At 41.7% G+C, this 72,089-nt stretch overlaps 1 protein-coding gene and 3 pseudogenes across 4 annotated transcripts; 2 read left to right on the top strand and 2 right to left on the bottom strand.

Annotated features, from left to right (window-relative positions):
- LOC147004414 (protein yippee-like 5 pseudogene) overlaps positions 1-5,173 on the bottom strand; it is a 6,849-nt pseudogene extending 1,676 nt beyond the window's left edge.
- A 633-nt stretch (positions 5,174-5,806) lies between these two features.
- On the bottom strand, positions 5,807-7,785 carry LOC147004413 (polyadenylate-binding protein 4-like). Of its 4 annotated transcripts, none has more exons than XM_085839493.1 (2): positions 6,337-7,785; positions 5,807-6,276 (listed from the first exon to the last, which is right to left on the bottom strand). In XM_085839493.1, the coding sequence occupies exons 1-2, from the start codon at positions 7,783-7,785 to the stop codon at positions 5,827-5,829; spliced, it is 1,899 nt and encodes a 632-aa protein (XP_085695619.1). In that variant the 3' UTR covers positions 5,807-5,826. The 4 variants fall into 4 exon arrangements, with proteins under 4 accessions (XP_085695619.1, XP_085695620.1, XP_085695621.1 ...); XM_085839494.1 differs by having other exon boundaries at positions 5,807-6,252; XM_085839495.1 differs by having other exon boundaries at positions 5,807-6,245; positions 6,363-7,785.
- Positions 7,786-49,017: 41,232 nt separating this feature from the next.
- On the top strand, positions 49,018-51,048 carry LOC147004412 (polyadenylate-binding protein 4 pseudogene; annotated as a pseudogene).
- Positions 51,049-58,230: 7,182 nt separating this feature from the next.
- LOC147004411 (protein yippee-like 5 pseudogene) lies at positions 58,231-58,580 on the top strand (annotated as a pseudogene).
- The last annotated feature ends 13,509 nt before the right edge of the window (positions 58,581-72,089 follow it).

Below are 72,089 nucleotides of genomic sequence, written 5' to 3'. Positions count from 1 at the left end.
ACTGCACTACCATAAGAACCTGAAAGCTTCGAGGAAGCAAATACAGGAAGATCCTGGAGATTTGCTGGCCAGTCCATCCAGCAAATTGGTGAACTCCAGTTTCAGTGAGTTTTGCCTCAAAAAAGTAAAAGTGAGCAAGATACCACCTTCGAATTCTAGCCTCCATACAAATACACCAATATATGTGTAGTATGCCTGATAAGTGAGTAAGTAAGACAGCCACAGTACTTATTTCAAATCAAAGCACAGAACTGGAGAGATGGTTCAGCAATTGCGAGCACAAACTGCTGTTGTAGAGCTCACAACTGTCTGTAGTTCCAGTTTCAGGGAATCTCATGAACTCTGCTTAGCTCCACAGACACATCGTTCACATACACACATGCAAATCACTGACTCTTATAAAAGATTAAGTTAACAAATATCAAGACACAGTGCTTCTGATTAACAGGTGCTCTCTACCCAAGTCTACCATTCCACCCCAGGCCAGTTTGAGAACCAATTACATGTTCAATAATCTTTCCCTTTAAGCTTTATCTTAGTTGTCTCATTGTGCTTGGCTTAGACATTCCAAATGTTTCATTCTACCTTAAAATCCTACTAGTTTGAAGACTATGTGTTTTTTTTTTCAAACAATATTTACGGTTTTATAAGTAGGACATTTATTAGTAAAAACAGAAACTTATGCAGGCTTCAGATTTAAGTGACTGAATGTTCATTCAGAATACTGAAAGTATTGTACACTTTTACATTAGCAAAATGATATACCGAATTAAAGAATAAACTTTGTTCATAATTACTCAGTGTGAGAAATGTCTGGTTGAAGAAAGTGTGTAAAACTGTTTAATATAAAGTATAAAAATCACAAAATTAAAACAAAGAAACTGGTGAGATGTCTTGGCAGATAAGAGCACTGACTGCTCTTCTGAACGTTCTGCGTTCAAATCCCAGCAACAACATGGTGGCTCACAACCATCAGTAATGAGATCTCACACACCATCTTCTGTTGTGTCTAAAGACAACTACAGTGTACTTACATCTAATAAATAAATCTTAAAAAAGAAAACTGTGGAGAGCCGTGCTGCGAGCAATCGTCATTATAAGATGGTGCCGGCCTCCACTCTGCCTAACTAGTAAACAAGCCTTGTACGCAGGTGGGAAAGTGAACTCATGCCTCGTCACTGCCCATCTCGGGTCATAGTAATGGGGTGATGGGCAAGCAATGAATCAGGAGCTTACATGCCACATCAGGTGCTGAAATGCCATGGCTGAGGGCTATATAAGCAACGCCATTTTCCGGAGTCTGGGTCTTCCCTCATGAAGAAGCAATAAAGCTTTTTGCTGCAGAAGAATCTGGTTGTCCGAGTGTGTTCTTGCCTGCGAGAATGATAGCTTGGGACAAGTGGCTCCAAGGAACCCGGGAACTTTTTACCATCACACCAGTGCCAGGGAGATCCCCCCGTTCCCGGGGCAGAATCAGAACTGCAGGACATTAAGGCTCTGTAAGGTAGGTACACTCTTGAAATTTCTCCAGAGTTAGACGCCCTTGTGATTGTTTTCACGGCGATTGTTCCTTCCCTTTCAGTTTCATTTTCCTTCCACAGCTGGAACTGCTGACTGGTTATCAGTTCGGTCACGCCTGGACAGCGACCAGTATGGGTATCTCCCTCTCTGTAGTAACGGCCTTATGGTCAGTCTTGAAGCAGTGTGGCCTGAAAATCGCCACTAACACTATAGAGGGATTTGTCAGGGAGATAGACCATGTGGCACCATGGTATGCTTGCTCGGGGTCATTAATTGTTGCCTCTTGGGACAAACTGAAAGTAGATCTAGTTAGGGAACAGCAGAACGGCAAACTGAAAGCAGGGACCATGCCATTGTGGAAACTGGTGAGATCATGCTTAACAGATGAGGATTGTCAGCAAATGGTTGAAGTGGGTCAGAAAGTTTTAGATGAAATTCAAGACAGTCTATCAGAGACAGAGTGGGGAGAGAGAGTAAGAGCTGAGAGGAAACAAGGTGCACTGAAGAATAAAGACATTTCCACGGGTCTTGAGCCCAAGAAAATGAAATATAAGGGAAAAAATGCCCTGGGAGAGCTTAGAAAAAGGTATGGAAAGGGAGAGAAGAAGAGAGATCAGCTGGGGAGGCACATAAGGAAAGGAGCCTCTACCCGCCATTAAATGAGTTCAAGGCACTAGCTGTCAGTAGCTCAGAATCGGATAAGGAACTTAGCTCCTCTGAGGAAACAGACTTAGAGGAAGAAGAGGCTGGATGCCAGCCAGATGAAAGACGAGCTAATCAGTCACAGAATAACATAGAGAAAGCAAAAGCAGCTAGAGACAAGTGTCAAATCGCTGCACGTTCTCCGGACCCTCGACCTCTGGATCCTAGTGCACCTCCGCCCTATGTGCAGAGGTATCATTCAGATTCATTCATTTCAAAAGAGGAACAGAGAAAACTGCAGCAAGCATTTCCAGTCTTTGAAGGCGCCGACGGCGGATTAGTTTACGCTCCGGTGGAGTATATACAGATTAAAGAACTTGCGGAGTCAGCCCGTAACTATGGAGTCAATGCCAACTTTACTGTAGCCCAAGTTGAAAGGCTTGCTATTCTGGCAATGACCCCCGGCGATTGGATGACTGTAGTGAAAGCTGCATGTCACGCTTTACAAACTATAGAAAAGGCCTTACAAGATGCTCAATTACAACGCATAGATGAGTCAAGTCATTTGAATTGTGCAAATTAAAAACTGCACGGTTACCAACAGCAACTAACTTGTGGCAAAATGGACCCTTATTGTGGGTCCACCCTAATGCTTCCCCTGCAAAAATCATTGAGTGGTATCCTAATGCAGTTGCTCAACTTGCACTTCCAGGGATAAAAGCAGCCATTACTCATTTTGGGAAAGAACCTCATATGCTAATTGTGCCTTATACCTCTGCTCAAGTTCAAACCCTGGCAGCAAAAACTAATGATTGGGCAGTCTTGGTTGCCTCCTATTCAGGACAAATTGATAATCATTATCCAAAACATCCAATTTCACAGTTTGCCTTAAGCCAAGCCATAGTGTTTCCAGTAGTAACAGCCCAACACCCACTTCCGGATGGGGTAGTAGTGTATACAGATGGATCCAAATCTGGTATAGGTGCATATGTAGTAAATGGCCAAGTAACATCTAAACAATATAATGAGACATCACCCCATGTTGTAGAGTGCTTGGTGGTTCTAGAGGACCTTGAAATTTTTCCGGGACCGCTAAATATTGTATCTGATTCCTTATATGTGGTTAATGCAGTTAATACGCTTGAAGTTGCTGGCTTAATTAGACCCTCTCGAAAGCTTGCTCACATTTTTCAGCAAATTCAGTCAGCCCTGTTACATAGAAAACATCTTTTGTATATTACTCATGTTAGGGCTCATTCTGGCCTTCCTGGCCCCATGTCTCATGGAAATGACTTGGCAGACAAAGCCACTATAATCGTGGCTGCTGCTCTGCCCTCACAGGCAGAGGCTGCAAGGGACTTTCATAAACTCTTCCAATTATGGCTGAAACATTACGCCGCCATTTCACTTTAACCAGGAAGGAAGCTCGTGACATTGTCACCCAATGTCAAAACTGTTGTCAATTTCTGCCTACTCCTCATGTAGGGGTAAACCCCCGAGGCATCAGGCCATTACAGGTCTGGCAAATGGATGTCACTCATATTTCCTCCTTTGGAAGAAATCAATATTTACATGTTTCCACTGACACCTGCTCTGGTGTTATGTTTGCTACACCTTTAACAGGTGAGAAAGCCTCTCATGTTATACAGCACTGTTTAGAAGCGTGGAGTGCTTGGGGCAAGCCCACAATTCTTAAAACTGATAATGGGCCAGCATATACCTCTACTAAATTTCAGCAATTTTGTCATCAAATGGATGTCACTCACCTGACTGGCCTTCCTTATAATCCTCAAAGACAGGGCATTGTGGAACGTGCCCATCATACACTCAAGTATTATTTTATAAAACAAAAGAGGGGAGTTGATGAGACTCTGCCCTCAGTGCCAAGAGTAGCTGTATCTATGGCACTCTTTACACTTAATTTTTTGAATCTTGACGGGCAAGGTCGCTCTGCAGCCGATCGACATAGTTCAGACCCTGATAGACCAAAAGAAATGGTGAAATGGAAGGATGTCTTATCTGGTATGTGGAAAGGCATGTAAAAACATATCGCATTTCCTTTGTTGGGGACTGTATTAGTCAGGGTTCTCAAGTCACAGAACTTATGAGTAGTCTCTACAGAGAAAAGGAATTTGTTAATGACTTACAGTCTGCAGTCCGACTCCATAACAATGGTCAGCAGCAGCTGTGAATGAAGTCCAAGGATCAAGCAGTTGCTCAATACAACATGGCAAGCAGTCGAAGGAGATAGAGCCTTCCTTCCTTTCTTCTTCCAATGTCCTTATGTGGTCTCCAGCAGAAGGTGTAGCCCAGATTAAAGGTATGTGCCACCACACCTTTAATCGCAGATGACCTTGAACTCCGAGATCTCCCTGTCTTAATCTTCTGGAATTCATAGCCACTGTGCCTCAAGATCTCCATACCAAGATCCAAGCCAGAAACTTCTATCTCCCAGCCTCCAGATTAGGATCACTGGTGAGCCTTCCAATTCTAGATTGTAGTTCATTCCAGATATAGTCAAGTTGAAAACCAGGAATAGCCACTACAGGGATATTTTTCTAGGATAAACTCTCATGTACATGCCATTGCCACCCTTGATGAAACACATACTTTTAAGTGCTAGAACCAGGTATTTTCTGTTGCTGTAGTATTATTTCCTGACACACTAAATAGACTGTGTGTCCTGGAGTTTGAAATAAATTTTAAATGCCCACCCCTATATGTCTGATCCATCTTTACCTATGAGCATGGTAACCTAGCAACCAGGTGCCTCAAGTCTAAGATTATTTTTTTTCTGAACCTTATTGTTCAATCAACTCAGCAGACTCACTATTAAGGCTGCTGGGGAGCAGGATACTGCATACTGTGGGTATTGGTACCATGGTGACCCTTACAAGGCCTTGGCGACCACAGCATTCAAATACTGTTCTTCAGCCTGTTCTTTAGCCCATCCTGACACCATGTACCTTCTCTGGGTTCTCTTCAAAGTCTCATGGGCACAGATCTCCATTCCTTTCTGGAGGCCAGAGAGAGTACTCTCAACCAGTACTACAAAGTCTCGGCACTCTCCTGTGCACCATGGGGCACTTACAATGCACTAGGTGGGGTGGTTTGGGGGTAGATGGACTCTGACCAAAATGAAGCATTCCTGGCAGTCAGATATCTTGTTAGAAGAATATTTCAGAAAATGAACATCGACTAATCCTAAGGACATGGTTTCCGGGGGGGGGGGGGTTGCACTTGGCACTCGAATGAGATCAGTAACCCTGGCCCCACCACCCTACCCTTAACACTTTCTTGACTCAGAGATCATTGAGTAGAGTTGTTCAGTTTCCATGATTTTTTTTAATGGAGATTTTATTTCCTTTATTTGACAAACTTAAGTCTTGGGTACATCAAAACCAATTTCTGGGATGAGGGAAAAAAACCCAGAACCCACAATAGAAAAAAAAAAAAGTATCATCTGGGTCACAACAGAACCCAGAGAATATATTCTTACAGTTGAAATTTATACGTGCTTCATAATTGACCTCTGATACAAAATGACCTATTGAATTTACAACTTTGTCCTTGGTGTGGAGGTCCACAGACAAACTAGGACGTCTTCAGACCTTAGCTGGATGCGATGAGGGGTCATTTGGCTTTTGACTCTTTTTTTCTTGTCTAAGAGGTAGCAGCAGCAACAGTGTCCACCTTCTGGGCAGCTTCTTTCTTGGCATGATGAGCCTGCAGGACTGCCACGGCTTCATCTACCTTGGAGCAGAGGGACTCGGGGGACTCCAGCATGTGCAGCAGCTCAGAGTTGTCAATTTCCAGCAGCATCCCGGTGATTTTCCCAGCCAGGTTTGAATGCATTGTTTGGATAAGCGGGAACAGACGCTCCCCCAGCATCTGCTTCTGCTCATGGGGGGGCACTGCAGCAAGCATGGAGTCAGTCAGGGGCTCCTGACCCTGGACGTGGACTGCAGGCTGGGGGGGCTGCAGCGGCTGGATGGCAGGGTGTGGGCTGTGGACACTGGAGGCGCACTTGTATGGAGTCACAGCCTTGGGAGAGGCGGCAGCAACTGTGGCTGAAGGGATGCCTCCAGACTGGCAGCTGTCAGTCAGCCCTTGCTGGGCGGCACCAGCCCCACCAAAGTCCATAGCCAAGCGGTCCGGGCACTCAGACCCGACTCTCTGAGCAGTAGTAGGAAGGCCACGAGAGGCCGGAGCATTACCAGTTGGAGCCAGATGTCGAAGAGCTGGACGAGGCCCAGACTGCCGCAGGGCACTAGGCATTCCTTGGAAGCCTTGAGGTCTCCCGCCTTGCTGCCAGCGTGGATTAGGCCTCATCTGTGCTAACTGGTTAGGCGTGTAATATGGGGGTCTTCCCTGAGCCTGCGGAACTGCGGGCACAAAGTAGCCACCAGCTGCAGGCTGGGACTGATCTAAGATGGCACTGGCAGGGAGTACTCTCATCCCCGCCACTCGTCGCATGTACTGGTTAGTCAGGTGAGCCTTCCGCTCTTCTTTCCTCTGGGCCAAGGCGACATACAGAGGCTTGGAGCCCACAATGCGTCTATTCATCTCGGTGACAGCTTTGGTCGCCTCTTCAGGAGAGGAGAAACAGACAAAGCCAAACCCTTTGCTTCTCCCATCTTCTAGCATCACCTTCGCACTGGTGATTGATCCAAAGGGAGAAAACGCTTTCCTTAATTTCTCATCATCAATCGTGTCATCCAAGTTCTTAATGTAGAGATTCACCCCCTGGTACCGGCTAATCCTCTCCTGCTTCAGCCGCTCAAACTTCCGCTTTAGCTCAGCCTGCCTTTCTACCTTTTTCTGTGCACGGCCTACAAATATGGCTTTCCCGCTCATTTCTTTTCCATTCATTTCTTCCACAGCCTTATTGGCATCTGCGTGCTTCTCGTAACTTACAAAGCCAAAGCCTTTGGACTTCCCACTGGAGTCTCTCATCACCTTGACACTTAGGGTCTTACCAAACTGGCTGAAGAGCTCTTTCAGGTTCCCATCATCCACCTCTTCTCCGAAGTTTTTGATATAAACATTGGTGAATTCCTTGGCCTTGGCTCCAAGCTCTGCTTCCCGCTCTTGGCGAGACTTGAATCTACCCACAAACACTTTACGGTCATTGAGAAGCATGCCATTCATCTTCTCGATGACCTTGTCGGCGGCCTCTTGGGTCTCAAAGTGAACAAAAGCATAGCCCTTAGAGCCGTTCTCATCACAGACCACCTTACAGGACAAGATGTTTCCAAAGGCAGAGAAAGTGTCATACAGTGCCTTGTTGTCTATGGATTTGTCCAGGTTCTTGATGAAGACATTTCCCACCCCAGACTTTCTCAAAGAGGGATCCCTCTGCGACCACATGATGCGGATTGGCTTTCCCTTTATCACGTCGAAGTTCATGGTGTCCAAGGCCCTCTCAGCGTCAGCTGGCTGCTGGAAGTTGACGTAGGCATAACCCAGAGAGCGCCCGGTGATCATATCGCGACAGACCCGGATGGACAGCACAGGCCCCACAGGGCTGAACTTTTCATACAGCATGGCTTTGGTGACGTCCAAGTGCAAATCGCCCACGTATAAGGAGGCCATGGGGTAGCTGCTGGCTGCAGGGATCATCTCCCCACCCCCCACGACCCCGAGCCCCGCCAGGAGGACTTCTAACAAGGCCTACTGCAGGACAAAAGGGGCTCCCAGGAGCTATGGCACGCTCCGCGGTGCACAGGTGGCACCAGCGACCCCAGGGAAGGCTGGAGCAAGGAGGCTCCGAGTCCGGACCCGAGTGCGGGACGACTTACACGGGACTGCAAAAGCCCGAAGACAAAAGGCTCTCAAAAACGATATGGCCCGCTCCTGGAGTTTGTACTCTCCAGCTGTCCTGGCTTGAGGCTTAAAAAATAAAAATTAAAGTAGGAAATCCCCTCGTAAGGGGGGAAAATTTTTTCAAGAGGCAACCAGATGCTGCACTCACGGCCGCCTTGGGGCGATAAATATAGGCCCTGGGCTCCCGGTGGTTTACACTTACAGCAGCCCGGGGAGGGGGAAACCAAATCTTTATGGGTGCTGGCGAAGGGCAGCTCAGACACGTGGTGCGGCCAGCCGGGGCGCTGGGCTGCCAAGCGGAGTTGTGCAGGGGCGGGCAGGCCAAGGGGGATGGCTCACCACCGGATGGACAGACAGATGCTGATGGACAGGCAGGCCAGAAGCTGTGAAAGTCACTTCCCTGCAGGCTCCCAACAGAAGTCGCTATCTGGTTCTTTTTCTTCTTTTTTCCCTTTTGCTTTTTTTTTTCCCCCTCTTCCTTTCTTTTCTTCTTCGTCTTCTTTTTCTTTTTGTAAGGTTTTTGAGGCTTTTGTACTTTTTTTAAGCTTTTTCTTTTTTCTGCTTCAGGCTTGTTGAGCCCAAAGCAACATGGAAGGCTGCGACCCCGTGTGTAATAGAGAGATGGCTGGAGCAGCCACTGCTCCATGTATTTATACCCTCCCGCCCCAGGTGCTGCTGGTCGAAGGGCGTCTCCTGACCTGGGCGCACTCGTGCCCGCCCATTCTGCCCCGGGGGCCCAAGGCGGGGCAGTCATGCCAGAGTGACCTGGAGCCGCCTGCAAGGTGTCACAGCGTCCCCTTGCGTTTGGAGGACCAGCAGCACGCACCTGTATGATTCTCTTTCTGCAGTGTATGGATTGAGCCATGTCCTCCCCAAGACCCACAGGCAGGTAAAATGTTTAAAACATCCATGAAATGCCCAAATCTACACAAAGGGATGCTAAAGTACAGCTATTAGGTGGCCCAATACATGGTTGAGCTGAATGCGTAAGACATACGGAAGTTTTAAGAACATATAACCTTGAGGTTGGATTTTGGAGGTCATTAGAGATGGTGGTGGTATCTTAGGTGATGAGACTGTTTTAGAAAAGATGAACAAATCTTGGCAAAGCTTTTATAAAACAAAACGCGACACTCCTCTCCTGTTGTGTTCTGGTGGCACGCCTACAACTTAGTTTGTGCAAAAGGAGGAGGAAGAGGAGAAGGAAGGTGTATTTGGGCTCTTGGTTCTTGTATAAGGGAGCTACCTCTAGTGATGTCCTTACAAGGCATCTCCAGGTGACTCATGCACAACATCTGTGCATGAGAAACAATGTTTTTGTTACTATGTAAACGCTAGTTAAGAGTTTACGCTTAGATGATGAAGGGTAATCATTGACTTTTTACCCAAATGAAGGCTTCACTGACCATTTGAAGATCATGTTATCTCTTAAGACTAAATATGGAGAGTTATAGCTTTATTTCCTTGCTCCATAAGTGCCAGGGACCATTTTTTTTTTCTATCCTTGTATCCACTCAAACCAGAAATTAGCAAAAGGAGGACAGATATTCGTATACTGGTTGAAGTAAACAATTGAGGAAATATAAGAATTTAATCTCTCAATTCATTCCAAAAAATGGCTAATCAGAGCTTTCCCCTAGAAGATGCGGTGGTTGCCATGGTTACCATGGTATACAAGTAAGAGTCCCTCCCTACCTCTGAGAATAATTTCTGCTGACTATGCTAGGTGTAGTGACTCACACCTTTAGTCTCAGCACTTGGGAGACAGAACCCCCCTGAGTATTTGTGACCAAACAAACGGATATTGCAAGATCTAAGCCAGCCCAGGCCACAAAGTGAGACCTGTCTTTTAAAAAAATAAGCCCGGCATGGTGGCATATGCCTTTAATCCCAGCACTCCGGAGGTAGAGACAGGCAGATTTCTGAGCTCCAGGACAGCCAGAGCTATACAGAGAAACCCTGTCTCGAAAAACCAAAAAAAAAAAAAAAAAACAAAAACAAAAAAAAAACAAACAAATAAAACCCGAACAACAACAACGTAAAAAAACCCCTAAAAATACAAAAACAAACAAACAAACAAAAAGCTGGAAAGTGGTGGTACACACCTTTAATCTCAGCTTTTGGGAGGCAGAACCAGAGGATTTTAACAATTTTGAAGTCAGCCACAGCCGAGTGGGTGGTGGTGGCTCATGCCTTTAATCCCAGCACTTGGAGGTCAAAGGCAGGTGGATGTTTGAGTTTGAGGCTAGCCTAGTCTACAGCCAGGGCTACACAGAGAAACCTGGTCTTGAAAAGCCAAAAATAAAATAAAATAAAATAAAATAAAATAAAATAAAATAAAATAAAATAAAATAAAATAAAATAAAATAACATAAGATAAGATAACAAGGTTTGGGCTTTATGGCTTTACTCCTAAGATATATTTTTCTGCAAATATTCCATAATCTAAAAAAGGGAGGATTCCAAACACTCTAGTCTCAAGCTTTTTGCCTGTTTCTTCATTTAGTGTCTGTCTTTCCCTATACACAAGCCTTTTGAGAACAAGACCTTTAAATGACATCTAATGCAGCACAGACTAAATGCTCAATCCCTGTCTGTTAAATAAGCACATGAATTCAAGGCATAGATAAGCAAACGCCACATGCTTTTACGCTTGTGACTGTCTAGTTCAGAATTTCCTGCCTCCACAACTGTCATCAGGTTATCTTCGCTGAATTTTCATCTATAAGTAGCCTAATAAAGTCTATTAACACAAGGGGTTGGAGAGAGAGCTCAGAGGTCAAGAACACTTGCTGCTCTTACAGAAAGACTGGGTTTGATTCCCAGCATCCATGTGGCAGATTATAATCCCTTATAACTCCAGGTCCAGGGAATCTGAATGCAGTACATGTACATATAGGCAGGCACTCACATAAATACATGTAAAAGAATAAATCTAAAAAATTCCTTTAAAGCCTATTAATGCTTAGCATATAAGTACATATAAAGTTTTTGCACAGGTATGTAGAAGCTGTGTGTGGTGGTACACACCTATACTCCCAGAGTTTGAGAACCAGAAGCAGGATTACTAGAAGTTCAAAGTCAGCCTAGCATGCTCAGAGACCAGCTGGGTGTGGTGGGGCACACCTTTAATCCCAGCATTCCTTCCTGTGGCAGAGGCAGGCTTATCTCTGTGAGTTCTAGGCCAGTTTGCTCTACATAGCAAGTGCCAAGAAAGTTAGGATTACGTAAATCGGCCTCCATTGTTGGTTCACCCTTTTTTTTTTCTTGTAGCTGTTTCAGCTGCTGTTGCTGTGTGGTAGTGGTCTCTCTCTCTCTCTCTCTCTCTCTCTCTCTCTCTCTCTCTCTCTCTCTCTCTCTCTCTCTCTCTCTCTCTCTCTTTCTCTCTCTCTCCAGTGTCCATGATTTTTAATGCTTTCGGTTGCTTCTGTTGTTGAAATCCAGCTTTAATCTATGGTGGTCTGATAAGATTGAGGGAGTTGGGCTGGAGAGATGACACAGTGGTTAAGAGCATTGACTGCTCTCCGGAATGTCCTGAGATAAAATCCCAGCAACCACATGGTGGCTGTCAACATTCTCTAATGAGATCTGATGCCCTCTTCTGGGGTGTCTGAAAACAGCTAGAGTATACTTATATATAATAAATAAAATAATAAATAAATCTTTTGGCCAGAGAGAGAGAAAAATTCTGAAGACACCTACAATTTACTCACATATACTAAATAAATAAATAAATGAATGAATAAATAAATAAATGAATAAATAAATAAATTATTTTAAAAAATACAAGGATTTATTTTGATTTTCTTGTATCTTCTGAGTCTTGCTTTGTGACTAAGTATATGTTCAATTTTGGTGAAGGTTCTTTGAGTTGCTTAGAAGGTACATTGTTTTGTGTTTGAATGAAATGTTCTGAAAATATCTTTTAGGTCCATTTGAGTCATAATGTCTGTTAGGTCCATTATTTCCCTGTTTACTTACTGTCTGAACGTGCTGGCCATTGTTGAAAGTGGGGTGTTGAAGTCTCCCACTATTAATGTGTGGGGTTCAACGTGTGATTTAATCTTTAATAATGTTACTTTTACAAACATGGATGCCCTTGCTTTGGAAAAAGGATTGAGACATCATCTTGGTGAATGTTTCCCTTTAATGAGTATTATTTCTCTTGATTAATTTTGGTTAAAAGGCTGTTTTGTTAGATTAGTACAATGGCTACATTTACAGGCTTTTTTGGGTCCACTGCATCAACAGTTTTTTCCAACATTTACTCTAAGGTAATGTCTATCTTTGATGTTGAATTGTGTTTCTTATATGCAGTAAAATGATGCATCCTGATATTTGAATCCATTATATTAGACTGTGGTTTTATTTAGTTGTTTGGTTGGTTTGGCTTTTGAAGACAGGTTTTCTCTATGTAGCCCTGGCTGTCCTGGAACTCACTCTGTAGACCAGGCTGGACTTGATCTCAGAAATCTGCCTGCCTCTGCCTCCCAAGTGCTAGGATTAAGGGGATGTGCCACCACTGCCCAGATAGACTGTGTTTTTATGGGGGAATTGACTGCAATGATCCTTATGTTAATGAGCAATGATGGTGAATGTGTGTGTGTGCACACGGTCTTCTTTTACTGTTGTGAAATTATTCGTTTCCTGTGTTTTCCAGGGTTTAGTTTACCTTTTGGGTTGGAGCTATCCGTATCGTATATTTTGTAGGGCTGGTTCTATGCTTATTGATTAAAGTTGGTTTTGTCTTGTAATAACATGTTTTCTCCATCTACAGTTACTTAAAGTTTTGTTATATGTAGTATCTATAGTCTTAGAGTCTAAAAGGCATTTGCTCAGAAACGTCTGGCTTTTAGCATCACCATTAAAAATTGGAGTATAATTTTAAAGAATCTGCCTTTACATGCATCTTGGATTTTTCCCCTTACAGCTTTTATTTATCTTTCTCAGTTTTCTATGTTTAGTGCTTTAATCATTATGTGGTGGAGAGGTGGCCCTTTTCTTTTCTAGTCAAATCAGGTTGGTGTTCTCTGCTTCTTTTACATTTATTAGGCATTTTTCTTTAGGATAGGGAGATCCTATCAGGAGCACATGGAAGGCCACCCCAAGAACATTTCAGCCTTTCCCGAGAGGAAGATTTCAGGCATGTGGCTGATGAAGACTTTAGGCAAGCTTCTGATGAGGTCTTCAGGACCTCACAAGAAGATTTGAGATATCCCACTGATGAGGACTTTAGACAGGTGTCTGTGGAAGACCTCAGGGAAGTTCCAGAGAAGGACCTTCGACTTCCTAAAAATTTTAGATCTCCTGGAGAGGAGTTTTGGACCCCACCTGATTTCAGAGGTCAACATCCTTTTGTGAAATTTGATCACCTACTAGGTGGCAAATTTGATTTTGAAAAGTATAAATTTGGAAGTTTTCCTGATACAAAAGTTATGTCTGATCTAAATTTAAATTGTGTTTCAGGTAAAATAATTACTGTCAAGATATCCAATATTCCATTCAAAGCTAATGCTAATGAAATTTTAGACTTTTTTCATGGTTATAAAGTCATACCTGGATCCGTTTCATTACAATATAATGAGCAAGGATTACCTATAGGAGAAGCCATTGTTGCTATGACAAATTATAATGAAGCTCTAGCTGCAGTTAAAGATCTAAGTGTTAGACCAGTTGGTCCTCGCAAAGTTCAGCTTATCTTGCTTTAGAGGGCCTTTCTAAGTAAACAGTTTTCTTCCACAGAATTCAGGCAGTGAAAGTAAAGTTTTTTATAGAGATGAAAATTTTTATTTTTAACTTGTGAATAGAAAAAATGTGTTATGTAAATCTCGTTTCTTTTTGCTTATAAATGGACATTCTTTTACCCCCTAATTTAAAATTAAAAATATCCCCGTTCTTGACAGGTGGGAGAGAATTTCCTGAATTCTTTGTTTTCATTTTTTACTTTGTTTTTATTTTGTTTTTAATCATAGAAGGAAATGAACACTGACTGATGTCTTAGTCGGGGCTTCCTTACCTACATAAACATCATGACGAAGAAACAAGTTGGGGAGGAAAGGGTTTATTCTGCTTACACGTGGATGTTGCTGTTCATCACCAAAGGAAATCAGGACTGAAATTCAAGCAGGAACTAATGCAGAGGCCATTGAGGGATGTTCTTACTGGGTTTCTTCTCCTGGCTTGCTCTGCTTTCTTTCTTATAGAACTCAAGACTACCAGCCCAGAGATGGTACTACCTACATGCCCCACCCCCTGCCCCGTCATTAATTGAGAAAATGCCCCACAGCTGGATCTCATGGAGGTACTTCTCCAACTGAAGCTCCTTTCTCTGTGATAACTGAAGCTGTGTTAAGTTGACATATAAAATCAGCCAGTACACTTGACCCCTTGTCAACATGACACACAAACACATCACTATTAAGCCTCATCCCTTACTTTCTTATTTTTTTCCAAAGATCAAAATAACTTTAAAAACCCCATAGTCTTTACAAATTAAAAGTTCACTCCCTTTAAAATATCAAATATCTTTTTAAATTTTTGCTTTGATTGTGACTGTGCCCTGACATTTTCCCTCTTGAAGGAAGAAACTGTTTTAGTGGAGCCCACAGTTAAGAGACTTTTAATTGTAAAAAGACTTTGTATTTTAAAAGAGATGGATATTTTAAAGAGATTGAAATTTTAAGAATATGTAAAGACTGTGGGACTTTTAAAGTTATTTAGATCTCGGGGATGAATAAGAATGTAAGGTGATGTGTTTGTGTGTCAAGTTGACAAGGGGTCAATTGTACTGGCTATTTTTGTGTAAACTTGACACAGCTGGAGTTATCACAGAGAAAGGAGCTTCAGTTGAGGAAATGCCTCCATGAGATCCAACTGTAATGCACTTTCTCAATTAGTGATCAAGGGGGAAAGGCCCCTTGTGGGTGGGACCATCCCTGGTCTGGTAGTCTTGGGTTCTATAAGAGAGTAGGCTGAGCAAGCCAGGGGAGGCAAGCCAGTAAAGAACATCCCTCCATGGCCTCTGCATCAGCTCCTGCTTTCTGTCCTGCTTGAGTTCCAGTCCTGACTTCCTTTGGTGATGAACAGCAGTATGGAAAGTGTAAGCCGAATAAACCCTTTCCTCCCCAACTTGCTTCTTGGTCATGATGTTTGTGCAGGAATAGAAACCCTGACTAAAACACAAAGTATAGGCTTTTTAACAAGTTTTTGGTTGCCTGTTTTGGGGGAGTTAGGGGGTGCTGGGAATTTTAGTTGAAAACACTAAATTTTCATACCAGATGATGAAACATAAGGTTATATAATAAAAGTAAAAGAAGCAGTGTGTTTACTTAAGGCATTAGGGCATAGGATTATTAACTGACCTCTTCTGGTAATCAAAACCTCAAATTTTATCCTACAAGAAAGCATGAGGCATTATTAAATCTTTTGTTACTCACATACTTTTTTCACCTTTAATAGGTATGTGATTTTGTGTGTCACACATGTATTTATAGTGCATTAAATCTGAAATGCTTAGAAATACAATCTTTTTTCAATAGAACATATACAGAAAAAATATACACTACCATATGTAGGATGATGAAAGAAAGACTATGTAATCCAGAAAAAAAAAAAACTTTTTTTAATCAGCATAATTTTCTTTAATTTCTCCTCTGCCCCCAGTTTCACAGTAGCATTTCATTTTAAAGTTTAACCTGTCGAGTGAGTATAAAGTGATTCTACATTTGCAAGTTAGATGACATGAAAACAAAAATGAATTCGTTTTGTAAATTAGTTTTCATCTTCTATAACATCTAATTCTTCATCATCTTCATCTATTTGTTGGTCCTTCCTTGTTCTGCAGGTGGATATCTGTTGAAAAATAACACATTAAAAGATAATTTTTTTACATATCTGGCATCTTTTTACCTGTTTTTATGAGAAAGGGACTATAGAAGAAATATTTCAGAATATAAGTTCCCTGTGACTTTTAAGGTTGAAGTCTCTATTTCTATATCTGATTCTAGTAGTATCCTTCAGTAACATAAAATACCATTACTGTGTATTGTGAATTAAATGGTAAGTTAAAATAAGTTAAATTTAAACAGCCTTTCACTTTGATAATCATCAAAGAGGATGGTAGAACCAGGTAAGTCTGTTTGACAGAGGAATGCTGATAATAGAAATGCTGTGTTATGGATTGAAAAGATAATACTAGCTATACATGTTTCGTTTCCCTTGGATATCTTACTTATAGCTTCTCTGAGGGTGATTTACACCACCCAGAATACAATGGGCAATGTTTGAACATCAGAGGTGGTTGTGTTGTGCATGTGTACTGCTGCAGACAGATGTTGCAGAATATCTCTACAGTATACATACAATCTTAACTCTACCTAACCCCCAGGAACTTAATCTCAAGTTAGTAGGGTCTGTAATGGCTAGTTTTGTGTCAACTTGACACAGCTGGAGTTAGCACTGAGAAAGGAGCTTCAAGTTGAGGAAATGTCTACATGAGATCCAGCTGTAAGGCATTTTCCCAATTAGTGATCAAGGGGGAAAGCCTCCCTTTGGGTAGAACCACTCTGGGCTGGTAGTCTTGGGTTCTATAAGAGAGCAGGCTGAGCAAGCCCGGGGAAGCAAGCCAGTAAAGAACATCCCTCCATGGCCTCTGCATCAGCTCCTGCTCCCTGACCTGCTTGAGTTCCAGTCCTGACTTTTTTCAGTGATGAACAGCAACATGGAAATGTAAGCTTAATAAATTTCCTCCCCAACAACTTCTTAGTCATGATGTTTGTGCAGGAATAGAAACCCTGACTAAGACAGGGTCTAAGGCTTGTACTCATAAATGTGTTATATAGGTACAATGCCTATTTGAGAGTAACAATATTAATCCCAATTTTATATCAATAAATTCATACCAATAGAATATTTACAATTGTATGAAATAAATTCTCCACCAATATAACAGATTATAACTTCAACTTGTATCAATTATAAGGATCTACCTATGTAAGATATACCTATGTAATGTTTTGCTTGAGTAAATTTGCTAACCTATCTCTACTTGTATATATTTTTTTAATTTTTAATAATTTTATTACATATTTTCCTCAGTTACATTTCCAATGCTATCCCAAAAGTCCCCCCACTTCCCTACCCACCCATTCCCATTCTTTTGGCCCTGGCGTTCCCCTATACTGGGGCATATAAAGTTTGCAAGTCCAATGGGCCTCTCTTTCCAGTGATGGCCGACTAGGCCATCTTTCAATACATATGCAGCTAGAGACAAGAGCTCCGGGGTTCTGGTTAGTACATCATGTTGTTCCGACAATAGGGTTGCAGATCCCTTTAGCTCCTTGGGTACTTTCTCTAGCTTCTCCATTGGGAGCCCTGTGATACATCCAAGAGCTGACTGTGAACATCCACTCCTGTGTTTGCTAGGCCCCGGCATCGTCTCACAAGAGACAGCTATATTTGGGTCCTTTCAGCAAAATCTTGCTAGTGTATGCAATGATGTCAGCGTTTAGAAGCTGCCTATGGGAAGGATCCCTGGATACGGCAGTCTCTAAATGGTCCATCCTTTCATCACAGATACGAACTTTGTCTCTGTAACTCCTTCCCTGGGTGTTTTGTTCCCAATTCTAACAAGGGGCACAGTGTCCACACTTTGGTCTTCATTCTTCTTGAGTTTCATGCGTTTAGTAAAAGGTATTTTATATCTTGGGTATCCTAAGTTTTGGGCTAATATCCACTTATCAGTGAATACATATTGTGTGAATTCTTTTGTGATTGTGTTACTTCACTCAAGATGATGCCCTCCAGGTCCATCCATTTGGCTAGGAATTTCATAAATTCATTCTTTTTAATAGCTGAGTAGTACTCCATTGTGTAAATGTACCATAATTTCTGTATCCATTCTTCTGTTGAGGGACATCTGGGTTCTTTCCAGCTTCTGGCTAGTATAAATAGGGCTGCTATGAACATAGTGGAGCATGTGTCCTTCTTACCAGTTGGGACATCTTCTGGATATATGCCCAGGAGAGGTATTGCTGGATCCTCCGGTAGTACTATGTCCAATTTTCTGAAAACCGCCAGACTGATTTCCAGAGTGGTTGTACAAGCTTGCAATCCCACCAACAATGGAGGAGTGTTCCTCTTTCTCCACATCCTCGACAGCATCTGCTCTCACCTGAATTTTTGATCTTAGCCATTCTGACTGGTGTGAGGTGGAATCTCAGGGTTGTTTTGGTTTGCATTTCCCTGATGATTAAGGATGTTGAACATTTTTTCAGGTGCTTCTCTGCCATTCGGTATTCCTCAGGTGAGAATTCTTTGTTCAGTTCTGAGCCCCATTTTTTAATGGGGTTATTTGACTTTCTGGAGTCCACCTTCTTGAGTTCTTTATATATATTGGATATTAGTCCCTTATCTGATTTAGGATAGGTGAAGATCCTTTCCCAATCTGTTGGTGGTTTTTTTGTCTTATTGATGGTGTCTTTAGCCTTGCAGAAGCTTTGCAGTTTCATGAGGTCCCACTTGTCAATTCTCGATCTTACAGCACAAGCCATTACTGTTCTATTCAAGAATTTTTCCCCTGTGCCCATATCTTCAAGGCTTTTCCCCACTTTCTCCTCTATAAGTTTCAGTGTCTCTGGTTTTATGTGAAGTTCCTTGATCCACTTAAACTTGACCTTAGTACAAGGAGATAGGAATGGATCAATTCGCATTCTTCTACATGTTAACAACCAGTTGTGCCAGCACCATTTGTTGAAAATGCTGTCTTTCTTCCACTGGATGTTTTTAGCTCCCTTGTCGAAGATCAAGTGACCATAGGTGTGTGGGTTCATTTCTGGGTCTTCAATTCTATTCCATTGGTCTATTTGTCTGTCACTATACCAGTACCATGCAGTTTTTATCACAATTGCTCTGTAGTAAAGCTTTAGGTCCGGCATGGTGATTCCACCAGAGGTTCTTTTATCCTTGAGAAGAGTTTTTGCTATCCTAGTTTTTTTTGTTATTCCAGATGAATTTGCAGATTGCACTTTCTAATTCGTTGAAGAATTGATTTGGAATTTTGATGGGGATTGCATTGAATCTGTAGATTGCTTTTGGCAAGATAGCCATTTTTACAATGTTGATCCTGCCAATCCATGAGCATGGATCCATCTTTCCATCTTCTGAGATCTTCTATAATTTCTTTCTTCAGAGACTTGAAGTTTTTATTATACAGATCTTTCACTTCCTTAGTTAGAGTCACGCCAAGATATTTAATATTATTTGTGACTATTGAGAAGGGTGTTGTTTCCCTAATTTCTTTCTCAGCCTGTTTATTCTTTGTGTAGAGAAAGGCCATTGATTTGTTTGAGTTAATTTTATATCCAGCTACTTCACCGAAGCTGTTTATCAGGCTTAGGAGTTCTCTGGTGGAATTTTTAGGGTCACTTATATATACTATCATATCATCTGCAAAAAGTGATATTTTGACTTCATCTTTTCCAATTTGTATCCCTTTGATCTCCTTTTGTTGTCGAATTGCTCTGGCTAGGACTTCAAGTACAATGTTGAATAGGTATGGAGAAAGTGGACAGCCTTGTCTAGTCCCTGATTTTAGAGGGATTGCTTCAAGCTTCTCACCATTTACTTTGATGTTGGCTACTGGTTTGCTGTAGATTGCTTTTATCATGTTTAGGTATGGGCCTTGAATTCCTGATCTTTCCAAGACTTTTATCATGAATGGGTGTTGGATCTTGTCAAATGCTTTTTCCGCATCTAACGAGATGACCATGTGGTTTTTGTCTTTGAGTTTGTTTATATACTGGATTACGTTGATGGATTTCCGTATATTGAACCATCCCTGCATCCCTGGGATGAAACCTACTTGGTCAGGATGGATGATTGTTTTGATGTGTTCTTGGATTCGGTTAGCAAGAACTTTATTGAGGATTTTTGCATCAATATTCATAAGGGATATTGGTCTGAAGTTTCTATCTTTGTTCGGTCTTTTTGTGGTTTAGGTATCAGAGTAATTGTGGCTTCATAGAATGAGTTGGGTAGAGTACCTTCTGTTTCTATTTTGTGGAATAGTTTGTGAAGAACTGGGATTAGATCTTCTTTGAAGGTCTGATAGAACTCTGCACTAAACCCATCTGGTCTTGGGCTTTTTTTAGTTGGGAGACTATTAATGACTGCTTCTATTTCTTTGGGGGATATAGGGCTGTTTAGATCATTAACCTGATCTTGATTCAACTTTGGTACCTGGTATCTGTCTAGGAACTTCTCCATTTCATCCAGGTTCTCCAGTTTTGTTGAGTATAGCCTTTGGTAGAAGGATCTGATGGTGTTTTGGATGTCTTCAGGATCTGTTGTTATGTCTCCTTTTTCATTTCTGATTTTCTTAATTAGGATGCTTTCCCTGTGCCCTCTAGTGAGTCTGGCTAAGGGTTTATCTATCTTGTTGATTTTCTCAAAGAACCAGCTCCTTGATTGGTTGATTCTTTGAATAGTTCTTCTCGTTTCCACTTGGTTGATTTCGCCCCTGAGTTTGATTATTTCCTGCAGTCTACTCCTCTTGGGTGAATTTGTTTCCTTTTGTTCTAGTGCTTTTAGGTATGTTGTCAAGCTGCTAATGTGTGCTCTCTCTAGTTTCCTTTTGGAGGCACTCAGAGCTATGAGTTTTCCTCTTAGAAATACTTTCATTGCGTCCCATAAGTTTGGGTATGTTGTGGCTTCATTTTCATTGAACTCTAAAAAGTCCTTAATTTCTTTCTTTATTCCTTCCTTGACCAAGGTATCATTGAGAAGAGTGTTGTTCAGTTTCCACGTGAAGGTTGGCTTTCTATTATTTATTTTGTTATTGAAGATCAGCCTTAGTCCATGGTGATCTGATAGGATTCATGGGACAATTTCAATATTTTTGTATCTGTTGAGGCCTGTTTTGTGACCAATTATGTGGTCAATTTTGGAGAAGGTACCATGAGGTGCTGAGAAGAAGGTATATCCTTTTGTTTTAGGATAGAATGTTCTGTAGATATCTGCCAGATCCATTTGATTCATAATTTCTGTTAGTTTCACTGTGTCCCTGTTTAGTTTCTGTTTCCATGATCTGTCCATTGGTGAAAGTGGTGTGTTGAAATCTCCCACTATTATTATAGGAGGTGCAATGTGTGCTTTGAGATTTACTAAAGTTTCTTTAATGAATGTGGATGCCTTTGTATTTGGAGCATAGATATTCAGGATTGATAGTTCCTCTTGGAGGATTTTACCTTTGATGAGTATGAAGTGTCCCTCCCTGTCTTTTTTAATGACTTTGGGTTGGAAGTCAATCTTATCAGATATTAGAATGGCTACTCCAGCTTGTTTCTTCATACCATTTGCTTGGAAGATTGTTTTCCAGCCTTTCATTCTGAGGTAGTGTCTATCTTTTTCTCTGAGATGAGTTTCCTGTAAGCAGCAAAATGTTGGGTCTTGTTTGTGTAGCCAGTTTGTTAGTCTATGTCTTTTTATCAGGGAGTTGAGTCCATTGATATTAAGAGATATTAAGGAAAAGTAATTGTTGTTTCCTGTTATTTTTGTTGTTAAAGTTGGCATTCTGTTCTTGTGGCTGTCTTCTTTTAGGTTTGTTGAGGGATTACCTTCTTGTTGTTTCTAGGGCGTGGTTCCTGTCCTTGTATTGGTTTTTTTCTGTTATTATCCTTTGAAGGGCTGGATTCGTGGAGAGATAATGTGTGAATTTGGTTTTGTCGTGGAATACTTTGGTTTCTCCAACTATGTTAATTGAGAGTTTGGCTGGGTATAGTAGCCTGGGCTGGAGTTTGTGTTCTTTTAGTGTCTGTATAACATCCGTCAAGGATCTTCTGGCTTTCATAGTCTCTGGTGAGAAATCTTGTGTAATTCTGATAGGCTTGCCTTTATATGTTACTTGGCCTTTTTCTCTTACTGCTTTTAGTATTCTGTCTTTATTTAGAGCATTTGTTGTTCTGATTATTATGTGTCGGGAGGTATTTCTTTTCTGGTCCAGTGTATTTGGAGTTCTGTAGGCTTCTTGTATGTTCATGGGCATCTCTTTCTTTAGGTTTGGGAAGTTTTCTTTTATAATTTTGTTGAAGATGTTTGCTGGTCCTTTGAGTTGAAAATCTTCATTCTCATCCACTCCTAGTATCCGTAGGTTTGATCTTCAAATTGTGTCCTGTATTTCTTGGATGTTTTGAGTTAGGATCTTTTTGCATTTTACATTTTCCTTGATTGTTGTGCCGATGTTCTCTATGGAATCTTCTGCACCTGAGATTCTCTCTTCCATCTCTTGTATTCTGTTGCTGATGCTCGTATCTATGGTTCCAGATTTCTTTCTTAGGGTTTCTATCTCCAGTGTTGCCTCTTTTTGGGTTTTCTTTATTGTGTCTACTTCCCTTTTTAGGTCTAGTATGGTTTTGTTCAATTCCATCATCTGTTTGGATGTGTTTTCCTGTTTTTCTGTAAGGACTTCTACCTGTTTGATATGTTATCCTGTTTTTCTTTAAGGATTTGTAACTCTTTAGCAGTGTTCTCCTGCAATTCTTTAAGGGATTTTTGTGCTTCCTCTTTACTGTCTTCTACCTGTTTACCAGTGTTCCTTTGTATTTCTTTAAGTGTGTTATTAAAGTCCTTCTTGAAGTCCTCTAGCATCATCATGAGATATGCTTTTAGATCCGTGTCTAGCTTTTCCGGTGTGTTGGGGTGCCTTGGACTGGGCGAAGTGGGAGTGCTGGGTTCTGATGATGGTGAGTGGTCTTGGTTTCTGTTAGTAAGATTATTACGTTTACCTTTCGCCATCTGGTAATCTCTGGGGTTAGTTGTTGTCGTTGTCACTGTTTAAAGATTGGAGCAGAAGCTGTGTTCCACTCACCAGCAGTCTCAAAATCCTGTGGCGGGGGTCGTGGGTAGCTGTTGGGTGTCAGCTGACCCTGCGCTCTAGCTACCCCGGTGCTGGTCCGGCCAGAAGAGGTCTGTGGTCCTACTCAGGCCGGTTTTCTGCTTCCCTAACTAATGCAGTCTCAGGTCCCGCGCACAATTGGATTAGAGCAGAAGCTGTGTTCCACTCACTCTATAATTTATATGATATTACTATATCTCCCCCATTTCTCTTCTACCACCTTTCTTTTTCCTAAGAAGGAAGATAGAGAAGAAGAAAGGTCGAAAGTCCTGAGTTTAAGTTCTCTAGTTCCGTTCCTGTCCAAAGCTACTTTTGTAAAGTATCACTTAATGACTACATGTCTATAATTCAGAAAATAACCAGAACCATGCACCCCAACATAAGGAACTCGATCGATGATCTTTTGTCTGCTTCCAGCTGAATTTGGGTGAACAATTCCCTTCTGGGGCCCCAATGGGAAATAGGAAAATTGGCTTTATCAAAGGAGAGCTAGTTGGATGTGCTGAGAAAGTTCATTGTTTAGCTGATATCTTGATTATGACAGTCTGAAAGTCTGGAGAGGCAAACTAGTTGTTCTGAAAAAGTTATGGAATCAAGCCTTTAAAAGAAGCTTCGGTGTAGAATCAAATGCGAAGCTGGAATGGAAGATCCCTGAATCTCTGCATCCCAGATTGTGAATCTTTTTAGGGCTGTCTTTCTCTTCTTTCATCCTGTAGTATACAAAACTTAAGAGCAACATATTGTTCTGTAAATACATTCAAATGGAGTGTGCAGGGTGTGCAAATTGATTAATGAAAAATAAAGATCACTGCCTTTCTTTAGGTTAGTGTGATCACATAAACTGTAATATAACTTTGTATACATGCCATTGTAAAGGATGGTATGTAATAAGTTGTGAGGAATTTGTACCCATTGGCTATGTATAGACATTTTAGTCTCAGCCAGGCCCAGAGATGTCTCCATATGCATAGACATAAACATCCCCCCTTATACATCACCTATTTTGTTGATTATGTTAGTCTCCATTTTCTTCTCTGTCCCCAAGGTCTTCCTTTGTTATATCTGAGTTTTATCAACTTGAAAGGAACCCAAAGCTTTTCTTTTCCTCTGGAAACAGACATAACACCTCTCCCAGCATAACGCATTTTCCATTCTGATGTCAGAGTATTCTTAATATAAACAGGTTGGTTTAGATGAATAGCTTTTCCATAATCTAATGTCTTTCAGCAGCTGTGGTGTTTTGTTCATCAGCATTTAAAATTTTTATGGTAAATAAAGCACTATTTAATCTATCTTTGGGGGTTCTTGTGGATTGTCTATTAAGCATCTCCTTTAGAGTTTGATTAGATCTCTCTACAATCACTTGTCCTGCAGGATTGGGTGATATGCCTGTAACATGTTTTCTATTATAATTTGTGAAAAACCGCTTCATCGTATTAGATATATACATAGGGCCGTTGTGTGTTTTAATTTGTATGGGTATTCCCATAATGGTCATAACTTCTAACAAATGTGTAATTACAGAAGCAGCCTTTTTGGATGCTAAGGCTGAATGAATATGTGTCTATAGTATGGTGCACATATTATAGTTTACCAAACTATAAAATGGAAGACATCCATTTGCCAAATGTCACTTCTTTGGGCATCCGTAAAGTTTGGGTAGGCAATGACATTTGGTTATATAATGAGCAAGTAGGACATTGTCTCACAATTTTCTTGGCTTGCTGCCAAGTGATAGAGAATTCTTTCTTTAAACCTTTGTTGTAAATGTGCCGTTTTGTTTTTAATGGAATTCTGAAGCCCCTAGTACACTTCCTATCAATAGCTGGTCAAATTCACTATTACCTTGTGCCAGAAGGCCTGGCAGACTTGTATGGGATCTTATGTATGTTATATATACTGGATAACTCCTATTTTTGATCATTTGTTTTAGTTGAATAGTCAATTTAGAATCATCCTGAATAAGTTCAGCTGTCTCTTTGTGTAAAACCTTTTCTGAGAGTCACTATACTGAAAGACTCTTGAAAATCTTGTCACACCATGATTATTGCATTTAATTTAGATTTTTGAACTGACTTATAAGGACTCTCAGCCACCTTATTTACATCTTCAGATTCATATCCCGACTTTCCTGATTTACTGGCATTAGTGTAAAATATAGTAGCAGCTCCAGATATTGGAGTTCCGTTTATTATATGACGGAGAATCCAATTAATTCTTTTTATGAAATGAAGCCACTTGCTTTTAGGGTATCTGTTGTTAATCTCTCCCAAGAAGTTACTGTATGCCCTTTGCCAATATTCATCTTGTGTCCCAAACGAGGCAATTTCTGTGTAAGTAAAATGTACACAATTTCAGTTGGATCCTTTCCAACTAATTGACAAAGTCTCATTTTGTTTCCTTTTAGTATTAATTTAGAAACGTTCTTAAGGTAGATTTTTAGTTTCTTACTCTGTTTATGTGCTAAAAATATCCATTCTAAGATATAATCTTCCCTCTGCAAAAGAATTCCTGTAGGGAATGAGTAAAAAGTAAGATAACTAAGATGTAGGCCAACTTTGTGTCAATATGATCTAGATGTGTATCCTGTAATATCCTTTCTAACAAGCTAACTCATCCATCATCAGTTGATAGTTTCCTTGGGCTATTTAAATCTTTATCACCTTATAAGGATTGAAATAAGTTGTTTGGCTTTTGAGTGGCCATAGCCAGTTATTATATCCCTGTAGCTTCTAAAAATCATCAAGCTTTCTTAATTGGTTTCTCCTTATTTGTATCTTTTGCAGCCTAACCCTTTCTAGACTTATTTTATACCTTAGATAATTAATAGAATCCCATTTTAGTATATTTTTAGGGGCAATTTGCAATCTCCAGCAATACAAGGGTTTTTTGGTTTGGTTTGGTTTTTTGGTTTGGTTTGGTTTTTACTTCATCAAACATTTTTTTCCACAATATTTTTATCTGGATTAGCCAAAGGGATGTCATCCATATAGTGACAAATAATGGATTGGGAAAATTGTTTGTGAATAATTTCCATTGGCTATTATACAAGATATTGACACAAGGTAGGGCTATTTAACATTCCTTGTGGCAGGGCTTTCCAAACAAGGACTATCCACAACAATCGAACACTTTATTCTACAAACCTGACTTATGTGGGGAATGTACATTATACTTTGCCTATTTAATTCTGGTCCCTTGGCAGGATATATCTCTAAATTTACCACTCCTTAAGAGCCAAGGCAAGTGCTATCTTTCCCCTATCCAGTAGCTAGCAGCTCCTAGTCTTACTTTTAAGGGTAGTTGTAATGATACTATTTTTGTTCAGATGTCTCTACAACTAGCCTTAAGTTTCTCTAGTGAATGGGAACTCTGTTTTATCTTTGCAACTATTCCAAATAAATGGTGCTAATTAATTCCCCCCACCAATGAATGCTAACTCAAACAATCCCCAATTTGTGGAAGTAAAGAAGGAAACTAAGACTAAAGGCTATCCCCATATACTTTGACTTTTTAATACTGTACCTTGTGTTGTGGTTGACTCCAACCAAAAAAAAAAAAAATGTTTGTTCCTAACCATATCTGTTATTTTTCTATAGTTACAGATCATAATGCAAAATACTGTTTTCTGGTGGTCTTAGGTGACCTACAGGTTTGAGAACCACTGCTGTGAGCCTTCTAATACTGCAGTATACAAATGGAATCTTGATGTGCTCTACACCCTGTCTTTATATAGAATCAATAACTATGATTTATGAGAAATATTTCATGCATATAAAGCCAGTTTTGGTGTTCATCTTCTCCCACAGCCACATTCAATATGTATTATATTGTATCTGTATCATATGTTGTTAGAGCCGTGACATTTGAGGATGTTCTTGAGGAAAAACAAACAAAATCAAAGCTGGTTTTACTCATGCAAGCTACTCCTAATTCAATAAAAATCTAAAAACCTCAGACATACATTCACACAAAAAAGACTGGGAACTTTGATCACTCAAACACATATCACATATAATGGATCTGCAACGTAAACGTTAAAAGAATTTTTGTTTTCTCATATTGCTGGTGGCTGGTAATTTGCCTTGGCAATGTAAACAATTTCTTACAATTCCAGCATTTGGAATGGCATTTGGCTTAATAGGTACTGCAGTTATCTCTCAGATATCTTAGGATGTAAAAAGCATAATTTCCATCTCATAACGATTTTAAGGTTAATTTGTTCAGTGCTCATATATGAAAGAAGTTCACATCTACTTAGTGGCTAGGTTATTAAGAGCAGTCATAAGTCACAAAGCATAGTGTGATAAACCTAAGCCTGCCAGAGCCAAGCACCAATCCAAAAGGCACCCATCTAACAAAGGTAAATTCAGAAATCAGTATCCAAACCCAGATGAATAGAGGGCTGCATTAGAACACAGCAACAGCCAGAGAAATATGGCACCTCCAGAGTCTAACCATGATTCTACAGCAAGTCCTGGAAATTATAGTACAGCAGATCCATGAGAAAATGACCTTAAATCCAATGTTTTGATAAGCCTTTAAAGATGAAGTCTCTTAAAAAGAAATACAGAGTGTGCACCAGTTTACCTTGGGCACAAACTCTGCAGCCAGTCCCACAGCACCCAGAGGAGTCTCCCCTCCCAGGTGCTCTAGCATGGCCTGAATGTTAGGATCAGGGGTGAGTAGGCCACATCTTTTCCAACACTGAAAGATCCTGACAGAATGTAAAAGGACACAGAAGCCCTGAAATTGGCAAGATAGACGTCAGTGTTAGCAGAACTAGCTTCACTGATTTAGAGAAATGGAGGTGCACATTGCTCTGGCCACTCCTTGAACCTGTGTGTCTGCCAATGTTCTGACCAGGTGTGTGCCCATTGCTGCACCTTCATTAGACTCTTTCCTTGTACCCCTCCCATACCCATTTCTCGAGAATAGACTCACTACCAGAGTCTGCTATTGACTGGACAGGTCGTGTTTGCTCCTCCTGCTATTCTCAACCCTGCCTGCAAAGTGATCTACCTGACCAGCCATGGCCAGGTGTTCCAAACTGGTATACAGACAGAAGTAGTTACCTAGTAGAAGTTTTTGAAGATACCTTTTCAGGATGGGTGGAGGCCTACCCAACAAAAGAGAAACTGCCAATGTCGTGGTTAAGAAAATCCTAGAAGAAATTTTTCCACGGTTTAGAATACCTAAGGTAATAGGGTCTGACAATGGACCCACCTTTGTTGCCCAGGTAAGTCAGGGACTGGCCATCCAACTGGGGATTGATTAGAAATTACATTGTGCTTATAAACCCCAGAGTTCAGGACAGGTAGAAAGGATAAATAGAACTTTAAAAAAAAACCAAAAAAACAAAAAACAAACTTGACTAAATTAATCTTAGAGACTGGCAGGAAGTATTGGACAGCCCTCCTTCCCTTTGCCTTGTTTCGCGTCAGGAACACACTGGGAACATTTAAGCTCACTCCATATGAAATCCAATTTGGGGGGGGGGAGACTCCCCTGCTCACTGAAGTAGAGAGAGTGTTAGATCCTTTAAAATTTAACTCTGGTTCTTCATTGTTTACATGCATGAAAGCCCTAGAAGTGGTCAGAAACAGCACCTGAGAGCAGCTCAAAGAGGCGTACAAACCAGGAGATTTGATGATACCACACCAGTTCCAGGTGGGAGATGGAGTTCTCACCTGATGATATCAAGCTGAGAATTAAAACCTTGTTAGAAAGGCTCTTGCATCGTGCTGCTGACCACCCCCACTGCTGTCAAAGTAGAAGGCATCTCTGCTTAGATTCATGCCTCTCACATAAAGCGAGCTCCTGAAGAATAAATCCCCTTGGTTGACCACCCTCATTTCTACTCTGATAGACCCTGTAATAATTTTGCTCTTACTGCTGACATGTGGCCTGATAGTTCCTAATAAATTGGTGACCTTTATTAGAGAGAAGATTGGTGCTGTCCAGCTCTTAGTACTAAGAAAACAATACCAGTCTCTGCAGAACCTTGAAAATGAGGTTGCAGTTTAGTTCTAAGATTAGAACTAGTAACTACAAGAAGTGGGGACGAAATATCCTGACAGAATGTAAAAGGACACAGAAGACCTGAAATTGGCAAGATAGACGTCAGTGTTAGCAGAACTAGCTTCACTGATTTAGAAAAATAGAGATGCACAATTCTCTGGCCACTCCTTGAACCTGTGTGTCTGCCAATGTTCTGACCAGGTGTGTGCCCATTGCTGCACCTTCATTAGACTCTTTCCTTGTACCCCTCCCATACCCATTTCTTGAGAATAGACGTTGTTTAGATCTGGAAATCCCCTACCCTCCACCTTCTCCTCCCCCCCACCCTGAGGGCCTATAAAAAGTGGGACCTCTTCCCCCTTGGAGTCGACTCCTCTACTCCTGTGTGGGATATGAGTTGTCCCCAGAGCTCTGGCTTTCCCCGAATAAAGCCTCATGTGGTTTGCAACAAGCTCGGTCTGTCGTGAGTTCTTGGGTGTCGACTATTGTCCTGAGGCCTGAGTGAGGGGCACCTTTCGGAGTCTTTCAACACCACCACCGGAAATAACTGGGACAAGTAGGATCCAGGGGCTCAGGAACTCTACCTGACCAGTCGCTCAGGTTCCTCCCAGTCTGCACTGGTTTACCTTGGAGGAAAACTGCAGCCAGACCCACAGCACTCAGGAGGCTCAAATCCTAAGCTCTCTAACATAGCCAGGATCTCAGGGTCCCAGAGGCACCTGGACTCCCAGAAACTCTGACATACCCCAAATCTCAGGATCACAAAGATCCCACATTCACAGGATCACAGAGACAAATGGAATATGAGGATTTCTGACACAACCAGGATTACAGGAAGGACAGGCTCCATTCAGATAGAAAGGGGAGGTAGCAATGAAAGCTCACAGTCAGCTATTGGATGGAACACAGGGCCCCCAATGGAGGAGCAAGAGAAAGCACCCAAGGAGCTAAAGGGGTCTGCGACTCTATAGGTGGAACAACAATATGAACTAACCAGGACCCCCAGAGTTCGTGTCTCTAGCTGCATATGTAGCAGAAGATGGCCTAGTCAGCCATCATTGGGAAGAGGTCTCTTGGTCTTGCAAACTTTATATGCCTCAGTACAGGGGAACACAAGGGCCAAGAAGTGGGAATGGGTGGGTAGGGAAGTGTGGGGGGGGAGTATGGGGGACTTTTGGGATAGCATTTGAAATGTAAATGAGGAAAAGAAAAAAAAGAAAAGAAGGGGAGGTAGGACTAGATATTCAGATGGTATGTGGCAAGCATAAGAACATAAGCAACAGAGATCAAGTTTCCATGGCATCAGAACCCAGTTCTCTCACCATAAGTACACCATCACACCACAAAAGCAAGATTCGGATCTAAAATCACTTCTCATGATGATGATAGAGGACTTTGAGAAGGAAATAAATAATTCCCTTAAAAAAAATACAGGAGAACACAGGTAAACAGAATCCCTTAAAGAGGAAGCACAAAAATCCCTTAAGGAATTACAGGAAAATAAACAGGCAAAGGAAGTGTATAAAACTGTCCAGTATATAAAAATGGAAATAGAAACAAAGGACTCACAAAGGAAGATAACCCTGGAGGTAGAAAATCTATGAAAGAGATCAGGAGTCATGCACGCAAGCATCACGAACAGAATACAAGAGATAGAGGATCTTGGGGGCAGAAGATACCATAGAAAACATTGACATAACAGCGGGATGAAATGCAAAAAACTCCTAACCCAAAACATCCAAGAAATCCAGGACACAATGAGAAGACCAAACCTAGCATAACAGGTTTAGAAGCAAGCAAAAATTCCTAACTTAAAGGACCAGTAACTATCTTCAACAAAATTATAGAAGAAAACTTCCCTAATCTAAAGAAAGAAATGCCCATGAACATTCACGAAGCCTACAGAACTCTAAATAGATTGGACCAGAAAAAAAAAAATTCCTCCTGTCACATGATAGTCAAAAACCAGATGCACAAAATAGAGAAAGAATATTAAAAGCAGTAAGGAAAAAGGTCAAGTGCATAAAGTCAGACCTATCAGAATTGCACCAGACTTCTCACCAGAGACTATGAAAGCTAGAAGATCCTGAGCAGATGTCATACAGACCCTAAAACAACATAAATGCCAGCCCAGAGTACTATACCCAGCAAAACTCAGTTACCATCAATGGAGAAACAAAGGTATTCCATGACAAAACCAAATTTACACAATATCTTTAATCCAGCCCTACAGAGGGTGAAAGATGGGAAACACCAACACAAGGAGGAAAAGTACACACTAGAAACCGCAAGAAAGTAATCTTTTGACAAACCTAAAATAAAATCGCCACATAAACATAATTCCACTTCTAACAACAAAAATAATAGGAAGTATCAATCACTTTTCCTTAATATCTCTTAACTTCAATGAATTCAATTACCAAATAATAAGACATAGACTAACAGACTGGATATGTAAACAGTACCCAGCATTTTGCTGGGTACAGGAAACATATCTTGTTGTTGAAGACAGACACTACCTGAGAGTAAAGGGCTGGAAAACAGTTTTCCAAGCAAATGGTCCTAATATATAAGCTGGAGTAGACATTCTAACATCATATAAAATCTACTCTCAACCAAAAGTTATCTAAAAGGATAAGGAAGGACACTTCATACTGGTCAAAGGAAAAATTTACCAAGATGAACTCTGAATTCTGAACATATAAACTCCAAATGTAAGGCCAACCACTTTCATAAACTTTACTAAAGCTCAAAGCACACATCTCACCCCATACAATAATATTGGGAGGCTTCAAAACCGCACTCAGCAATAGATAGATCATGGAAACAGAAACTAGCCAGTGGCACAGTGAAATTAACAGAAGTTATGAACCAAATTTATCTTACATATTTATAGAACCTTTTGTGAAACCTTCTCCAAAATTGACCATATAATTAGTCATAAAACAGACCTCAACAGATAAAAGATTGAAATAATCCCATGCATCCTATCAGATCACCATGGACTAAGGCTAGTCTTAAAAACAAAAAAAGACACACATACACATGGAAACTGAACAATGTTCTACTCAATGATAACTCGGTCAAGGAACAAATAAAGGAATTAAAGACTTTTTAGAATTTAATGAAAATGAAGACACATCATACCAAAACCTATGGAACACAATGAAAGTGTTAAGAGGAAAACTCAGCTCTTAAGTGCCTCCAAAAAGAAACTGAGGTTAGTATACACTAGCCGCTTGACAGCACATCTGAAAGATCTAAAACAAAAGGAAGCAAATACACCCAAGAGGAGTATGCAGCAAGAAATGATCAAACTCAGGGCTGAGATCAACCAATTAGAAAACAAAAAATTATACGAAAAGAGAGAGAGAGAGACAGAGAGAGAGAGAGAGAGAGAGAGAGAGAGAGAGAGAGAGAGAGAGAGAGAGAGAGAGAGAGAGAGAAAGAAAGAAAGAAAGAAAGAAAGAAAGAAAGAAAGAAAGAAAGAAAGAAAGAAAGAAAGATCAACAAAACCAGGAGCTGGTTCTTTGAGAAAATCAACATGATAGATAAACCCTTAGCCAGACTAGCCAGAGGGTCCAGAGACAGTATCCAAAGTAATTAAAACAGAAATGAAAAGGCACAGGTAATAGAAACAATGGATCCTACCATCAGATATTATTACATACATTTATACTTAACTACATTGGAAAATATGGATGAAATGGATAATTTTCAAGACATATACCAGGTGCCAAAGTTAAAACAGGATCAGAAAAACCACCTGTGATGCACCCCTTTAATCCCAGCACTCAGTAGGCAGAGGCAGGTGGATTTCTGAGTTGCAGGTCAGCCTGGTCTACAAAGTGAGTTCCAGGACAGCCAGGGCTATACATAGAAACGCTGTCTCAAAAAAAGAAAACCAAAACAAAAAACAAACCAAAAACAAAAACAAAAAAACATCTATACAGTCCCATAATAACTAAAGAAATAGAAGCACTCATTAATAGTCTTCCAACCAAAAAAGTCCCAGTACCAGATGAGTTTAGTGGAGGATTCTATCATACCTTCAAAGAAGAACTAATACCAATATTCTTCAAACTATTCCTCAAAATAGAAACAGAAGGAACACTACAGAATTCATTTTATGAATCCACACTTGTTTATACCTAAACAACACCAAGACCCAAGAAAGAGAACTTCAGACCAATCACCTTATAAACATGCATGCAAAAATAATAAAATTCTTGCCAACCAAATCCAAGAACACATCAAAATGATCTTTCACCACAATCAAGTAGGCTTTATCCCAAGGATGCAGGGATGGTTCAATATACGGAAATCTTTCAACCTAATCCATTATATAAAGTAAAAAAAAAAAAAAAAAGGAAAGAAAAAAAACCATAAGAGGGAAAAAGCATTTGACAAATTCAGCATCCCTTCATGTTAAAAGTGATTGAACGATCAGGAATTCATGGCCCCTTCCTAAACATGCTAAAAAGCAATATACAGCAAGCCAATAGCCAACATCAAACTAAATGGAGAGAAACTTGAAGGAATCCCACTAAAATTGGACTAGACAAGGCTGCCCACTCTCTACCTACCTATTCAATATAGTACATGAAGTTCTAGCTAAAGCAATTAGACAACACAAGGAGTTCAAATGGATACAAATTGGAAAGGAAGAAGTCAAGCTATCCCTATTTGCAGATGATATGATAGTATACTTAAGTGACCCCAAAAGTTCCACTATTGAAATAAACCTGATAAATAACTTCAGCAAAGTGGCTGGATATAAAATTAACTCAAATAAATCCGTAGCCTTCCTCAACTCAAAGGATAAACTGGCCGATATAGTAATAGGGAAACAACACCATTCTCAATAGTCACAAATAATATTACATACCATGGTGTGACTCTAACCAAGCAAGTGAAAGCTCTTAGGACAAGACCTTCAAGTCTCTGAAGTAAGAAATCAAAGCTCTTTTTTTAAAAAAAAAAGAAAAAAAAGAAAGAAAATAAAGATCTCCCATGCTCGTGGATTGGCAGGATTGATATAGTAAAAATGGCCATCCTCCCAAAAGCAATCTATAGATTCAATGGCATCCCCATCAAAATTCCAAGTCAATTCATAGAGTTAGAGCAATTTGCAAATTCATTTGGAATAACAAAACAAACAAACAAACAAAAAAACAAGATAGGGAAAAGTGCTTTGAACAATAATAGAACTGGGGGAATCACTATCCATGATCTCCAGCTGTAGTATAGAGTAATATAGATAAAAACTGTATGGTACTGGTACAGAGATAGGCAGGAAGATCAATGGAATAGAACTGAAGACCCAGAAATAAATCCACATACATATTGTCACTTGATATTTGACAAATGAGTTAAAACCATCCAGTGGAAAAAGGCATTTTTAACAAGTGGTCCTGGTTCAACTGGCGTTCAGCATGTAGAAAATCGCAAATCGACCCATTCTTTTTCTTGTACATACATCAAGTCCAAGTGTATCAAGAAGCTTCATGTAAAAACAGATACACTGAAACTTTCAGAGGAGAAAGTGGGGAAGAACCCACACATGGGCACAGGGGAAAAAAATCTTAAACAGAACACCAATGGCTTATGCTCTAATATCAACAATAGATAAATGGGACATCATAAGATTGGAAGGCTTCTATAAAGTAAAAGACTATCAATAGGACAAAAAGGCAACCAACAGATTGGGCAAAGATCTTTACCAACCCCACATCCGATAGAGGGGTAATATCCAATATATACAAAGAACTCAAGACATTATACCCCAGAAAATCAAATAACCTTATTAAAAATGGGGTACAGAGCTAAATTATGAATTGTCAACTGAGGAATACACAATGGCTGCAAAGCACCTAAAATGTTCAACATCCTTAGTCATCAGAGAAATGCAAATCAAAACAACCCTGAGATTCTACCTCAAAACAGAATGGCTAAAATACAAAACCCAGGTGACAGCAGATGCAGGCTAGGATGTGGAGAAAGAAGAACACTCCTCTATTGCTGGTGGGATTGCAAGCTGGTACAACCATTCTGGAAATCAGACTGGCGGTTCCTCAGAAAATTGGACATAGTACTACCTGAGGAGCCAGCTACACCACTCCTGGGCATATACCCAAAAGATGCTCCAATATATAACAAGGACACATGCTCCACTATGTTCATAGTAGCCTTATTTATAATAGCCAGGAGCTGAAAAGAACCCAGATGTCCTTCAACAGAAGAATGGATACAGGAAATATGGTACATTTACACAATGGAGTACTACTCAGCTATTAAAAATGATGAATTTATGAAATTTGTAGGCAAATAGATAGAACTAGAAAATATTATTCTGAGTGAGGTAACCCAGTCACAAAAGAACACACAGAGTATGCACTCACTCATAAGCAGATATTAGCCCAAATGCTCCAAATAACCGAGATACAATTCACAGACTACATGAAGCTCAAGAAGAAGGAATACCAAAGTGTGGGTGCTTCTTTCCTTCTTAGAAAGAGAACAAAATACAGGAGCAAATATGGAGGTAAATAATTGAGCAGAGGCTAAAGGAAAGGCCATCCAGAGACTGTACCTCCCGGGGATACATCCCATAGACAGTCACCAAACCCAAAAACTTGTGGATGCCAAGAAGTGCGTGTTGAAACTAGCATGATATGTCTGTCTCTTGAGAGGCTTTGACAGAGCCTTATAAATCCAGAGAAGGATGCCTACAATCAATCATTGGACTGAGCATGGGGTCCCCAACTGAGGAGTTAGAGAAAGGAGTGAAGGAGTTCAAGGAGATTGCAATCCTACAGGAAGAACTACAATACCAACCCACCAGTCCCCTAATAGCTCCCAGGGACTAATCCATCAACAAATGAGTACACATGGCTTCAGCTGCATATGTTGCAGAAGATGGTCTTGTAATGCAACAATGGGAGGAGAGGTCCTTGGTCCTATGAGGCTTAATAGATGCCCTAGTTTAGGGGAACTTAGGATGAGGAGGTGGCAATGGTTGGTTGGTTGGAGAAACACCCTCATAGAAGCAGGGAGAGGGAGGATGGGATAGGGTGTTTCTGAGGGGGGGAATAAACCAGGAAAGAGGATAGCATTTGAAATGTTACTAAAATATAACCACCCCCAAAAGAAAGAAATACAGGAAAATACAGTCAAACAGACATAGAAAATGAATAAAACTATTTAAAATGGAAAAAAGAAATAATAAAACAAACTTTGGGAATCCTGGAAATAGAATATCCAAAAAAAAAAAAAAAAATCCAAAGCATCACCAAAAGTATTTAAGATATGTCTCAGGCAAAGAAAATATGATAGGAAAAAATGATGTCAGTCAAAGGAAATTTTAATTCTAAAAATTTCCTAACACAAAACTTCCATGACATCTGGAAAAGTAAGAAAAAGCCAAACTTAATAATAATATGAATATAAGGAGCTGATTCTCATCTCAAAGTCTTATTTTCAACAAAATCATAGAAGAAGATTTCCCTATCCTAAAGAAAAATGCCTAATAAATGTACAAGAAGCTGAGAACACCAAGCTGATTTGACTAGAAAAGAAAAGGGCCACCTCTCCTCCACATAATAATTAAAGCATTAAACATACAAAACCGAGAAAGATAAATAAAAGCTGTAAGGGGGAAAATCCAAGAAACATATAAAGGCAGATTCTTTAAAATTATACTCCACTTTTTAATGGCTACTCTAAAAGCCAGACGTTCCTGAGCAAATGTCTTGTAGACTCTAAGACTATAGCTACTATATATAACAAAACTTTAGTAACTATAGATGGAGAAAACATGTTATTACAAGACAAAACCAACTTTAATCAATAAGCATTGAGAGAGCCCTACAAAATATATGATACGGATAGCTCCAACCCAAAAGGTAAACTAAACCCTGGAAAACACAGGAAACGAATAATTTCACAACAGTAAAAGAAGGCCGTGCGCACACACACACACACATTCACCATCATTGCTCATTAACATAAGGATCATTGCAGTCAATTCCCCCATAAAAACACAGTCTATCTGGGCAGTGGTGGCACATCCCTTTAATCCTAGCACTTGGGAGGCAGAGGCAGGCGAATTTCTGAGTTTGAGGCCAGCCTGATCTACAGAGTGAGTTCCAGGAGAGCATGGGCTACACAGAGAAACCCTGTCTTCAAAAGCCAAACCAACCAACCAACCAAACAAAACCACAGGCTAATATAATGGATTCAAAATCAGGATCCATCATTTTACTGCATATAAGAAACACAATTCAACATCAAAGATAGACATTACCTTAGAGTAAATGTTGGAAAAAACTGTCGAAAAAAGCCTGCAAATGTAGCCATTGTACTAATTGTACTAGTTGTACTAGCCTGCAAATGTAGCCATTGTACTAATGTAACAAAACAGCCTTTTAACCAAAATTAATCAAGAGAAATAATACTCATTAAAGGGAAACATTCACCAAGATGTTGTCTCAATCCATTTTCCAAATGCAAGGGCATCCATGTTTGTAAAAGTAACATTATTAAAGATTAAATCACAGATTGAACCCCACACATTAATAGTGGGAGACTTCAACACCCCACTTTCAACAATGGTCAGCACATTCAGACAGTAAGTAAACAGGGAAATAATGGACCTAACAGACATTATGACTCAAATGGACCTAAAAGATATTTTCAGAACATTTCATTCAAACACAAAACAATGTACCTTCTAAGCAACTCACAGAACCTTCACCAAAATTGAACATATACTTAGTCACAAAGCAAGACTCAGAAGATACAAGAAAATCAAAATAAGTCCTTGTTATTTTAAAAAGATTTATTTATTTATTTATTTATTTATTTATTTATTTATTTATTTATTATATGTGAGTAAATTGTAGGTGTCTTCATACATTTTCTCTCTCTCTGGCCAAAAGATTTATTTATTATTTTATTTATATTATATAAGTGTAATGTAGCTGTTTTCAGAAACCCCAGAAGAGGGCATCAGATCTCATTAGAGAATGTTGACAGCCACCATGTGGTTGCTGGTATTTTATCTCAGGACATTCCGGAGAGCAGTTAATGCTCTTAACCACTGTGTCATCTCTCCAGCCCAACTCCCTCAATCTTATCAGACCACCATAGATTAAAGCTGGATTTCAACAACAGAAGCAACCAAAAGCATTAAAAATCATGGACACTGGAGAGAGAGAGCAAGAGAGAGAGAGAGAGAGAGAGAGAGAGAGAGAGAGAGAGAGAGAGAGAGAGAGAGAGAGAGAGAGAGAGAGAGAGACACCACTACCACACAGCAACAGCAGCTGAAACAGCTACAAGAAAAAAAAAAAAGGGTGAACCAACAATGGAGGCCTCTTTATGTAATCCTAACTTTCTTGGCACTTGCTATGTAAAGCAAACTGGCCTAGAACTCACAGAGATAAGCCTGCCTCTGCCACAGGAACGAATGCTGGGATTAAAGGTGTGCCCCACCACACCCAGCTGGTCTCTGAGCATGCTAGGCTGACTTTGAACTTCTAGTAATCCTGCTTCTGGTTCTCAAACTCTGGGAGTATAGGTGTGTACCACCACACACAGCTTCTACATACCTGTGCAAAAACTTTATATGTACTTATATGCTAAGCATTAATAGGCTTTAAAGGAATTTTTTAGATTTATTCTTTTACATGTATTTATGTGAGTGCCTGCCTATATGTACATGTACTGCATTCAGATTCCCTGGACCTGGAGTTATAAGGGATTATAATCTGCCACATGGATGCTGGGAATCAAACCCAGTCTTTCTGTAAGAGCAGCAAGTGTTCTTGACCTCTGAGCTCTCTCTCCAACCCCTTGTGTTAATAGACTTTATTAGGCTACTTATAGATGAAAATTCAGCGAAGATAACCTGATGACAGTTGTGGAGGCAGGAAATTCTGAACAAGACAGTCACTAGCGTAAAAGCATGTGGCGTTTGCTTATCTATGCCTTGAATTCATGTGCTTATTTAACAGACAGGGATTGAGCATTTAGTCTGTGCTGCATTAGATGTCATTTAAAGGTCTTGTTCTCAAAAGGCTTGTGTATAGGGAAAGACAGACACTAAATGAAGAAACAGGCAAAAAGCTTGAGACTAGAGTGTTTGGAATCCTCCCTTTTTTAGATTATGGAATATTTGCAGAAAAATATATCTTAGGAGTAAAGCCATAAAGCCCAAACCTTGTTATCTTATCTTATGTTATTTTATGTTATTTTATGTTATGTTATTTTATTTTATTTTATTTTATTTTATTTTATTTTATTTTATTTTTGGCTTTTCAAGACCAGGTTTCTCTGTGTAGCCCTGGCTGTAGACTAGGCTAGCCTCAAACTCAAACATCCACCTGCCTTTGACCTCCAAGTGCTGGGATTAAAGGCATGAGCCACCACCACCCACCCAGCTGTGGCTGACTTCAAAATTGTTAAAATCCTCTGGTTCTGCCTCCCAAATGCTGAGATTAAAGGTGTGTACCACCACTTTCCAGCTTTTTGTTTGTTTGTTTGTTTGTTTTTGTATTTTTAGGGGTTTTTTTTTACGTTGTTGTTGTTCGGGTTTAATTTTTTTTTTGTTTGTTTGTTTTTTTTTTTTTTTTTTGGTTTTTTGAGACAGGGTTTCTCTGTATAGCTCTGGCTGTCCTGGAGCTCAGAAATCTGCCTGTCTCTACCTCCGGAGTGCTGGGATTAAAGGCGTATGCCACCATGCCCTGCTTATTTTTTTAAAAGACAGGTCTCACTTTGTGGCCCGGGCTGGCTTAGATCTTGCAATATCCGTTTGTTTGGTCACAAATACTCAGGGGGGTTCTGTCTCCCAAGTGCTGAGACTAAAGGTGTGAGTCACTACACCTAGCATAGTCACCAGAAATTATTCTCAGAGGTAGGGAGGGACTCTTACTTGTATACCATGGTACCATGGCAACCACCGCATCTTCTAGGGGAAAGTTCTGATTAGCCATTTTTTGGAATGAATTGAAAGACTCCAAAACTCCCAAAGGGAGGCACTTACTCAAGCCTCGGGTCAGCCGCGCACCCAAGAAGACACTGAGACCGGTACTTAAGATGTATAGAGAGTAAGATTTAATACAGCAACAACAAGAAAGCAAACAAAAAGCACATATACCAGATATCTGGGGTCGGATCTCATGCAGCCTGCAAGGTGCAGAGGAGATTCGGCAATTAGCTCAAACTTTTCACAAGCTTTTATAGGAAATAGCCAGGTAAAAAGTACAAGTTTTACGTCACCAAGGTGTTCTGCCAAGGGGCTTTACATAACCAAGGGGTCGTGTCCTATATTTTGGCAATGTACTCGATCTATTGGAACATTACCAGGAGGCCCCTATCTCAAAAATGTTCTTGGCACAGTCTTCAGTTGGGAGGGGTAGGAGAACTCTGAGCTGAAGAGTTCATGGAGAGTTCAGGTGTCCAGTAATTTCACTCTTTCATTAACTCTTTCATTCCCCCCTTCTTTTAGGGACAAGCTCTAATCTTAGAGCTGGGTACCGGCTTCCTGAAGGACCCGATATTGTTGCCTTAATATCATAACCTGCACTGCATTTATTCTTTCTCTGATAAAAGCCACTAACTTATTAAGAATGCAGGGGCCAAAAATAAGCAAAAGCATAAGTATAATTAAGGGTCCTGCTATGGTGGAGAGATGAGTGGTAAGCCAAGGGGACTTATTAAACCAGCTTTCGAACCATCCTTGTTGGCTTTCTCTCTCTCTCTTACGCATATCTAGGCGTTCTCTAAGTCTGGCCATAGAGTCTTTGATTACTCCTGAATGATCAACATAAAAACAACATTCTTCTTTTAGGGCAGCACAAAGTCCTCCTTCTTTAAGGAACAATAAGTCTAATCCCCTCCTGTTTTGCAGCACTACTTCAGACAGGGAAGTTAAAGATTCTTCTAATTTAGTTATAGACTGTTCTATAGTTCTAATATCAATGTCCATAGCTGTACGTAATTCTTCATAGTATTGGGGGGTCTGAATTAAGGCAGCGGTCCCTGTACCTACTCCCGCTGCTACTCCCAATCCCAAAAGTACTGCCAGGGTTAAGGTAATGGGCTCTCTTCTCCAACGGACCCGATGATCAAACTTATTTAAAAAGGAGTTATCATCATGATACAGGAGTCTAGGAATAAGCTGAACTAAAATGCAGAAGTCTTTGGAACTATTAAAAACAGATAGAGATACACAAGGAGTGAGACCGGTATTGCAAGCCCATACTGTGTCTATGGGAGGCACCAGATACTGACCACTTTTGCTAGGCTGGATGTTCTGGGTCTGATTACAAAGGTGCCGTTTATCCTGAGGCGCCTGGCCTAAACAGAGTCCACTTCCTGAAACTGCTTCCAGAGTCAGCTTTCTGTTTTTTTCCCAAAGGCATTGAGAATGATCTGAAGTAGTATTATAAGTCCTGATCTAAGCAATTCCTTCATAATAAGGGGGCCTAGAGTCATAGCATAACCAACATGATTGAGTCATATTAGGATTAGTCCTATTTAACACTAAAAAAGCTCCTTGAACTAGACTGACCAGACGGCTTTTTGTATCTAGGGGCGGTGGGGAAACTAAGGTCGATAGGGAAGGTCTCACTGTTAGCCTGATTGTAAAAATGAACCCAGGGTCTCTCGGTGGACCGGATACACGCCAACCCCACTTATTTCCTTTAAGCCAACTTAAACGATTTTGTTTTCTTTTTTCAGTGAATTTTATAAGTAGGGGGTTGCAGTATTTACCTTTGCATGGTCCTGGGGGGCTGTTTTCAGTAGCACACCCATAAGCTCCTATGGCGGCCTCATTTGGATGGAGGTCGCCATAGTTTGGATATTTATGGGGATCTCTTTCTCCTTGATATGGCTTATCATAACCACTACCTCGTTTTACCGTGATTAGATCCCAGTCAGAGGAAGGCTTCCAGTAGGCATCCCCTGTCGTTTCACATGTCCATTTGCCACAGAAGTAATCTGATGCCCCCCCACATTTTTGTTGAAGCTCTTTGTTTTGACCCTGACCAGGGCAAACATAAAACTGTGCAGCTCTAAGATTAGCTCGGTAGAACTGCCCTGAACACCCATACATGTTCCCTATTCCACCTGAAACACACCGCTGTTCAGGGGGTGGGTTACTAAGATCAGTATGGTCAGGGAGGTCCCAATTGGGAGATCCTGCTACTAACTTACAAATGTCAGGTGTGAGATCAGGCCACCAAGTCCAAGGGGGATGTGCTGCAGTGATTGCCCATACAATGTTTCCCTCCCCATTAAGCACTTCCCATGACTGTTGAATCGGGGCAAGAGGGTTGTCGTTCCCTAGGCTTAGGGTGGCCCCCACGACACAAACGAAGTTTAAGAGGATTGTCAGTAGTTGCCACCGTCCAGTTGTCTTCATGGTTGCCTCTACCCTGGCTAGGAGCCTTCTTGACGTGGGAGGCGTGGAGTTGTTAACAGTATCAGATATAGTCCTTTCCACCGAGGCTCAAGAGTGCCGGTGCGATGTCATCTGACAAGGACCGAACTGCTGTAGTCTCAGGTGCATGAGCTTCTTTGATCTGGTCCCAGATCTGTGTTCTGACAACCTCCAAGGCCTTTAAATGGGTAAACAGAGCAGAGGGTGAGAAAGAGTCAACACAGGGATCCAATATCTTGCTAGACTCAGTCAAAGAAGTAAAACGTCCAGGTGTGTTTCGGACTCTGAGAAGCACAAAGGGAAGGAGGGTCACCCAGTCTTTACCGCCAGTCTCAATAACTAATTTAGTTAGGGTCTGGGCATGACGCAGGTGCACGTAGATCAGATCTCTGGCTGGAACTGGTGAGATGTCCTTGGGATATCCAGCTCGTTCACTGTAACCAGTTGTGACCAGACTTTTTTCTGTATCACCTGCAAGCCCTTTTAACTTAGCATACAGAGCATTATTAACAACATAGGTTTAAACACATCATTTGAGACTATGACGGGCATAGGAGTTTCATAAAGGATCTTAAACAGAGTAAAACTGAATCAAGAGATAGGACATAGGGAAGGAACACCAAGTCCATGCCAGTCTCCACGATTAATTTTGTCAAGGTCTGTCTTAGAGTTTTAAACTAATTTTTATCTATCCTGAGCTCTGAGGTCTATACACACAATGTAATTTTTATTTGACCTCTAAATGCTTGGCCACACCCTGACTTACCTGGGCAACCATTGCTTTTGGCACTATGAACCTTGGAAAAAATTTTCTTTAATAGTCTTCTTGATGACTATGTGAGCAGTATCATTTATCCATATTGAGAACGTCTTTTTTTGCAGATGTCAACAGCTTTCTTTGTCTGCATATTGTTCCATACAGTGGCAAAAGCATACCCGCTGTCAGTGTCATTTATAAAGCTTGTATCAAAACCACAAGTTCAGCTTTTTGGGCTGAAGTCTCTTTAGGGAGGCTGCTGGCCTAGATCACCTGCTTTTTGTCCACTGCTGCACTGCCGTCCCCGCCTTCCGCTTACCTTTAACCATGAGGCTACTGCCATCCGTGTAGGGTAAAAGGCTTAGTCAGATCTGGCAAAGCCAGAGCGGGGGCTGCAAGCAAGGCTGCCTTTATGCTGTCAAAGGCTTTTTGGTGTTCCTCAGTCCAGGTGAATGGGACTTTTTCTTTAGTCCAGAGTCTGTAAAAGCCCACCGTTCCCAGAAACTCACGTACTTGGCGCGGGGTGGTGGGGGTTGGGATCAGCATCACAGTCTTTTTTCTTGGCTTCGGTGAGCCACCGCTTTGAGACATAGCTGAGCTTTCTTAGCCGATACCCTGTACTCCAACTCACCCAGTTCATTCAGGAGCTTCTAGGAGGGCCAGAATTTCTTCTTTGTCTTTGATGTCTCTGCCTTCAGCCAACCGCAGGGCTTGGGTTAGCGCCAGGAGTTCAACCTTCTGAGCCAAAGTTCCCTCTGCCAGAATGTCAGAGTGATGAGTAGGTCTTATTCTGTCAACAAAAAGCTCTAATAATGTGTCCATCAGCCAGGGAAACAATTGAATCATGTGTCTCTGACCAGAAGCCACTATGTACAGACAAGCAGGCCATCCCTCAGTCACCAGGTCTAATTTTTCAAGTGCCACTGGTCTTTTAGGGTCCCAATTTCTGAGTAAGAACCTCTTTAGCAATATTTTTGTTCTCAGTCACATTTAGGAGTCCCAAAGTTGGGGACAACATTAGGGCAGTCTCAATAGCATCTAAGGCCATCCAAGGTTGTTCTTTATTTCTTATACGAGGGGCTGTTTATCTTTTTAATGCAGCAGAACCTGGGATCCACAGTTTGCAAGGACCTGTAGTGTCCAGGAACCTTTTAAACTTGCTTTGCATTGGTTAGTGGAGGAATATGAAAACACAGTCTCTTTTTAGTTGCATCAACAGGTAGACCACCGGTCTCTTTTAAGGACTCAGCTTCTGTGTTAGCACCCCTTCTTCTATCTCTTTATTTTTAGCCACGAACAGGTGAAGGGTTTTGTCTTGAGGAGGGGGGGGCTCCTCTTCTTTTTGTTAGGACAGTCTCCCACCCAGTGTTCTTCTTTTTCAACAGCAAACACTCTGATCTTTAGCCAAAAGCTTTCTTTTTTTGTTGCCAGGTACTAAGTTTTCTAGTCTCCCTGACTTTTGTGACCAGCAGTTCATTTCTCTTATCTTTTTTGAAAATTTTCTGGCTCCCTATTTCTTACAGATCATCTCTAAGTGCTAGTATTATTAGCAAGTATCACTGTGCTAAGTTCTAATCTTTGTCATTTATCTCTCTTTGCTCCTGTTTCTTAACTGCAATGGATCTAATTATTACATCTATATTCTGTCACTTAACTTTTTCATAGTTTACCTCTTTTTACTGTTAACCTATTTCTTTTGAGTCTGCTGAAGCTTTGCTCTCAATTTTTCTTTGCAGACCTCTATCTTTCTCTTAACTTTTGTAACTTTTCATAACCTAGGTCAGATTGATGGGACATTTTCTAGTCCCACAGACATGAGACCCTCAACAGAGCCTGGCAGTCAGGTGCTCCTTACCTTGTATGTCTCCCTCACCGGAGCTTAGAACAAACCCACACAGCTCAGGGCAGTGCCTGAGAAGAGAAAACACATGGGGCAGAGAAGGGAGTGTAGCTCTTACATCTGGCTGCACACTGATATCTCAAAATGAACACAATTTTTTCTGTTTACAAGAGACAGGATACAGGGGGCAGGAGAATGAGCCTTTCTCCCACCCAAGAGGCAGGCAAAGGCTGAAAACAAACCCTTTGATGCGAAGAGCCCAGAGCGGAGTCTCCGCTGCGCGCCGGAATGCGGTGTAAACTCCTGGGAGTGGCAAACAAACGCTGGCAGGCAGGCAGAGGCAGCAATTTAACTATTTAACTACCTGATAGACGCCCTGTGCTCTCTGCACTGTCTTTGGGGAGGGAGCACGCAGTCAGGCAGGCACAAGGGAGTGCGGGTAGACTCTGGGGGGGGCCAAAGGAGGGACGGCGGCTGTAGTCGGCCCCTCCCCAGCTGTGGCAGGCTTCACGGCCACTCCGGGACCGGCAGGCGGCCGCACTCACCACCAGCATAACTGCGCCGCCAAAGCCGGCTCTGCATCTAGGTTCCCTTTTGAACAGCCTGGGGCTCCCCAGCCGAGTGCGGACCGTGTGCTGCCCCTGTCGGCCGGTGGCAGCTGGTCTTGCCCCACGATGGCCCCGCAGCCAGGCTGGCCGGCGCTGCCTGCCCGCTGCGAGCCGCTGGCACTGCCTCGCCGAGAGCGCGGTGGGCAAGACCGGCCTGATGGTTCTTTTTTCTCTTTTTTTCCTTTTTTAAAACCTTTGCTGACAAATTCTGTCCTGACGTCAGTCCAAGTCTACAGTCGACAAAGGGTTAACACACACACACACACACACACACAGTCTTGTCATGTGGCCACAAACAAGCACACTCGTCCACGCCTGGACTTACACAACCAGCCAAACACTTTTTTGACGGGGTCGGATTTCACATTGACTCTTTTTCCTGACAGGGGTGGGATTCTACATCCACTCCCGTTCTGGCAGAGAGAACACTCTCTCTCTTTCACTCTGCCAGGCAACAGCCAGGTCTTTTTGACTGTTCTGTACCCTGGGCACTCCTTCCAGGGTCTCCCTTGGAACATTTCTTTTGGGGTGCGGACCGTGAGGCCATAGACAGTCGTCCTCTCACAGCCACTGTCAGAATAAACCCACAATCTCAGAATACACAAATGCAGCAGTTCCACACCTACACACCCAGCAGACTGTCCCATTTCTAGAATAATAGCAGACACGAGAGCAGACACGAGACTCAGACAAAAAGAAACCAAAAACAGCGGCGACTTCCCGTCGCCCACAGGCACAGATTCAGATGGCCTTTCCAAGGCCGGCCGGCTTAGACCTTCCACCTAAGTGATGGTCTCTCGGCCTTCAGAGGGGTCCGCCAAGCGTCCTTGACCCTCCCCTTGTCTTCCTGGGGCGTCCCCCAGGGCGATCGGACGGTGGGCACCAGACACGTCTGTCCTACCCACCCCGTGCTCTCTATTGAGACCTGCTTGGTCTCCAGTCAGATGGCCTCTCCCAGGCCCACAGTCCCGGAGCACGGTCTCTGGTGCTCGTACTGAGCACAGAGCGTCACGCAAACCCAAAACAGCGATCGCACCAGATACAGATTCAGATGGCCTCTCCCAGGCCCACAGTAAACAGAACACAGACACTAGACCAAAGCAGAACAGTAAATCCTACTTTTGAGCGGGTCCAGGACTTCTGGGTAAACGCGCTGATTCCCGGCCAATGCACCAAATGAAAGACTCCAAAACTCCCAAAGGGAGGCACTTACTCAAGCCTCGGGTCAGCCGCGCACCCAAGAAGACACTGAGACCGGTACTTAAGATGTATAGAGAGTAAGATTTAATACAGCAACAACAAGAAAGCAAACAAAAAGCACATATACCAGATATCTGGGGTCGGATCTCATGCAGCCTGCAAGGTGCAGAGGAGATTCGGCAATTAGCTCAAACTTTTCACAAGCTTTTATAGGAAATAGCCAGGTAAAAAGTACAAGTTTTACGTCACCAAGGTGTTCTGCCAAGGGGCTTTACATAACCAAGGGGTCGTGTCCTATATTTTGGCAATGTACTCGATCTATTGGAACATTACCAGGAGGCCCCTATCTCAAAAATGTTCTTGGCACAGTCTTCAGTTGGGAGGGGTAGGAGAACTCTGAGCTGAAGAGTTCATGGAGAGTTCAGGTGTCCAGTAATTTCACTCTTTCATTAACTCTTTCAAATTGAGATATTAAATTCTTATATTTCCTCAATTGTTTACTTCAACCAGTAGATGAATATCTGTCCTCCTTTTCCTAATTTCTGTTTTGAGTGGATACAAGGATAGAAAAAAAAATGGTCCTTGGCACTTATGGAGCAAGGAAATAAAGCTATAACTCTCCATATTTAGTCTCATGAGATAACATGATCTTCAAATGGTCAGTGAAGCCTTCATTTGGGTAAAAAGTCAATGATTACCCTTCATCATCTAAGCGTAAACTCTTAACTAGCGTTTACATAGTAACAAAAACATTGTTTCTCATGCACAGATGTTGTGCCATGAGTCACCTGGAGATGCCTTGTAAGGACATCACTAGAGGTAGCTCCCTTATACAAGAACCAGGAGCCCAAATACACCTTCCTTCTCCTCTTCCTCCTCCTTTTGCACAAACTAAGTTGTAGGCATGCCACCAGAACACAACAGGAGAGGAGTGTCGCGTTTTGTTTTATAAAAGCTTTGCCAAGATTTGTTCATCTTTTCAAAAACAGTCTCATCACCTAAGATACCACCACCATCTCTAATGACCTCCAAAATCCAACCTCAAGGTTATATGTTCTTAAAATTTCCGTATGTCTCACGCATTCAGCTCAACCATGTATTGGGCCACCTAATAGCCGTACTTTAGCATCCCTTTGTGTAGATTTGGGCATTTCATGGATGTTTTAAACAGTATACCTCCGTGTGGGTCTTGGGGAGGACATGGCTCAATCCATACACTGCAGAAAGAGAATCATACAGGTGCGTGCTGCTGGTCCTCCAAACGCAAGGGGATGCTGTGACACCTTGCAGGCGGCTCCAGGTCACTCTGGCATGACTGCCCCGCCTTGGGCCCCCGGGGCAGAATGGGCGGGCACGAGTGCGCCCAGGTCAGGAGACGCCCTTCGACCAGCAGCACCTGGGGCGGGAGGGTATAAATACATGGAGCAGTGGCTGCTCCAGCCATCTCTCTATTACACACGGGGTCGCAGCCTTCGGTGTTGCTTTGGGCTCAACAAGCCTGAAGCAGAAAAAAGAAAAAGCTTAAAAAAAGTACAAAAGCCTCAAAAACCTTACAAAAAGAAAAAGAAGACGAAGAAGAAAAGAAAGGAAGAGGGAAAAAAAAAAGCAAAAGGGAAAAAAGAAGAAAAAGAACCAGATAGCAACTTCTGCTGGGAGCCTGCAGGGAAGTGACTTTCACAGCTTCTGGCCTGCCTGTCCATCAGCATCTGTCTGTCCATCCGGTGGTGAGCCATCCCCCTTGGCCTGCCCGCCCCTGCACAACTCCGCGTGGCAGCCCAGCGCCCCGGCTGGCCGCACCACGTGTCCGAGCTGCCCTTCGCCAGCACCCATAAAGATTTGGTTTCCCCCTCCCCGGGCTGCTGTAAGTGTAAACCACCAGGAGCCCAGGGCCTATATTTATCGCCCCAAGGCGGCCGTGAGTGCAGCATCTGGTTGCCTCTTGAAAAAATTTCCCCCCCTTTACGAGGGGATTTCCTACTTTAATTTTTATTTTTTAAGCCTCAAGCCAGGACAGCTGGAGAGTACAAACTCCAGGAGCGGGCCATATCGTTTTTGAGAGCCTTTTGTCTTCGGGCTTTTGCAGTCCCGTGTAAGTCGTCCAGCACTCGGATCCCGACTCGGAGCCTCCTTGCTCCAGCCTTCCCTGGGGTCGCTGGTGCCACCTGTGCACTGCGAAGCGTGCCATAGCTCCTCGGAGCCCCTTTTGTCCTGCACTAGGCCTTGTTAGAAGTCCTCCTGGCGGGGCTCGGGGTCGTGGGGGGTGGGGAGATGATCGCTGCAGCCAGCAGCTACCCCATGGCCTCCTTATAAGTGGGCGATTTGCACTCGGACGTCACCAAAGCCATGCTGTATGAAAAGTTCAGCCCTGTGGGGCCTGTGCTGTCCATCCGGGTCTGTCGCGATATGATCACCGGGCGCTCTCTGGGTTATGCCTACGTCAACTTCCAGCAGCCAGCTGACGCTGAGAGGGCCTTGGACACCATGAACTTCGACGTGATAAAGGGAAAGCCAATCCGCATCATGTGGTCGCAGAGGGATCCCTCTTTGAGAAAGTCTGGGGTGGGAAATGTCTTCATCAAGAACCTGGACAAATCCATAGACAACAAGGCACTGTATGACACTTTCTCTGCCTTTGGAAACATCTTGTCCTGTAAGGTGGTCTGTGATGAGAACGGCTCTAAGGGCTATGCTTTTGTTCACTTCGAGACCCAAGAGGCCGCCGACAAGGTCATCGAGAAGATGAACGGCATGCTTCTCAATGACCGTAAAGTGTTTGTGGGTAGATTCAAGTCTCGCCAAGAGCGGGAAGCAGAGCTTGGAGCCAAGGCCAAGGAATTCACCAATGTTTATATCAAAAACTTCGGAGAAGAGGTGGATGATGGGAACCTGAAAGAGCTCTTCAGCCAGTTTGGTAAGACCCTAAGTGTCAAGGTGATGAGAGACTCCAGTGGGAAGTCCAAAGGCTTTGGCTTTGTAAGTTACGAGAAGCACGCGGATGCCAATAAGGCTGTGGAAGAAATGAATGGAAAAGAAATGAGCGGGAAAGCCATATTTGTAGGCCGTGCACAGAAAAAGGTAGAAAGGCAGGCTGAGCTAAAGCGGAAGTTTGAGCGGCTGAAGCAGGAGAGGATTAGCCGGTACCAGGGGGTGAATCTCTACATTAAGAACTTGGATGACACGATTGATGATGAGAAATTAAGGAAAGCGTTTTCTCCCTTTGGATCAATCACCAGTGCGAAGGTGATGCTAGAAGATGGGAGAAGCAAAGGGTTTGGCTTTGTCTGTTTCTCCTCTCCTGAAGAGGCGACCAAAGCTGTCACCGAGATGAATAGACGCATTGTGGGCTCCAAGCCTCTGTATGTCGCCTTGGCCCAGAGGAAAGAAGAGCGGAAGGCTCACCTGACTAACCAGTACATGCGGCGAGTGGCGGGGATGAGAGTACTCCCTGCCAGTGCCATCTTAGATCAGTCCCAGCCTGCAGCTGGTGGCTACTTTGTGCCCGCAGTTCCGCAGGCTCAGGGAAGACCCCCATATTACACGCCTAACCAGTTAGCACAGATGAGGCCTAATCCACGCTGGCAGCAAGGCGGGAGACCTCAAGGCTTCCAAGGAATGCCTAGTGCCCTGCGGCAGTCTGGGCCTCGTCCAGCTCTTCGACATCTGGCTCCAACTGGTAATGCTCCGGCCTCTCGTGGCCTTCCTACTACTGCTCAGAGAGTCGGGTCTGAGTGCCCGGACCGCTTGGCTATGGACTTTGGTGGGGCTGGTGCCGCCCAGCAAGGGCTGACTGACAGCTGCCAGTCTGGAGGCATCCCTTCAGCCACAGTTGCTGCCGCCTCTCCCAAGGCTGTGACTCCATACAAGTGCGCCTCCAGTGTCCACAGCCCACACCCTGCCATCCAGCCGCTGCAGCCCCCCCAGCCTGCAGTCCACGTCCAGGGTCAGCAGCCCCTGACTGACTCCATGCTTGCTGCAGTGCCCCCCCATGAGCAGAAGCAGATGCTGGGGGAGCGTCTGTTCCCGCTTATCCAAACAATGCATTCAAACCTGGCTGGGAAAATCACCGGGATGCTGCTGGAAATTGACAACTCTGAGCTGCTGCACATGCTGGAGTCCCCCGAGTCCCTCTGCTCCAAGGTAGATGAAGCTGTGGCAGTCCTGCGGGCTCATCATGCCAAGAAAGAAGCTGCCCAGAAGGTGGACACTGTTGCTGCTGCTACCTCTTAGACAAGAAAAAAAGAGTCAAAAGCCAAATGACCCCTCATGGCATCCAGCTAAGGTCTGAAGACGTCCTAGTTTGTCTGTGGACCTCCACACCAGGGACAAAGTTGTAAATTCAATAGGTCATTTTGTATCAGAGGTCAATTATGAAGCACGTATAAATTTCAACTGTAAGAATATATTCTCTGGGTTCTGTTGTGACCCAGATGATACTTTTTTTTCTTTTCTATTGTGGGTTCTGGGTTTTTTTCCCTCATCCCAGAGATTGGTTTTGATGTACCCAAGACTTAAGTTTGTCAAATAAAGGAAATAAAATCTCCATTAAAAAAATCATGGAAACTGAACAACTCTACTCAATGATCTCTGAGTCAAGAAAGTGTTAAGGGTAGGGTGGTGGGGCCAGGGTTACTGATCTCATTTGTGTGCCAAGTGCAACCCCCCCCCCCCGGAAACCATGTCCTTAGGATTAGTCGATGTTCATTTTCTGAAATATTCTTCTAACAAGATATCTGACTGCCAGGAATGCTTCATTTTGGTCAGAGTCCATCTACCCCCAAACCACCCCACCTAGTTCATTGTAAGTGCCCCATGGTGCACAGGAGAGTGCCGAGACTTTGTAGTACTGGTTGAGAGTACTCTCTCTGGCCTCCAGAAAGGAATGGAGATCTGTGCCCATGAGACTTTGAAGAGAACCCAGAGAAGGTACATGGTGTCAGGATGGGCTAAAGAACAGGCTGAAGAACAGTATTTGAATGCTGTGGTCGCCAAGGCCTTGTAAGGGTCACCATGGTACCAATACCCACAGTATGCAGTATCCTGCTCCCCAGCAGCCTTAATAGTGAGTCTGCTGAGTTGATTGAACAATAAGGTTCAGAAAAAAAATAATCTTAGACTTGAGGCACCTGGTTGCTAGGTTACCATGCTCATAGGTAAAGATGGATCAGACATATAGGGGTGGGCATTTAAAATTTATTTCAAACTCCAGGACACACAGTCTATTTAGTGTGTCAGGAAATAATACTACAGCAACAGAAAATACCTGGTTCTAGCACTTAAAAGTATGTGTTTCATCAAGGGTGGCAATGGCATGTACATGAGAGTTTATTCTAGAAAAATATCCCTGTAGTGGCTATTCCTGGTTTTCAACTTGACTATATCTGGAATGAACTACAATCTAGAATTGGAAGGCTCACCAGTGATCCTAATCTGGAGGCTGGGAGATAGAAGTTTCTGGCTTGGATCTTGGTATGGAGATCTTGAGGCACAGTGGCTATGAATTCCAGAAGATTAAGACAGGGAGATCTCGGAGTTCAAGGTCATCTGCGATTAAAGGTGTGGTGGCACATACCTTTAATCTGGGCTACACCTTCTGCTGGAGACCACATAAGGACATTGGAAGAAGAAAGGAAGGAAGGCTCTATCTCCTTCGACTGCTTGCCATGTTGTATTGAGCAACTGCTTGATCCTTGGACTTCATTCACAGCTGCTGCTGACCATTGTTATGGAGTCGGACTGCAGACTGTAAGTCATTAACAAATTCCTTTTCTCTGTAGAGACTACTCATAAGTTCTGTGACTTGAGAACCCTGACTAATACAGTCCCCAACAAAGGAAATGCGATATGTTTTTACATGCCTTTCCACATACCAGATAAGACATCCTTCCATTTCACCATTTCTTTTGGTCTATCAGGGTCTGAACTATGTCGATCGGCTGCAGAGCGACCTTGCCCGTCAAGATTCAAAAAATTAAGTGTAAAGAGTGCCATAGATACAGCTACTCTTGGCACTGAGGGCAGAGTCTCATCAACTCCCCTCTTTTGTTTTATAAAATAATACTTGAGTGTATGATGGGCACGTTCCACAATGCCCTGTCTTTGAGGATTATAAGGAAGGCCAGTCAGGTGAGTGACATCCATTTGATGACAAAATTGCTGAAATTTAGTAGAGGTATATGCTGGCCCATTATCAGTTTTAAGAATTGTGGGCTTGCCCCAAGCACTCCACGCTTCTAAACAGTGCTGTATAACATGAGAGGCTTTCTCACCTGTTAAAGGTGTAGCAAACATAACACCAGAGCAGGTGTCAGTGGAAACATGTAAATATTGATTTCTTCCAAAGGAGGAAATATGAGTGACATCCATTTGCCAGACCTGTAATGGCCTGATGCCTCGGGGGTTTACCCCTACATGAGGAGTAGGCAGAAATTGACAACAGTTTTGACATTGGGTGACAATGTCACGAGCTTCCTTCCTGGTTAAAGTGAAATGGCGGCGTAATGTTTCAGCCATAATTGGAAGAGTTTATGAAAGTCCCTTGCAGCCTCTGCCTGTGAGGGCAGAGCAGCAGCCACGATTGTAGTGGCTTTGTCTGCCAAGTCATTTCCATGAGACATGGGGCCAGGAAGGCCAGAATGAGCCCTAACATGAGTAATATACAAAAGATGTTTTCTATGTAACAGGGCTGACTGAATTTGCTGAAAAATGTGAGCAAGCTTTCGAGAGGGTCTAATTAAGCCAGCAACTTCAAGCGTATTAACTGCATTAACCACATATAAGGAATCAGATACAATATTTAGCGGTCCCGGAAAAATTTCAAGGTCCTCTAGAACCACCAAGCACTCTACAACATGGGGTGATGTCTCATTATATTGTTTAGATGTTACTTGGCCATTTACTACATATGCACCTATACCAGATTTGGATCCATCTGTATACACTACTACCCCATCCGGAAGTGGGTGTTGGGCTGTTACTACTGGAAACACTATGGCTTGGCTTAAGGCAAACTGTGAAATTGGATGTTTTGGATAATGATTATCAATTTGTCCTGAATAGGAGGCAACCAAGACTGCCCAATCATTAGTTGTTGCTGCCAGGGTTTGAACTTGAGCAGAGGTATAAGGCACAATTAGCATATGAGGTTCTTTCCCAAAATGAGTAATGGCTGCTTTTATCCCTGGAAGTGCAAGTTGAGCAACTGCATTAGGATACCACTCAATGATTTTTGCAGGGGAAGCATTAGGGTGGACCCACAATAAGGGTCCATTTTGCCACAAGTTAGTTGCTGTTGGTAACCGTGCAGTTTTTAATTTGCACAATTCAAATGACTTGACTCATCTATGCGTTGTAATTGAGCATCTTGTAAGGCCTTTTCTATAGTTTGTAAAGCGTGACATGCAGCTTTCATTACAGTCATCCAATCGCCGGGGGTCATTGCCAGAATAGCAAGCCTTTCAACTTGGGCTACAGTAAAGTTGGCATTGACTCCATAGTTACGGGCTGACTCCGCAAGTTCTTTAATCTGTATATACTCCACCGGAGCGTAAACTAATCCGCCGTTGGCGCCTTCAAAGACTGGAAATGCTTGCTGCAGTTTTCTCTGTTCCTCTTTTGAAATGAATGAATCTGAATGATACCTCTGCACATAGGGCGGAGGTGCACTAGGATCCAGAGGTCGAGGGTCCGGAGAACGTGCAGCGATTTGACACTTGTCTCTAGCTGCTTTTGCTTTCTCTATGTTATTCTGTGACTGATTAGCTCGTCTTTCATCTGGCTGGCATCCAGCCTCTTCTTCCTCTAAGTCTGTTTCCTCAGAGGAGCTAAGTTCCTTATCCGATTCTGAGCTACTGACAGCTAGTGCCTTGAACTCATTTAATGGCGGGTAGAGGCTCCTTTCCTTATGTGCCTCCCCAGCTGATCTCTCTTCTTCTCTCCCTTTCCATACCTTTTTCTAAGCTCTCCCAGGGCATTTTTTCCCTTATATTTCATTTTCTTGGGCTCAAGACCCGTGGAAATGTCTTTATTCTTCAGTGCACCTTGTTTCCTCTCAGCTCTTACTCTCTCTCCCCACTCTGTCTCTGATAGACTGTCTTGAATTTCATCTAAAACTTTCTGACCCACTTCAACCATTTGCTGACAATCCTCATCTGTTAAGCATGATCTCACCAGTTTCCACAATGGCATGGTCCCTGCTTTCAGTTTGCCGTTCTGCTGTTCCCTAACTAGATCTACTTTCAGTTTGTCCCAAGAGGCAACAATTAATGACCCCGAGCAAGCATACCATGGTGCCACATGGTCTATCTCCCTGACAAATCCCTCTATAGTGTTAGTGGCGATTTTCAGGCCACACTGCTTCAAGACTGACCATAAGGCCGTTACTACAGAGAGGGAGATACCCATACTGGTCGCTGTCCAGGCGTGACCGAACTGATAACCAGTCAGCAGTTCCAGCTGTGGAAGGAAAATGAAACTGAAAGGGAAGGAACAATCGCCGTGAAAACAATCACAAGGGCGTCTAACTCTGGAGAAATTTCAAGAGTGTACCTACCTTACAGAGCCTTAATGTCCTGCAGTTCTGATTCTGCCCCGGGAACGGGGGGATCTCCCTGGCACTGGTGTGATGGTAAAAAGTTCCCGGGTTCCTTGGAGCCACTTGTCCCAAGCTATCATTCTCGCAGGCAAGAACACACTCGGACAACCAGATTCTTCTGCAGCAAAAAGCTTTATTGCTTCTTCATGAGGGAAGACCCAGACTCCGGAAAATGGTGTTGCTTATATAGCCCTCAGCCATGGCATTTCAGCACCTGATGTGGCGTGTAAGCTCCTGATTCATTGCTTGCCCATCACCCCATTACTATGACCCGAGATGGGCAGTGACGAGGCATGAGTTCACTTTCCCACCTGCGTACAAGGCTTGTTTACTAGTTAGGCAGAGTGGAGGCCGGCACCATCTTATAATGACGATTGCTCGCAGCACGGCTCTCCACAGTTTTCTTTTTTAAGATTTATTTATTAGATGTAAGTACACTGTAGTTGTCTTTAGACACAACAGAAGATGGTGTGTGAGATCTCATTACTGATGGTTGTGAGCCACCATGTTGTTGCTGGGATTTGAACGCAGAACGTTCGGAAGAGCAGTCAGTGCTCTTATCTGCCAAGACATCTCACCAGTTTCTTTGTTTTAATTTTGTGATTTTTATACTTTATATTAAACAGTTTTACACACTTTCTTCAACCAGACATTTCTCACACTGAGTAATTATGTACAAAGTTTATTTTTTAATTCCGTATATCATTTTGCTATTGTAAAAGTGTACAATACTTTCAGTATTCTGAATGAACATTCAGTCACTTAAATCTGAAGCCTGCATAAGTTTCTGTTTTTACTAATAAATATCCTACTTATAAAACCGTAAATATTGTTTAAAAAAAAAAAGACATAGTCTTCAAACTAGTAGGATTTTAAGGTAGAATGAAACATTTGGAATGTCTAAGCCAAGCACAATGAGACAACTAAGATAAAACTTAAAGTGAAAGATTATTGAACATGTAATTGGTTCTCAAACTGGCCTGGGGTGGAATGGTAGAGGTGGGTAGAGAGCAGCTGTTAATCAGAAGCACTATGTCTTGATATTTGTTAACTTAATCTTTTATAAGAGTCAGTGATTTGCATGTGTGTATGTGAACGATGTGTCTGTGGAGCTAAGCAGAGTTCATGAGATTCCCTGAAACTGGAACTACAGACAGTTGTGAGCTCTACAACAGCAGTTTGTGCTCGCAATTGCTGAACCATCTCTCCAGTTCTGTGCTTTGATTTGAAATAAGTACTGTGGCTGTCTTACTTACTCACTTATCAGGCATACTACACATATATTGGTGTATTTATATGGAGGCTAGAATTCGAAGGTGGTATCTTGCTCACTTTTACTTTTTTGAGGCAAAACTCACTGAAACTGGAGTTCACCAATTTGCTAGATGGACTGGCCAGCAAATCCCCAGGATCTTCCTGTATTTGCTTCCTCGAAGCTTTCAGGTTCTTATGGTAGTGCAGTAAACATTATACTGACTGAGCCCTCTCTGTCAGCTTCAGACTTATTATTTTGTAAACTTCATTATAAACGTTTATTGTAGAAAACTTGTCTCCTAAATAGAAGAATGGGAACTATTATTACACATCTCTTTCTCATATTGCCTTGTCTAACATGTAACATGTTGATTTAACTTCAATTGGCTATCATACATAGGAGGCAATATTTATATCACGGAACTTAGTAAATGGAGCAAGTCACAGTATTCTCCTTGTTTATCAACTCTTGGCAACTGAACACAACAGTTTCAGACACATGAGAGAATAGTCCTAAAGCTTCATGATTTCATTACCCAGCTCCAGTAATTTCGTGAACAGTATTTGGTCTACAGATATGTATTGTATGCTGGGAGTGTATTCCTTTTAACAAGACACCCAGTGTCAGTTTGCATTCAAGTGATACTTTTTCCTTCCCAGAATGTACATTAAAAAGAGTAAAACAGCCGGGCGTGGTGGCAAACGCCTTTAATCCCAGCACTTGGGAGGCAGAGGCAGGCGGATTTCTGAGTTCGCGGCCAGCCTGGTCTACAAAGTGAGTTCCAGGACAGGCAGGGCTACACATAGAAACCCTGTCTCGAAAAACCAAAAAAAAAAAAAAAAAAAAAAAAAAAGAGTAAAACATACCTAGAAAGCAAACTAAAACCTGTATGTTACGTAAAACTGTCCTAGAAGTGTTCATTCACCAAACAGCTAAGAATATTGTTAAAAAGCAGTGACTTTTGAGCCTTATTACCTATTAGGCAGTGACCTTGTCACTTTACTTTTACATTATGTACTAGCAGCTGATGTTCAGAACTCTCAATCAGATAACCTTAGTTTTTCTTAGAGATGTCAAAGTATAGGCTTTTTAACAAGTTGGTGGTTGCCTGTTTTGGGGGAGTTAGGCGGTGCTGGGAATGAATCCCAGGACCTCAAAATGCATTTCAGACTAAATGCTAACCACCAGCCCAGTTTTCACATTTTTAATGTAGTTACATGGTTTCTGGTTGTGTTAATAGTCATAAAATAGTTTGATTTTTGCCTTGCTTCCCTTAAAATGTGCTATATAATATTCCTTTTATTTTTATAAACTTGTTTATATAAAGAATCTTAATTTTTATATTCTTTTGTTTTGACGGTCTTATGTATACAATGTTAGTCCTGAACTCACTGAAGCCAAGGATGACAACTGTTCCTCCTGCTTCTGACTTCCATGTAGTGGGAGAACAGGCTCCTACCACCACATTTGTTTTTTTGGGGGTGGGTTTGGTTTTTTGAGACAGGTTTCTCTGTATAGCCCTGGCTGTCCTAGAATTCACTTTGTAGACCAGGCTGGCCTCGATCTCAGAAATCCCCCTTCCTCTGCCTCCTGAGTGCTTGGATTAAAGGCATGGGCCACCACGCCCGGCTACCACATGTGATTTAGAATCTTTCTTGATCATATTGGTGGTACTGGTCTGTTTTCTTGGGCAAACTAGGATACAGTCCTGACCAATTGCTCAGATCCCATCTCTACTCGGTTCACAGGCACCACTGGTAGAACATTTCTTTTTAAGAAGGTAGTTAACTTGCAGTACATTGAAGTTCAAGATCAGGTCATGCCACATTGTTTGAAATGTGAGCTGCCAAATAGTAAACTGGATGGATCTATGAGTTTGCTACTGAAGATTGCCAGTGTTATACGGAAGGCCGTGTGATCCTGGAACGTGCACTAGTTCGAAAGAGTGAAGGCTTTGAAGAGCACATACCATCTGGTAACTCTTGAAGATAAAAGGTAAATCCATCTTTTCCCAGGTCTCCTTTACTGAACCGTGGAACAAGAGGTTGTGAGAAAAGCCAGTTGTGATGAGGCAAATGCAGTCAGAGAAAGCCTCTCTGAAAAAAAAACCACACACAAAAAAAGAGGTTGTGAGACTCTAAAATGGAACTTTTTTTTTTCAATTTTGTATTTTCCATCCAACAGTTTGTAGAGAGAATTTTATGCATATGCTGTTAATTTTTTCCCTGTGTTTACTTCTTGAGGCAGAAGAGTTTGCAGCTACATGGTGGGCTATGTGAGGGGAAAATGGGGTAAAAAGAGGGTTTATGTGTACATTTTGAGTGGAAAGTATGTCAAAGCATGGTTTTCAAATTTACTTGGGCTTCATTTAAAATTTTCTTTTTAACCCGGTTATTTCACTTAATTTGCTAGCTTCAAGAAGAGATCCAAATCTGTGCCCAGCATTGGAGGCTCAGTGTTAGCATGACTTGTGCTGGCCACTGTGCCATCTTCTTGTTGGAGAGGAACTCTAGCACCAAAACCCATTCTTCGTGTTAGTCTTGACCTACAGATGTCACCATCACTAGCTCCTTGTCACCGTGGACTTGGTGTTGATTGGGAATTTTCTGAAATGGGGCAGAACTGCTTGGTTGTCTTTTCCCATGTAACTTAAGCATAGTAATATAAATGATAATTTGTAGTTGGAAGAAAGAAAAAAACATTTTCTAAGAACACCAACTGCCCAGAATTGCTTGCTGCCTTAGACATTAACTTGAAAGATAAGTCAGTTAATGCTTCAGAAAAGTTACTGTTTGTTGAGCAGCATCAGAAATGCCATAGCTATTTCCTCCTAAAATCCAATTTTAATACTGACCAAGAATATATAAAATTTCAGTAACAACCTGACTTCCTTAATACCTACCTAGGGGCTTTAAAGTAGTCTTAAGCATTTCATCTTTGAACGTTCCAAAGTAATTTGAAAAGTATTCTCAGGAAGCAATTCTTTGTTGAAAACAAACTTTTCTGTTTTGATCATTGCTTTGAGAGTCATAAAAGCATGGTTCTTTACCAAAAGAAAATGGTAAGATATAACAAACATTTTGTAGTTTTAGATGTAAAGTATAGATATATTGACAGTGGTGGCTCGATAAGACAGTAGAGTGTGTTTAATGCTTTATGGCATTCTAAGATAAGGCAACATTTCTAACAAAGTACCTGCCTTCCAATAATTAATAACTTATACAAGTAGAATGTGCAGAGCTGTAGAGTGAGAGCAGTTTTGTTTGAAAACAAGAAAGGTTGAATGTGACCTTTTAAAATTAGAATGTAATCTTTTATATATACACTTATAAAATCTGTTATCAGTATCTCAAATCATTACTGTGTTCAATTTTAGTTGAAAACACTAAATTTTCATACCAGATGATGAAACATAAGGTTATATAATAAAAGTAAAAGAAGCAGTGTGTTTACTCAAGACATTAGGGCATAGGATTATTAACTGACCTCTTCTGGTAATCAACATCTCATTTTTTATCCGAAAAGAAAGTATGAGGCATTATAAATCTTTTGTTACTCACCTACTTTTTTCACCTTTAATAGGTATGTGATTTTGTGTGTCACACATGTATTTATAGTGCATTAATTCTGAAATGCTTAAAAATACAATCTTTTTTAATAGAACATATACAGAAAAATATACACTACCATATGTAGGATGATGAAAGAACGACTATGTAATCGAGAAAAAAAAACTTTTTTTTAATCAGCATAATTTTCTTTAATTTCCCCTCTGCCCCCAGTTTCACAGTAGCATTTCATATTACAGTTTAACCTGTCAAGTGAGTATAAAGTGATTGTATATTTGCAAGTTAGATGACATGAAAACAGAAATGAGGCCAGTGGAGTCTCCGGGCACCCGCAAGGACCCGCACAGGATTCCGCAAGGGATCCTAAGGCCTCTAGTGAGTGGAACACAGCATCTGCTCCAATCCATTCACAGAGAACCCAAGACTGCATTAACTAGGGAAGCAGGCATCCTGGCCTGAGGTGCGGTGTAGGAAGCCGTGATAATACGTGCCTTCACTAGATGGCGCTAAGCTCCATTGTGCGCATGTGCTGGAGCAAATGCCTGCCAAGTCACTAGTCCGTCCCCCGGGACATTTGAGACTGTGGGTGGAACCGCCAGTAGTATTAATACGTCACACCTGTGGGTATATATAGCAACACGTTTCTATCCTTCTTGGTTCTACCTCACGATTATGAATAAAAGTAACCACGAAAGGTCTTGACTTGTGTTCTGTGTGCGTTCCTGCGGGACTGGAATAGCGCAGGACAGTGTGGCACAAGTCCCTTCCGGTCCACTTGAGCACCAGGGTGCCTTGCCAGTGGAGTCTCTGGACACCCGCAAGGACCCACACAGGATTCCCCACGGGATCCTAAGACTTCTGGTGATTGGAACACAGCTTCTGCCAGGAGGCAGGTTCGAACACCAGATATCTGGGCACCTTCCCTGCAAGAAGAGCTTGCCTGCAGAGAATACTCTGACCACTGAAACTAAGGAGAGAGCCAGCCTCCCAGGTGGACAGATACCAGGTAACAAAATTAATCAGGATCAAGTTAACGAGCTAAACAGTCCCATATCCCCTAAAGAAATAGAAGCAGTCATCAATAGTCTCCCAGCCAAATAAAGCCCAGGACCAGATGGGTTTAGTGCAGAGTTCTACCAGACCATCAAAGAAGATCTAATTCCAGTTCTGAACAAACTATTCCACAAAATAGAAGTAGAAGGAACTCTACCCAACTCATTCTATGAAGCCACAATTACTCTGATACCTAAACCACAGAAAGATCCAACAAAGATAGAGAACTTCAGACCAATTTCCCTTATGAATATTGATGCAAAAAATCCTCAATAAAATTCTCGCTAACCGAATCCAAGAACACATTAAAGGAATCATCCATCCGGACCAAGTAGGTTTTATTCCAGGGATGCAGGGATGGTTTAATATACGGAAATCCATCAAAGTAATCCATTATATAAACAATCTCAAAGACAAAAACCACATGATCATCTCGTTAGATGCAGAAAAAGCATTCAACAAGATCCAACACCCATTCATGATAAAAGTCTTGGAAAGGTCTGGAATTCAAGGCCCATACCTAAACATGATAAAAGCAATCTACAGCAAACCAGTAGCCAACATCAAAATAAATGGTGAGAAGCTTGAAGCAATCCCACTAAAATCAGGGACTAGACAAGGCTGTCCACTCTCCCCATACCTATTCAACATTGTACTTGAAGTCCTAGCCAGAGCAATTCGACAACAAAAGGAGATCAAGGGGATACAAATTGGAAAAGATGAAGTCAAAATATCACTTTTTGTAGATGATATGATAGTATATATAAGTGACCCTAAAAATTCCACCAGAGAACTCCTAAACCTGATAAACAGCTTCGGTGAAGTAGCTGGATATAAAATTAACTCAAACAAGTCAATGGCCTTTCTCTACACAAAGAATAAACAGGATGAGAAAGAAATTAGGGAAACAACACCCTTCTCAATAGTCACAAATAATATAAAATATCTTGGCGAGACTCTAACTAAGGAAGTGAAAGATCTGTATGAAAAGAACTTCAAGTCTCTGAAGAAAGAAATTAAAGAAGATCTAAGAAGATGGAAAGATCTTCCATGCTCATGGATTGGCAGGATCAACATTCTAAAAAAGGCTATCTTGCCAAAAGAAATCTATAGATTCAATGCAATCCCCATCAAAATTCCAACTCAATTCTTCAACGAATTAGAAAGAGCAATCTGCAAATTCATCTGGAATAACAAAAAACCTAGGGTAGCAAAAACTCTTCTCAAGGATAGAAGAATCTCTGGTGGAATCACCATGCCTGACCTAAAGCTTTACTACAGAGCAATTGTGATAAAAACTGCATGGTACTGGTATAGTGACAGACAAGTAGACCAATGGAATAGAATTGAAGACCAAGAAATGAACCCACACACCTATGGTCACTTGATCTTTGACAAGGGAGCTAAAACCATCCAGTGGAAGAAAGACAGCATTTTCAACAAATGGTGCTGGCACAACTGGTTGTTATCATGTAGAAGAATGCGAATCGATCCATTCCTATCTCCTTGTACTAAGGTCAAATCTAAGTGGATCAAGGAACTTCACATAAAACCAGAGACACTGAAACTTATAGAGGAGAAAGTGGGGAAAAGCCTTGAAGATATGGGCACAGGGAAAAGATTCCTGAATAGAACAGCAATGCCTTGTGCTGTAAGATCGAGAATTGACAAATGGGGCCTCATGAAACTGCAAAGCTTCTGCAAGGCAAAAGACACTGTCAATAAGACAAAAAGACCACCAACAGATTGGGAAAGGATCTTTACCTATCGTAAATCAGATAGGCGACTAATATCCAATATATATAAAGAACTCAAGAAGGTGGACTCCAGAAAATAAAATAACCCCATTAAAAATGGGGCTCAGAACTGAACAAAGAATTCTCTCCTGAGGAATACCGAATGGCAGAGAAGCACCTGAAAAAATGTTCAACATCCTTAATCATCAGGGAAATGCAACTCAAAACAACCCTGAGATTCCACCTCACACCAGTCAGAATGGCTAAGATCAAAAATTCAGCTGAAAGCAGATGCTAGCGAGGATGTGGAGAAAGAGGAACACTCCTCCATTTTTGGTGGGATTGCAAGCTTGTACAACCACTCTGGAAATCAGTCTGGTGGTTCCTTAGAAAACTGGACATAGTACTACCGGAGGATCCAGCAATACCTCTCCTGGGCATATATCCAGAAGATGTCCCAACTGGTAAGAAGGACACATGCTCCACTATGTTCATAGCAGCCTTATTTATAATAGCCAGAAGCTGGAAAGAACCCAGATGCCCCTCAACAGAGGAATGGATACAGAAAATGTGGTACATTTACACAATGGAGTACTACTCAGCTATTAAAAAGAATGAATTTATGAAATTCCTAGGCAAATGGATGGACCTGGAGGGCATCATCCTGGGTGAAGTAACACAATCACAAATGAACTAACACAATATGTACTCACTGATAAGTGGGTATTAGCCCAAAACTTAGGATACCCAAGATATAAGATACAGTTTGCTAAACACATGAAACTCAAGAAGAATGAAGACTGAAGTGTGGACACTATGCCCCTCCTTAGAATTGGGAACAGAACACCCATGGAAGGAGTTACAGAGACAACGTTTGGAGCTGTGACGAAAGGATGGACCATCTAGGGACTGCCATACCCAGGGATCCAACCCATAATCAGCTTCCAAACGCTGACACCATTGCATACACTAGCAAGCATTTGCTGAAAGGACCCTGATATAGCTGTCTCTTGTGAGACTATCCCGGGGCCTGGCAAACACAGAAGTGGATGCTCACTGTCAGCTAGTGAATGGATCACAGGGCCCCCAATGGAGGAGCTGGAGAAAGTACCCAAGGAGCTGAAGGGATCCACAACCCTATGGGTGGAACAACATTATGAACTAACCAGTACCCCCCAGAGCTCTTGACTCTAGTTGCATATGTATCAAAAGATGGCCTAGTGGGCCATCACTGGAAAAAGAGGCCCATTGGACGTGCAAACTTTATATGCCCCAGTACAGGAGAACGCCAGTGCCAAAAAGTGGGAGTGGGTGGGTAGGGGAGTAGGGGGGAAGTTATGGGGGACTTTTGGGATAGCATTAGAAATGTAATTGGCCCGGCGGTGGTGGCGCACGCCTTTAATCCCAGCACTTGGGAGGCAGAGGCAGGCGGATTTCTGAGTTCAGGGCCAGCCTGGTCTACAAAGTGAGTTCCAGGACAGCCAGGGCTATACAGAGAAACCCTGTCTCGAAAAATCAAAAAAAAACCAAAAAAAAAAAAAAAAAAAAAGTAATGTAATTGAGGAAAAGATGTAAAAAAAAAAAAAAAGAAAACAGAAATGAATTATTTTTGTAAATTAGTTTTCATCTTCTGTGACATCTAATTCTTCATCATCTTCATCTTCTACTTGTTGGTCAGTCCTTGTTCAGCAGGTGGACATCTGTTGAAAAATAACACACGAAAAAATAATTTTTTTACATGTCTGGCATCTTTTTACCTATTTTTATGAGAAAGGGACTATAGAACAAATATTTCAGAAAATAAGTTCCCTGTGATTTTTAAGGTTGAAGTCTCTATTTCTATATCTGATTCTAGTAGTATCCTTCAGTAACATAAAATACCATTACTGTGTATTGTGAATTAAATGGTAAGTTAAAATAAGTTAAATTTAAACAGCCTTTCACTTTGATAATCATCAAAGAGGATGGTAGAACCAGGTAAGTCTGTTTGACAGCAGCAATGCTGATAATAGAAATGCTGTGTTATGGATTGAAAACATAATACTAGCTATACATGTTTCGTTTCCCTTGGATATCTTACTTATAGCTTCTCTGAGGGTGATCTACACCACCCAGGATACAATGGGCAGTGTTTGAACATCAGAGGTGGTTGTGTTGTGCATGTGTATTGCTGCAGACAGATGTTGCAGAATATCTCTACAGTATACATACAATCTTAACTCTACCTAACTCCCAGGAACTTGATCTCAAGTTAGTAGGGTCTGTACTGGCTAGTTTTGTGTCAACTTGACACAGCTGGAGTTAGCACTGAGAAAGGAGCTTCAAGTTGAGGAAATGCCTCCATGAGATCCAGCTGTAAGGCATTTTCCCAATTAGTGATCAAGGGGAAAGCCTCCCTGTGGGTGGGACCACTCTGGGCTGGTAGTCTTGGGTTCTATAAGAGAGCAGGCTGAGCAAGCCAGGGGAAGCAAGCCAGTAAAGAACATCACTCCATGGCCTCTGCATCAGCTCCTGCTCCCTGATCTGCTTGAGTTCCAGTCCTGTCTTCTTTCAGTGATGAACAGCAATGTGGAAATGTTAGCTGAATAAACCCTTTCCTCCCCAACAACTTCTTGGTCATGATGTTTGTGCAGGAATAGAAACCCTAACTAAGACAGTGTGTAAGCCTTGTACTCATAAATGTGTTATATAGGTACAATGCCTATTTGAGAGTAACAATATTAATCCCAATTTTATATCAATAAATTCATACCAATAGAATATTTACAATTGTATGAAATAAATACTCCACCAATATAACAGATTATAACTTCAACATGTATCAATTATAAGGATCTACCAATGTAAGATATACCTATGTAATGTTTTGCTTGAGTAAATTTGCTAACCTATCTCTATTTGTCTATTTTATAATTTCTGTAATATTACTATATCTCCCCCATTTCTCTTCTACCCCCTTTTTTTTCCTAAGAAGGAAGATAGAGACGAGGAAAGGTCGAAAGTCCTGAGTTTAAGCTCTCTAAGTCCGTTCCTGTCCAAAGCTACTTTTGTAAAGTATCACTTAATGACTACATGTCTATAATTCAGAAAATAACCAGAACCATGCACCCCAACATAAGGAACTCGATCGATGATCTTTTGTCTGCTTCCCGCTGAATTTGGGTGAACAATTCCCTTCTGGGGCCCCAATGGGAAATAGGAAAATTGGCTTTATCAAAGGAGAGCTAGTTGGATGTGCTGAGAAAGTTCATTGTTTAGCTGATATCTTGATTATGACAGTCTGAAAGTCTGGAGAGGCAAGCTAGGTGTTCTGAAAAAGTTATGGAATCAAGCCTTTAAAAGAAGCTTCGGTGTAGTTGAATCAAATGCGAAGCTGGAATGGAAGGTCCCTGAATCTCTGCATCCCAGATTGTGAATCTTTTCAGGGCTGTCTTTCTCTTCTTTCATCCTGTAGTATACAAAAGTTAAAAGCAACATATTGTTCTGTAAATACATTCAAATGGAGTGTGCAGGGTGTGCAAATTGATTAATGAAAAATAAAGATCACTGCCTTTCTTTAGGTTAGTGTGATCACATAAACTGTAATATAACTTTGTATACATGCCATTGTAAATGATGGTATGTAATAAGTCGTGAGAAATTTGTACCTAGTAAGTGTTATTGGCTATGTATAGACATTTTAGTCTCAGCCAGGCCCAGAGATGTCTCCATATGCATAGACATAAACATCCCCCCCTATACATCACCTATTTTGTTGATTATGTTAGTCTCCCTTTTTCTTCTCTGTTGCCAAGGTCTTCCTTTGTTATATCTGAGTTTTATCAACTTGAAAGGAACCCAAAGCTTTTCTTTTCCTCTGGAAACAGACATAACCCCTCTCCCAGCATAACGCATTTTCCATTCTGATGTCAGAGTATCCTTAATATTAACAGGTTGGTTTAGATGAATAGCTTTTCCATAATCTAATGTCTTTCAGCAGCTGTGGTGTTTTGTTCATCAGCATTTAAATTTTTTAAGGTAAATAAAGCACTATGTAATCTATCTTTGGGGGTTCTTGTAGATCCCTATTTATTAAGCATCTCCTTTGGAGTTTGATTAGATCTTTCCACAATCACTTGTCCTGCAGGATTGTGTGATATGCCTGTAACATGTTTTACATTATACTTTGTAAAAAACCGCTTCATCGTCATCGAGATATACATAGGGCCATTGTGCATTTTAATTTGTATGGGTATTCCCATAATGGTCATAACTTCTAACAAATGTGTAATTACAGAAGCAGCTTTTTCAGAGGCTAAGGCTGAATGAATATGTGTCTATAGTATGGTGCACATATTATAGTTTACCAAACTATAAAATGGAAGACATCCATTTGCCAAATGTCACTTCTTTGGGCATCCGTAAAGTTCGGGTAGGCAATGGCATTTGGTTATATAATGAGCAAGTAGGACATTGTCTCACAATTTTCTTGGCTTGTTGTCAAGTGATAGAGAATTCTTTCTTTAAACCTTTGTTGTAAATGTGCCGTTTTGTTTTTAATGGAATTCTGAAGCCCCTAGTACACTTCCTATCAATAGCTGGTCAAATTCACTATTACCTTGTGCCAGAAGGCCTGGCAGACTTGTATGTGATCTTATGTATGTTATATATATACTGGATAACTCCTATTTTTGATCATTTGTTTTAGTTGAATAGTCAATTTAGAATCATCCTGAATAAATTCAGCTGTCTCTTTGTGTAAAACCTTTTCTGAGAGTCACTATACTGAAAGACTCTTGAAAATCTTTTCACACCATGATTATTGCATTTAATTTAGATTTTTGAACTGACTTATAAGGACTCTCAGCCACCTTATTTACATCTTCAGATTCATATCCCGACTTTCCTGATTTACTGGTATCAGTGTAAAATGTAGTAGCAGCTCCAGATATTGGAGTTCCCTTTATTATATGAGGGAGAATCCAATTAATTCTTTTTATGAAATGAAGCCACGTGCTTTTAGGGTATCTGTTGTTAATCTCTCCCAAGAAGTTACTGTATGCCCTTTGCCAATATTCATCTTGTGTCCCAAACGAGGCAATTTCTGTGTAAGTAAAATGTACACAATTTCAGTTGGATCCTTTCCAACTAATTGACAAAGTCTCATTTTGTTTCCTTTTAGTATTTAATTTAGAAACGTTCTTAATGTAGATTTTTAGTTTCTTACTCTGTTTATGTGCTAAAAATATCCATTCTAAGATATAATCTTCCCTCTGCAAAAGAATTCCTGTAGGGAATGAGTAAAAGGTAAGATAACCAAGATGTAGGCCAACTTTGTGTCAATATGTTCTAGATGTGTATCCTGTAATTTCCTTTCTAACAAGCTAACTCATCCATCATCAGTTGATAGTTTCCTTGGGCTATTTAAATCTTTATCACCTTGTAAGGTTTGAAATAAATTGTTTAGCTTTTGAATGGCCATAGCCAGTTATTATATCCCAGTAGCTTCTAAAAATCATTAAGCTTTCTTAATTGGTTTCTCCTTATTTGTACCTTTTACAGCCTAACCCTTTCTAGACTTATTTTATACCTTAGATAATTAATAGAATCCCCTTTTAGTATTTTTTTAGGGGCAATTTGCAATCTCCAGCATTACAAGGGTTTTTTGGTTTGGTTTGTTTTTTTTTGTTTTTGTTTGGTTTTTACTTCATCAAACATTTCTTTCCACAATATTTTTATCTGGATCAGCCAATGGGATATCATCCATATAGTGACAAATAATGAATTGGGGAAATTGTTTGTGAATAATTTCCATTGGCTGTTATACAAGATATTGACACAAGGTAGGGCTATTTAACATTCCTTGTGGCAGGGCTTTCCAAACAAGGACTATCCACAACAATCGAACACTTTATTCTACAAACCTGACTTATGTGGGGAATGTACATTATACTTTGCCTATTTAATTCTGGTCCCTTGGCAGGATATATCTCTAAATTTACCACTCCTTAAGAGCCAAGGCAAGTGCTATCTTTCCCCTATCCAGTAGCTAGCAGCTCCTAGTCTTACTTTTAAGGGTAGTTGTAATGATACTATTTTTGTTCAGATGTCTCTACAACTAGCCTTAAGTTTCTCTAGTGAATGGGAACTCTGTGTTATCTTTGCAACTATTCCAAATAAAGGATGCTAATTAATTCCCCCCACCAATGAATGCTAACTCAAACAATCCCCAATTTGTGGAAGCAAAGAAGCAAACTAAGACTAAAGGCTGTCTCCATATATTTTGACCCTTTAATACTGTACCTTGTGTTGTGGTTGACGCCAACCAAAAAAAAAATGTTTGTTCCTAACCATATCTGTTATTTTTCTATAGTTACAGATCATAATGCAAAATACTGTTTTCTGGTGGTCTTAGGTGACCTACAGGTTTGAGAACCACTGCTGTGAGCCTTCTAATACTGCAGTATACAAATGGAATCTTGATGTGCTCTACACCCTGTCTTTATATAGAATCAATAACTATGATTTATGAGAAATATTTCATGCATATAAAGCCAGTTTTGGTGTTCATCTTCTCCCACAGCCACATTCAATATGTATTATATTGTATCTGTATCATATATTGGTAGAGCCGTGACATTTGAGGATGTTCTTGAGAAAAAACAAAACAAAATCAAAGCTGGTTTTACTCATGCAAGCTACTCCTAATTCAATAAAAATCTAAAAACCTCAGACATACATTCACACAAAAAGGACTGGGAACTTTGATCACTCAAACACATATCACATATAATGGAACTGCAACCTAAACGTTAAAAGAATTTTTGTTTTCACATATTGCTGGTGGCTCTTAATTTGCCTTGGCAATGTAAACAATTTCTTATAATTCCAGCATTTGGAATGGCATTTGGCTTAATAGGTACTGCAGTTATCTCTCAGATATCTTAGGATGTAAGGAGCATAATTTCCATCTCATAGTGTGATATACTATATACTTAGATACTTAGATACTTAGGTATCTAAGCCTGCCAGAGCCAAGCACCAATCCAAAAGGCACCCATCTAACAAAGGTAAATTCAGAAATCAGTATCCAAACCCAGATGAAGAGAGGGCTGCATTAGAACACAGCAACAGCTAGAGAAATATGGCACCTCCAGAGTCTAACCATGATTCAACAGCAAGTCCTGGAAATTATAGTACAGCAGATCCACAAGAAAATGACCTTAAATCCAATGTTTTGATAAGCCTTTAAAGATGAAGTCTCTTAAAAAGAAATACAGAGTCTGCATCAGTTTACCTTGGGCACAAACTCTGCAGCCAGTCCTACAGCACCCAGAGGAGTCTTCCCTCCGAGGTGTTCTAGCATGGCCTGAATGTTAGGATCAGGGGTGAGTAGGCCACATCTTTTCCAACACTGAAAGATCCTGACAGAATATAAAAGGACACAGAAGACCTGAAATTGGCAAGATAGATGTCAGTGTTAGCAGAACTAGCTTCACTGATTTAGAAAAATAGAGGTGCACAATGCTCTGGCCACTCCTTGAACCTGTGTGTCTGCCAATGTTCTGACCAGGTGTGTGCCCATTGCTGCACCTTCATTAGACTCTTTCCTTGTACCCCTCCCATACCCATTTCTTGAGAATAGACATTGTTTAGATCTGGAAATCCCCTACTCTCCCCCTTCTCCTTCCTCCCCTGAGGGTCTATAAAAAGTGGGACCTCTTTCCCCTTCGTGTCGACTACTCTACCCCTGTGTGGGATATGAGTCCTCCCCAGAGCTCTGGCTTTCCCGAATAAAGCCTCATGTGGTTTGCAACAAGCTCGGTCTGTCATGAGTTCTTGGGTCTCTGCTATTGTCCTGAGGCCTGAGCAAGGGGCTCCTTTCTGAGTATTTCATTTGGGGGCTCCTCCGGGATCGTCATGACCACCCAAGTCTCTGAAGACCCACTTGGAGGTGAAATTTTTTGTCTAAAAATATTTCTGTAAGCCAGCTAGGTTCTCTGCTGAAATTTGCAGCCGCGAGGTTTCCTGAGAAAAGGAGACCTTTGCCTCGGGATGAGGCACTGTGTGTGAACAGCAGACAGTGCTGGAATCACTGGCTGCTGCTCACTCTGGGGGATGCCCTGAGCGAGGGGAAGGATTCCAGGAGTCCATCTGGGGCGGGGAGTGTACTCCCTTGACCTTCTGCATTTCTGAAGCCCTGAGCAAGGGGAAGGACTCCAGGAGTCCATCTGAGGTGGGGAGTGTACTCCCTCGATCATCTGCATTTCTGAGTTGGTTTTGTCTGTTTGATGGAAAACAGGCATCTGTCAATGTGTGTTTGTTTTTTGTGTCTGTTTTCAGGTATTTGTCAGTGTGTGTGTGCGTGTTTTGTGTCTGTTTTCCGTGATGTTGGACGGACTGTAACGACCCCCCCTAAGTTTGACTTTAGACCACTGGACTGAAGTTAGATCAAGGGCCCATAATCTTTCAGTAGAAACTAAGAAGGGACCTTGGCAGACTTTCTGCATTTCTGAGTGGCCGACTTTTAATGTAAAATGGTCACTGGAGGGGACTTTTGGTTTGACTCTTATCTTTGAAGTTAAAGCCATTGTTTTTCAGAGCAGACCTGGGTTCCACCCGGATCAACAGCCTTACCTCATTCAGAATTCACCGCCATAAATCAAACCATGGATTCCCCCACGCCTCTCAGAGCCCTCCCCTGGCTGCTCCCATGCAGACGAGTGGGTCAGCATAGTGTCCTCGCTTCCTGCCCTAAGAAGCAGTCCCTGCACCCAGCTCTGAGATTGCTAAAGGCACAGTCTGAGGACTGAGGACCTGCAGCTGGGACCCGGAGCCAAGCCCAGAGTCCCCCAGCAGATGAAGCTCCTGACACCACTTCTGCCTTTTCCTTTGGGAGCTGTGGGCAACCCACCCACAGACAGGCAGTCTCTGCACACCCTCCAATATTGGCCTTTCTCATTGGCTGATCTGTACAATTGGAATGCTGGGTTCCCTATGGACCGGCCAGATTAGAACTACAACATGGCTCAAGGTAAGGAAAGGTTGACAGTTTACCAGCCGGGCTCTAGTCTAAAGGGAGCGATGAGATGCCCCACCAATTTGGCTAAGGTAAGAAAAGTGATGCATGGCCCTACAGAGCCCCCGTCTGTTTTTCT

The sequence above is a fragment of the Mus caroli genome, unplaced genomic scaffold, assembly GCF_978045245.1.
Source record: "Mus caroli unplaced genomic scaffold, Mus_caroli_1 scaffold_6, whole genome shotgun sequence".
NCBI lineage: Eukaryota > Metazoa > Chordata > Mammalia > Rodentia > Muridae > Mus > Mus caroli.
This window is presented reverse-complemented; position numbering and strand designations above follow the sequence as displayed.

Bases quoted from the DNA above. Each gene is read 5' to 3' on its own strand.
- LOC147004413 (XM_085839492.1), bottom strand. From the start codon at position 7,785: ATGATCCCTGCAGCCAGCAGCTACCCCATGGCCTCCTTATACGTGGGC.